Raw genomic sequence first — 72089 nt, forward strand, 5'->3', positions numbered from 1 at the left:
TCAACAATGATCTAAGGGGTTAAACCATCAGGGTAAAACCATTGACAAATCTTGAATAGTATTCGCACAGTCCAAGGAAAGGACGCAGCTCATCTTTATTGGCCGGAGAAGATGCATTCCTGATAGCCTCAAGATTGCACATTTTGGGTTTTATGCCATCTGCCGATATGGTGTGACCAAAATATTCTACACTTTCAACCATGAATTTACATTTCTCAGTTTTAATGGTCATACCACACCTTTGAAGTATACCAAATACTCTAACCATAACCTCTTTATGTTTTACTACCATCTCAGTGTGTACTAAGATGTCATCCTGGAAAGCACAGACATTTCCTAAGTGACCAAATAATGAATCCATCAATTTTTGGAACACACTTGCTACTGAGGCCTGGCCAAAAGGTAAGCTGAGATATTTAAAAGCACCATAAGGAGTAATAAAAGTAGTCAATTCTTGAGAGCTCTTGCTAAGAGGAATTTGGTGATATGCTGAATGTAAATCTATAGACGAAAAAAACGTAGAAGTGCCTAGAGTGGTTATCAACTCTTGAATGTGTGGAAGTGGATGGCAATCCACTATAATGTTTTTATTGAGTGATCTCAAGTCAACACATAACCTGAGATCTCCATTTTTTTTTTTTGGTGATAACAATTAGAAAAACCCATTCCGAGGAGTCAGTACGAGCAATAATAGCATCAGACACCAATTTATCAAGTAACACTTTCAATTGGTCTCTGATAGATATGGGAACAGGTCTGACTTTGTGCAAAACTGGGACTGCTCCTTCCTTAAGTCTAATGCAGTGTTCAAAACCTTTCACCGTCCCCGTCCCAACTTTGTCAGCAAAAACATCTGGAAAATTCAACGCGATGTGTACTGGCACCGTATTTTTGGGTGTTAAAGACAACACAGAACTCTCCTCTTTACATTGGGGCATATCTCCTAGAATTATAGGCTCATCATGTCCTGGGCGTAAAACAATACCTAAACGAGCCAAATCTATCCACCCCACAATGTCCCTTCCATCTACTGCTACATAAACTTTAGTAACAATTGACCTACCCAAAATTAGTAAAGTAGCACAAAAGAATCTCAATAAATCAATGTCTTCATCCCCAAAAGCCTTGGTATTAGCACTATCCAAAGACTTTGTTGCAGGCCAATAAATTAAAGAAAGTCCTGTCTGCCGAAATAAGAACAGATGACCCAGAGTCAGCCATAACCACAATTTTCCTTGAATCAATGAGTGCTTCACAAATTGGCCCCCTAATGTGCTTAACACAATAACTCTTGTCACTACCTGACAAATACACTATTAAAAAAACATTTGAAAATTTACTTGAGCAATCAACAGTCAAATCAATAATGCCCTGAGTATTTACATTACTGATTTTGATTTTGGTTCTGCCGGACAAAGAGTTAGAACTATGGTTAGACTGCTTACATACTACTTGGAAATGACTTATTTTTTGGCATTTCAAGCATCTCTTTCCTAGAGCAGGACACGACTGACTACTGCTTATGTGACTGCGAGAACCACAACGATAACATGATTTTGCAAACTGAGACTGCCCCTTTCTTTGTTTAAACAACCTCTCTTTAATGTAACACACCTCAGAAACATTCACAGTTTGACTGACAGTGGCCTGCTCACTCTGACCACACACCACTTTTGATGTGATAATAGATCTTTCAGTGGCTTTCACTAAATCCACAACTTCATCCAAGGAAGGTTTGCAACATGCCAAAAGTTGCTCCTGATTTTGTTTTGAATAGCAATGGAAAACAAACTGATCCCTTATATACACATCAACAATATTGCCAAAATCACACTTTGCAGCAAGCACGTGCAAAGTAGCTAAGTACTCATCAACAGATTCATCAGATGACTGTTTGCACATCGTAAAATTAAATCTTTCCAACAATGCACTAGATTCACCTGAATACTGCTTTCTAATTCTTTCTTTTCCCTCAATATAAACATCCCAAATGATGTTTTCACCCAGCGGTGGTGTAATGGCTGGTAAATTGTCAAACACCCACTGTCCTGCGACCCCCAAGTGATTAAAAAGAAGAGCTAGCTTCCTGGCTGGAGAAAACTCATTAGCATCTATCCAGTAAGATAATTCTCGAAATTCCTCAGCCATTCACTTCACCTTATCTCTGGTGTCCCAGCTTTTTGGAAGAAAGGTGGAGGTTGTACCGCCGCATGACTTGAAGACATGTTTAACACACAACTAAAATATTGAAGATTTAAAACATGCACCTATAAGAGAATTACATTATAACACTTCACTCAAAAAGGAATCAAAATTAAACTGAATAAAATATGCATAAGAGTTATGGACCAAACTAAAAAAAAAAAAACTGAGAAAATGTTCATTTCCAGAGTTATTTTTTTCTTCTTCTTCCTCTTCTTGAATTCGTGCGACACCCTGTGAATAAGCAGAATAAGGAACACAGAGTCCAAATGCAAAGCACAATTAAATGTGTCTGACGAACACTCTAAGAAACTAGGAAATAGCTCCTTTCAGGCGAGACGCTCAGCAACACAGTTTCCAAGTAACCGTCCACACATAAACAGTCCGACGACTCCTCCAAATGCATGTGCGTCTTCTACAGACTCGACTCCATCCTTAATCGGCAGAATTTGTTGACACGCGTAGTCAGCGTAGCTGTGCGTCTTCTTCCTTGTTGCAGCTACGCTGTTGACACGCGTAACCAGGCAACAGAATTAGCGCCCATCCTCCTTCTAAGTGACGTAGAATGAACGTCAGCAGCAATCAATCAATCAATCAGTAAATTTCTAAAGCGCGCCACGTACCCGTTAGGGTTTCAAGGCGCTGAGGGGAGGGGGGTAGCTGCTATTGGTCCAAGAGCCAGGTCTTGAGGAGTCTCCTGAAGGTGAGGAGGTCCCGGGTCTGGTGCAGGGGGGTCGGGAGGGAATTCCAGGTCTTGGCGGGGAGGTAGGAGAAGGATCTGCCGCCGGAGGTCTTGCGTTGGAATCGGGGAACGATGGCGAGGGAAAGGTTGGCAGAGCGGAGTTGGCGGGAGGGGACGTAGAAGTTGAGTCTGTTGTTCAGGTAGGCGGGTCCGGAGTTGTGGAGTGCTTTGTGCTCGTGGGTGAGGAGTTTAAAGGTGATCCTCTTGTCCACGGGGAGCCAGTGGAGGTCCTTCAGGTGGTGGGAGATGTGGCATCGGCGGGGTACGTCGAGGATCAAGTGGGCGGAGGCGTTCTGGATGCTTTGGAGTCGTTGGATGTCTTTTGCTGGGATGCCTGTGTAGAGTGCGTTGCCGTAGTCAAGTCTGCTACTGACGAGGGCCTGGGTCACCGTTTTTCTGGTTTGCGTCGGGATCCACTTGTAGATTCTACGGAGCATGCGGAGGGTGTTGAAGCAGGAGGAGGAGACTGCGTTGACCTGTTTGGACATGGTGAGAGCGGAGTCGAGGATGAAGCCGAGGTTGGTGCGTGGGTGGCTGGTCTAGGGGGGGGTCCCAGCGCGGTGGGCCACCAGGAGTCATCCCAGGCCGAGGGGGTGTGTCCGAGGATGAGGACCTCCGTCTTGTCGGAGTTTAATTTCAGGCGGCTGTTTCTCATCCACTCGGCGATGGATTTCAATCCCTCATGGAGGTTGGCTTTGGCGGTGTGTGGGTCATTGGTGAGGAAGAGGATGAACTGGGTGTCATCGGCGTAGGAGAGAATGCTGAGGTTGTGCTGCCGGGCCAGTTGTGCGAGGGGTGCCATGTAGACGTTGAACAGTGTCGGGCTTAGCGAGGAGCCTTGTGGGACGCCGCAGATGAGATTAGTGGCTTCGGAGCAGAAGGGTGGGAGTCGGACTCTCTGGGTTCTGCCGGAGAGGAATGAGGAGATCCAGTTGAGGGCTTTGTCTTGTATTCCGGCTTTGTGGAGATGTGTTAGTAGGGTGCGGTGGCAGACAGTATCGAAGGCAGCGGAGAGGTCCAGGAGGATGAGGGCTGAAGTTTCACCGTTGTCCATTTGCTGTCTGATGTCATCTGTGGCGGCGAGGAGCGCAGTCTCGGTGCTGTGATTGCGTCTGAAGCCAGATTGGGAGGGGTCCAGGATGGAGTTGTCCTCGAGGTAGTAGGTGAGCTGGGCGTTGACGATCTTCTCAATGACCTTCGCTGGGAAGGGGAGGAGGGAGATCGGGGAGATTAAAACAGTAAAGCATACTGACCTTCCCTATTAGTGTACACTATCCCCATGAGACCTATGCCAGGTGAATACCTGTATCTGCAGAGTCCCTATTGCGCCAAGCTACCTTTGAGCTCCTATAGAGCTGCACCCAACAGTAGTCTCCCACATGCAACCCGCACATGTGTGCACATGTTCACGTGTACCCAGCCAATTGCCCTTTTACCTTGCTGCCTCTCAGTGACTTCATCTTGAAAGGTGGGAACTGGTGGTACACATGCAGAGTACGTTTACTGGGTGATTACCGTGGGTGAGGCACTGGTATAGATGCTCACCGACAGTAAAAAGTTCAAAAATGGGAGGATCAAAAAAGCAAAACAGTGTTTCTTGGGGCTCTTCCCACACAAAACCAATGGAACCCAAAGGAATCTGCTGCATTCCCAGATTTACAAGTCTGGGACTGTGTCAGATTCCTACACCTCAAGCGTGGCATAAGAGTAATGCAAAGATATTTCTCCTAATTTTTTTCTCTTTCTATGTGTTGTAAATGAGGCCTTTAGGGGCATATTTATACCCTATTTGTGCAGAGTTTGCGTCATTTCTTTTACGCAAATTTGGCACGAAACTAACTCCATATTTATATGTTGATGTTAGACCAGTCTAACATCAAAATATTTGAGTTTGGAACATTTTTTAGATGGCATGAGCCTACCTTGAGATAATGAGATGCAAGGTAGGCATTCCCATCTAAAAAATGGCGCTAACCTCATAGCTCCATATTTATCCCTGTGCTAAAATGATGCACGGGTGGGAGGAGGGGCTAAATAATGGTGCAAAGCTCGCTTTGCACCATTATTTAACGCCTGGGTCAGACCAGGTATTAAGGGATCTGTGGACCCATTTCCATGGTTAAATACCATGGAATGGGTACGCAGGTGCCCTCCTCAAGCCCCAGGAACACCCCCACCCTCACTAGAGGAACACCAGAGGATGGGGGATCCCATCCCAGGTAAGTAGGTTAAGTATAGGTAAGTAATTCTTTTTTTTTTTTTAATTAAAGTACCATCGGGCCCAGCTTGGGACCCCCTGCATGGCACAGGGGACAATGGTCCCCTGTGCTGACCACTGGGTGGTGGGCATGAATGCTGTCTTTTCTAAGACAGGAGTCTTGTGGTATGGATGGTTTTGCATCAGAAAATGATGCAAGGCTGGTCAGAGCCATCTTTTTTCACTCTAACCAGCCTAATGTCATTTTGTAGTGCAAAACCCCCTTCTCCCATACCGTCAACCCCACCTAGCTAACGTAATTTTTTTATGGTAGCCCACCCTTTGCACCGGCTTGTGCCAGTCCATAAATATGACGCCCAGCTGGTGCTCAGGAATGGCGCAAGCCTGTGCTAAACTTTTTGGTGCAAAACTGCGTTAGTGCAGTTTCGCTCCTAAAAGTATAAATATGCCCCTTAGTGTTTAATAAGGTGCCCAGCAAGGACATTAAAGGGATAACACTGGTTAAAAATATAAAAGCCCCCTATATGTATATTTTAAGGAATTGGTAAAAGTACATTTGCAGATAGGCCTCAGTCAATCCAGAACTAAAAATGAATTGATTTTCTTGGGTATGAAAATCCAAGTTTCTTTGGGAAAAATGCCACTAAATGTTGCATTTTGAAGCACAGTGGGCTACCAACATTGGTAAAATATGATCAAATGAAAGCACTACTGTAACATTTTGTAACATGGACATCCTCGTACTCGCCTCCACCCCCTCTGCCTGGGATGAGTCTTGGTGGCCAACCACCCTAGGAAATGCCACCAGACCACGCACGCAACTTGGGCATCATCCTGGACTTTGCGCTTTCCATTTCCCGTCAAGTCAATGCCGTCTCATCGTCATGCTTCTGCAACCTGAGCCTTCTTTGGAAAATATTCACGTGGATCCCCACTGAGACAAGAAGGACGGTTACCCATAAGCTTGTCACCAACAAACTGGACTACGGCAATGCACTGTATGCTGGCATCACAAAAAAGCTTCAAACAAGACTAGAGAGCATCCAGAATGCAGCAACCAGACTTATCCTGGACATTCCCCACCACAGCCACATCTCCGCCCACCTCAGAGACCTGCTTTGGCTCCTGACCAACAAATGCATTACTTACAAGCTACTAACACACACCTACAAGGCACTGCACAACATTGGACTGGCCTCCCTGAACCACCGCCTGACCTTCTACACCCCCACCAGGCAGCTCTGATCCTCCCAACACACCCTCACTGCCATCCCCAGAATCAGGAAGAGCACAGCTGGAGGTAAATCTTTCTCTTACCTCGCAGCTCATCATGGAACACGTTCCCACTCAACCTCACACAGGCCGCCTCGCTGAAGCAGATCAGGAAGGATCTCAAGACCTGGCTCTTTAAGTGAGCAACACGTCCGCAACAGTGCCTTGTGACCCCATTGGGGATAAGTTGTGCTTGACAAGTGCCTGATCGATGGATTGAAAACAATCCCTGGTGATGTTTTTTACATCGTTCCCAAGTGGCTAATTGTAACCCAGGAGCACTAGGTACATGAACCTCAACTTGATGGAATTCATTTTTTGTTATATATATATTTTTTTTTATATTCCCGAACTAGTTTCCAGAACCTAACTGAAAGCTGAGGCACTGAACATACCGGGGTTTTCAATTAAATACATACAATGCATGTACAGTCAAAGAGCACGTTCAGATAACAAATTATTACGTTTCGGGTAAGATTTACTCAGTGATCAGACAAGACAAACAACTTGATGAAATTCATAAAAAGTAATTTTCACCTGCTTTCAGTATCTTCTACAGCGTCGTTTTTAGAAAACATTTGTATAATTGTTTACAATTGTGCCTTTTTAAACACAGTGGCCAGTGTCATTGGTCAAAAGTGACACGATTTGAAAATTACTTTAGAACAGTGGTTCCCAACCTGTGGGCCGGGGACCCCTGGGGGGCCGCGAAGCCTCCTCAGGGGGTCCGCGGCTGCTTAAAAAATTTAATAATATTAGGTCCCAGCTATCAGTAATGACTCCTTGGGGGTCCCCGTGTTCCAATAATGATTCAGTGGGGGTCCCCGGGCTCCAGTATTGATAAAATGGGGGTCCACAGAAGTCAAAAGGTTGGGAACCACTGCTTTAGAAGGATGATTAGAGATTCTTCATATATGGAAAACAGGGCTGCGGTTATCAGTTTGTACATGCCCAGTAAGAAGTAATGTCAGGCAAAAGATATGTACAGCTTCCACAGACTCCGCAGCTGCTAAGATCAGACTCTTGATGTCCAACTGGGCGGTCTTTTTATCAAAGAAACCTAATCCCAGCACGCACATAGTCAGTAGGAGGTAACACCCATCTCCACACACACCTCTGTTTATGACTTCCAAGGTGTGGCAAAGAACCTTTAAAGTTTGGTACTTTAAATAGTGGATTTCACAGTCCGTCGTTCAGCCAGTACTTGTGCGATTAAAAAATCCCTTCCAACCAGCATTGTAGTTTAAAGGCATGTTTCATGCTCTACGCATGTGTCTAATCCCTAATTGAATCCATTACAAATATATAGATTAGATAGGGTTACTATGTAATATAGTTGAGTGTTGACAGCAAATGGTGTTGGTGACATCATAAAACACGAGGCTGAAAGCAGAGTGGTTTGGAAATGCCGTAGAACCACTAGATGGAAATATAAGATAATATTACATGTTATTTTTCTATTTGTGTATTTATTTTGCATTAGTTAGCTTGTGAAGGGATGATTTTTCAACCCGGGAAATATTTAAAGGAAATAATGAATAAAATACTGGGCTATATTCTGTGATTGCCTAAAGCAAAAGTAAGTGATCATTTAATTATGTAGCCAAGAATGTAGAATTATAAAAACAGATTGTATTGTTAAATAAACTCATTCTGTCTTCAGAAGAGAGAGGCAGTTGACGTAGTTCTCTTGAAGATGCAGCTAACAATTGCCAGTGACTGAAATTAGAATGCTTAGGTTGTATTTATCTTTTATGAATACATTTCTGATGACACAATTGACAACAGTCAGTGCCCATTGTATTATGCGAAATATGGATTTGATGCACTTGCCACTAAATTTACAGATTTCAATCAAAATGTTATTTCTAGCTCAAATGGATAAATATAATACTGTTACAAAATGTGCTACATAGTAGCAGCTATTTATCCTTTCCTACTGGATAATTGGTTCCTCAACTGAAATATGATATAAGCAGCAGTGCTAAAGATCTGCAGAGCGGTTTGGGGCCTGTCATTACAATGATGAAATCCATATTTCTCTTGGACCCCTAAATATTTCCTTATTTCATAGGTTGCTGCACAACCATTCTGAGTGCTGTGGCACTGCACAGGAGAAAGGATCAATAGATGTTTAACTTCAGCCTACATATTATGTTGCATAAAGCATGAGCAAAACCATCCTAGTGCAATATCCAACAGTGCAGGCCACTGCTTATATTTGGAATTAGGAAGATTTTTGTCAAGAAATTGTAATACCTTGACCAGCAGGGATGTGAACTTACTGTCCAGTATTGTGAATATTTTGTACATCTGTGATCAGGAACACCATCTCAGTCCAGGCTTCATGTGTCTTCACTTCTGCAAGAATCTAAAAATCCATCTTGTCAAGCAGTATCCCATGGCAGGGAAGCAACTTGGTTGCCAGAACAGGCCTAAAGTGGTTTCACTCCCCTTTTTATATCAAAAGATTCCAACCAGCAGTTCTCTCACACTCTTCTCCTGATCCACCGCGCAAGCCCACCCTCTTTGGCCTTTCTCTCTCTTTAGAGATACAGGCATTCCCTCCGTTTCCTCATCACTTACTGAACACTGTCTTGTTCCCCCCTTTTCATGTCCTCATGCAACGTTTACCACACAGAGGTTTCACACATATGTGCATCCATTACAACATGAAGCCCTCTCAGGCAATAAAATCCACTCCCCATCAATTTATTAATAGTGATGCTGGCACCCAACTCGAAACGGGTCAGAACACAATACCCAGAACACAACCCGAGAGTTTCTTAGTTTGTAGTTATGTGTGATATAATAATGTAAAAGCCCCTCCCTGTAAAATATACTGTCTAGTAATACCTCAATGGCATGTTTCCACTTCAGCACTCAATGTTTGAGATGCTTCCACTACAAAAAGAAATCTTTGTGAATGACTGTTTCTTGGAGTTAGGTCCACACTTCAGGGGAGTGAAGAAATGCAATAACACATAAAACACTATTCAACTGCAATAAGACCTGGGGAACAGTTATAACTTTTGTGCAGTAATCATTGACAGAGCTAAGATATTCCATCACCAACATGTAGTTGTTTAATAGGTTTAGTCTAGTTTAAGTTTGCTTCATGTTTTGGTAACATGAACCTGGTCATTGAGAAACAACGACACAATAGTCTATGTGGCACAAAGTAAAACGCTACAGGTTGTTTTAACATCGCTTAACATGTAGGCCCTCATTTTAACATTGGCGGTACATAACCTCCTACTGCCGCGGTGACGGGCGCCAACATACCGCCACTGCGGGTACCATCTGTCTGCCATATTTTAAGCACTGCCTGACTTCCGCCACAATAAGGGCGGAAATCCGGCAGTGCTCTAGGTGGCGGATGGTGGTAAGCCGGCGCTGCTACCACCAGCACCGCCACGCCAGTAGAATGCCGCCAGCCGTATTATGACCAGTAATTCGGCCTGGAGGTGTTCTGCTGGCGGGGCGCTGCTGGCGACAGCAGTGCCCCTTCCCTGCTGGAATACCTCCTTGTCCAAGGCAAGTCGGGCTTCTGACAGGGGAAGGTGGTGGGGGTGTTTTGTGTGTGCGTGTCTGAGTGTGTGTGTGAATGTCTGAGTATGTGTGTGAATGCGTCTGTGTGTGTTGTTTGCGTGGGTGTATGAGTGTGAGTGAATGCATGTAAGAATGGTGACATGAGTGCGTGTCTGCATGTCAGTGTGATTGTGTGTAAGAATGAGTGTGAACATGTCTGGAAGTATGCATGAATGAATGCGTGTATGTCAGTGTGTGAATGAATGTGTGTATGTCAGTGAAAGTTAATGGGTGTATGTCTGGTGCATGTGGGTATCTGGGTGCGTGTATGTGGGGAGGGGGTTGGGGCGATGTGACTGTAGTGGGGGTGAGGGGAGTGGGGGTGATGTGTGCATGTGTGGCTGTGGGGGGGTGGGGTCAGTTGTGTGGTGTGTGCATGTATGGGGGTGAGTGAGTTGATCGGAGGGGGTGGGGGGTTAGTATGTGTATTAGGTGGGTGAGGGGGCATCAGGTGAGTGTTGGGGGGGCGGGGGAGCCACCTACCAGTGACAGGGAAGGAATTCCCGGTCACCGGTAGGGCCTACAGCCATGGTTTTCGTGGCATTGTTAATGCCACAAAAACCATGGTGGTAGGCCGGCTCATAATGCCATGGGCAGTACTATGCCAGCCTCCGGGCTGGAGATAGACATCTCCGGCATGGCGGCTCATACCGCCATGGCGGTATGAGTTGAGAAGTGGCGGGTTGGCTGCAGCCAACCCGCCAATCTCATATTGTGGCGGTATGTACTGCCAGCCTGTTGGTGGTCATACTGCCACATTACCAGGGATATAATGAGGGCCATAGTCTATGAAACAAAATATGTCTTTCATCTTTCAAAGCGTCAATCATGGAGTAGGCTGGTACAATTAGTACAACGGAAAACTACAAGGAAAAGGATCATAGATGTACGCAGACCAAAAATGTACTAATTTGCATCGAAACTTTTATCCTGTGCAGTTTGTGCCTCAGTTTAAGAGGATTGTACTACTGAATACTAGAGTACAAAAATATTGAGGGACAAAACATTGAAAGGTAAGTTCATATAGGGAAGTATAGATTTACGATTCCTAATCCCATATCTACATATGTTGAAAACATATGTACCAAGTAGGTACCTATATGTGGAGTTAGATATAGAAAATCTAGACTTACATACACGTTGATATTATTTTTTATACAGTATAGTTTGTTCTCAATATTATGTTTTCTTGATATTCTGGGATCGCTATTAAGGTTGTACACTGTTCGAGAGTTATGATTAAGGGGGTTATTCTAACTTTGGAGGAGGTGTTAATCCGTCCCAAAAGTGACGGAAAAGTGACGGATTTACCACCAGCCGTATTACGAGTCCATTATATCCTATGGAACTCGTAATACGGCTGGTGGTATATCCGTCACTTTACCGTCACTTTTGGGATGGATTAACACTCCTCCAAAGTTAGAATAACCCCCTTAGTGTTTAAATATATGGCTTTGAATCCTGGAGACCTGGGTTCGAATTTGGCATTGTCACTTCTCCAAAAAGTGAGTGCCAATCACGTCATTACCCTGGAGCTGAGGTTATGAAATGTAAAAATAAAATGCGTCTGTGTTTGTAATCCATACTTGAAACGTGCTAACATTCTGTTGTCCCATGCATTGTCTATCATCACCACTTGTCTGTTTTCCTAAGATCACCCAGAGGTGGAGTTGATGGCAAGGTCAGAAAGAAAATAATATGTCTTTACAACTTGACAATACACGTGATACAGTTTTATCATACTGTTCTATTTATGGACTTTTGTGACATGGATTATTCACACGATACGCCTCACAGCCACACTTTATGTAATTTAGGATGCTTATATTTTCATAACTTCATCTTAAATGGCTGAGAGGTCGCCCATACTGGTGTGAGGCGACGCGGCTTCTCTTCACTACTGTCACTGTGGCTACTGTATGGCGGCCGCTATGACTTCTAATCGTTTTCTTTGTATATATTCCGAGAGCAACTCAGCTGTTTTGTTTGTAAGAAGCTATCCTTTGAAGATGATTGGTTGTATCTGGGAACAATCCTGCCGAAGTATAGTTTAAAAACTAAATAGCAGTAGGTATTCAAATATTATAATAACCTGCCACGAAGTGATGTCTTTTTGCAGTGTTAAAGGAGTGAAGCGTGACTTTTCTTAAACAATACGAGTTACGTCCTATGAATAGTTGTTGCTGTCGGGTGCTGCAGAATGAACTGAAATGACACATTTCGGCGAGAGCTGAGTGACAGCTGCATTCCAAGATGGTGGTATAGAGGAGCAGAAAAAGAAACAGCAACGTTTACGGGAACAAATCAAAATGTAAAGGAGCAGAAACATACGCTGATGGAATATTCAGAAAGGAACAGATCACAGTTCATCTGCAAATAAGCAGACCTTATTGTAAAAACTTGTTGATGCCTATCCTCTCAAATTGAGTGCCAACAACAGGTAATGGGGTCAAGAGAGCCTTGAGCTTTTTCTCTGACTTGCCACCAGTCTGCCAGATGAGCAGTACCTACAGAATACATCTGAGGCCATCTTCATCCAGGGCCAATAGAAGTGGGCAACATGCCTGGTGAAGGTTTTGTCTTGTTATAGATGTCCTGCTAGGTGTATATCATGAGCCAGACCCAGTAGGAATGCCCTGTAACACTAGGGAACCACCAGGACATGGGCTGCCCCAGATACAGGAGCCTTAGGCTTGTTATTTAGAAGGTCATTCTCCCAATAGATCAGGTGATCTCCAGAGGTGTCACCTGTTGCCTGGGACTCAAACTGCCACCTCAAGACCTCTAGAGTGGCGCACTCTTTCTGCCCTCAACTTGCCAACCAGCATGCTCAGGCAAGTAATCAAGGGTGACAATGTCTTTCCTGGTTGACAGAGGGGCACCCTCCTAAGGTGTCCCTTCAACCGTGGGGACTTCAGGGATGGCTTCCCATGCCCTCTGTCCCTCTTCTTCTTGGCAAATGTCTGGGCATCATTCCGGACCCCAGATGCCCTTGACTCCATTCCCGGGCAGCCAACGGCCTTGTGGTCATAAAGACCCTTTCAGGAAATCCCAGCATCTCTAAGTGTGACCTGAGCTCTACCACCCTCCAGATAGTGTGCTCAAGGTTGTTGCTCAAAAGACATCTACAGGCATGGCTCATAGCTACTTTTAGAGAACCAATGAACCCTCCTCTAACTCAAAGGGAACTAGAGCCACCGGTCAATGGTCGCAAGATTGTCGGCGACGATGACGTGGTGGAATGTGTTAATGAGAATCCGCTCTGTGGACAGAAGGTGACACTTCACAGTAGTCATGCTGTCTACTGTGTCCCTCAGTGCTTTCACCGATGTCCCATTGATGGTGACCCATTGACTGTATGTAGAAGTATTTGAGGCACATGGCCTTTTAGCACCTGTGTTATCCAGGTGACTGGTTGACACCTGTTCGGTATAAATCAATAAGGACGCTCAATGAAGGACTACACGCCAATTATGAATACAATTTAGCGTTACTAGAATTTCAGGTAAATGTAGGCATTTAGCAAATTAACAATAGTGGAATAAGAATAGCAATGAAAAGCATCTATTTATATATAAGTACATTACAAAGAGCATCTATGTATACATATGAGCAAAGAGTTCATTGACAGATATAAGCTTGTAATAACTGTATACCAAAATGTGTCACACTTCATGTTCAGGAAGTAAAATATAAACGAGTTGAATACTTCAGATAAGCTTTGACTTACTGCACACCAAAATGCATGTTTCAATTACTGCAGCAGGCTCACACTACGATGTTCAGAAAGCAAAGTATAAACAAGCTGAATTCTTCAGATTAGCTTTGCTTAACTGCATACCAAAATGTATGTTTCAATTACTGTAGTAGGCTCGCACTACGATGTTTAGAAAGCAAAATGTAAACAAGCTGAATACTTCAAATTATAAACACATTGCAAGCTTAATAATCAATCATAATAATAGAGCAGAAAAACAAAGGCCTTTCATCCCTGTGTGGAACTTAACTTAGTCCACGAAATGCTGGGAAGCCCTCTTCCGCCTGCTTGGACCTCTCTCTCCCTCAAGCATCACGGTCTCTGAACAGCAAAACAGGGAGGCAGCGCTGGGCCATGGCAACTTTCACAACCCCATTTGCGAGCTTCAAATCCCTCACCCGCACTTCAGTGCTTAAGTAACTCGAAGCTTAGATTCTATCTCTTTCTGGCATTTTCTAGCTATGTTATCAGCACTTGGCTGCTTTGCCCTTCCCCAGCCTTTGTTTTCATTCCATCTTCTCCCTGTACTCTCATTCTCAAGGTTGAGACGGAGTCTTCTACACAAATAAGCTTGAAAATAATATCATGGACTTTTCCACGTTGTTCAGTGATTTCAGCAGGCATCACGCTCATCTACACTGCTCAAGCTAATTAACCCTTCGCGTCACAATGTCTTCCGCACCTTTCCCTATACTGATCAGCACCTATTCCTTATCCCGCAGGGAAACTAGGGTCACTTCTGTCTGCTACCCAAAGCTAATTGAGACTACCTCCTTTCTGAGTGCTACACTCACCAACCCAGGTGTCTGCCCACTGGTGGGGGCTGAGCCCTAGTGGGATATTTAGAGTCACCTATGGAGTGCCTTCTTATAGCACTCTGTGCATTGTGGTATAAACCTCACTGTCTGCTTGTCAAAGAACACCTTCTTTTTTAGACTCATACTGGGACTGGTTACCACTGTTCCCCTAGGAATTATTTTGAAAGCCTTGTTAGAACTCCTTTAAAAATGTTCCCCCCTCTTTCTTCGGGTGGGACCCCTAACACCTTTGTGGGTGTCTCCCCAGATACTTTTTGGGACACTCTGGTGCTGGCCCAGAGATCAGCCTCCTCAGCAAGCTTCCTGAAGGCAGTCAGCTTGATGTCAACTAGGTGCTGGTGCAGCTCTGAAAGATGAATAATGAGTATGTGGTCTCTCAAAATTACATTGTACAACCCATTGGAGCCATTAACTTTGCAGCCCGCACCCAACCATTCAATGCCTTGCTTGAGTAGTCTACAAAATTCACCCAGGACTAGTTTGTGGAGCTTCTGACTGTCTCTGAGCATTTGGCAGTACTTTTCAGGGATCAATACACACTTAACAATCAAGATGGCTTTCATGGGAGCATAGCTGGTTTGGTCCCCAACCTCTAAAGTAAGAAGTGTGTCCCGCCCCACTGTAGGCATGTCTTTCCATATACTACCCCCAGTGCTCTTCTGGGATCTGTGAACCCTGAGGGTTACCTCACTGGCAGAAAACCACTTCTCAATGGCATCACCCACTATATAATTGGGCAAATTCTTGGAGATGCAGACTTCTTTCTCTTTCAGTCACTGCAGGTATGCTGCCACTAATGCTGCTAGAACCTGTCTGACTGCCCTTTAGTTCCAGCTCTTTAAGGCTCTGTCATGAGCCATTAGCTCCAAAGCTAATTTCTCCTCCATGGCCAGTTTCTACTGGCAACAGGCTGTGGGACGATACACTGCACTCTGCCCTGGCATGGAGATCCAAATTGGGGTCAAGTCATCCCCTTCTGCAGACTGTTGGCCGTCGGAACTGAGATCCAAATCCTCTCGTTGTATGTCTATCCCTTCATCTCCTTCAGGTGCTGTTTCAAGTGACTGGTGGAGTTCTGCCCAGGCCCGCAATGCCTTGTTCAATTCCACCTTCCAGGAGCTGCTTCTAGCTGGAAGCCCCCCACTGGTTACAGAACTCCTTCAGCTGGGCCACAGTGTAGGCCTCCATGTTTGCCAACTCAAACTCCATGGTTGTAGAGGTAGATTCAGGTACAAGAGACAGTGAAAATTTTGAAAAATCAAAAAGGCTAACCAGGGTGAATTTAAACTTGAATTGGTTTTGAATATGGGATGGTGGTCTACACCAAATCACTATATGGCACTGCACAAACACAATTCCTATCCCACCAATGCCACCAATGTTAGAAACTGGGCTGTTGGTTGAATGGGATGTGAACCCTGGTCAAGCAGCAACCAAAATCCTAGTCAATGTAAGGCACAAGCAAACCCCACAGTAACTTGTGCTCAAGTTAGAAATATAGAGATAAATATAAGAAATAAAACAGGACCAAAATGACACAAATCCAATCAGTAGAACCGGAGTTATGAATTTATAAAGACCAAACTGTAAAGTAGCACCTAAAAGCATACAGCACCAACTGGTGATATCAAGCCACGTTGGAGCAGGTCAAAGCCAAAAGTTCAAGCTGACCATGATGGAGCATGGGTCAGATATGGAAGAATCCTGTTCATGTTGGAGAGGGTCGCTGGGAGCAAAGAGAGTGTCACGGGTGGCAGTTGGTGTGGTGCAAAGAGTAGGCTGGGTGTACAGACAGGGGGGCTGGAGCTTCACATTGCCAGTCCCCCGTGGGATGACAATGCTACTGTGCAAAGAAATGTGCTTGTAAGGCTCTCACTGTTTTTCTATGTGAGTGGCATGGTTCCGGTGTGAGCTGGCCCGTTCGCAGTCACGAACAGCCCAAAAGCTTGACTATAGGAGCTCAAAAGTCACAACAAGGGTCAGGACCTGAGAGGCACCACTTGGGGGTTCAGGAGCTAGCTGAAGATGGGTAGGAACTGTTGGGGAGCCTGATACGTCCCTGAGGCTCAGATGAGAGGCCAGAAGACTAGCCCCTTGAGTCACCTTGGGGTCCTGGGTTGTAGATGGAGTTGCAGCTCCAGTTCTTCATCACCGGGTAGGAGGGCATCAGGTAGCAGCTCAGCACAGCAAGGCAGCAGCTCCTTCAGTGTAGCAGTCAGTCAAGCAGAGTAGCAGTACTTGTACATGCACAGGAGTCCTTCTTGGAAGAGTATCAACAGGTCTAGAAGTATGCTGAAGAGTTGGGCCCATATTTATACTTCTTTTTCGCCGCATTTGCGTCATTTGTTTATGCAAAAGCGGCGCTAACTGCATCCTTCTTGTGATTAACTACCCTTATAGCCAGCAAATTCTTTGATGGACAGACGTGATACAATATTGCTAAACAAGGATCTAGCTACATGGCTCTCCGAATTCCTTACCAAGACCTATTGCTTTCCAATGAATTTGAATGGAAGGACAATGGGAATAGGGAGAATTATTCAGAAAGTCATATTTTTAATGGAAACAAACTTTGAACTATTTTCTGAACATTTATATATACTCTTCTAAATTGCAGGTTGTTATATTAATAATTTTTTATCCTGTGTCAGAACAGGAGGGATTCTTTGACTGTGTTCAGTTGTTCACATTATATATGAGTGTCAGGTATGAGGTATTATAGTTCTAGTATGAATATGTGAATTGCAAGCTAGGGAACAACAGAAAAATAACATTGCTGGTTACCTTGCACTTCTTCCATCTTCCTCAGCGACTGCACAGTGAGTGCTTGAGATAGTTACTCAAGCCATGGGGAAAAGTTCTAATGAACATATGTCTGAGGTAATCATTCTTTGTGTGTTTAGTTTTGAGAATTACAAGTTCCACGTCAAACTACAAAGACTTGGTTAACAGAAATATTGTAAAGATATACCTGTTCACCATTATAAGCATTAAGCATAGAACCTGCTATGGCAAATTATCTCTTTGACCTGCAGATGTCCTCTACGTCCTGAAAATGTCCTTGATCAACAGGGGTGATGAGTGAGAGTGGTAGAGTCCATGGTCTCAGTTTTCTCTCTAATTCCATGTTGGAGGGGGTAGTTTGTGGAGCAGATGTTTAGATTCTCTCTATAATTCCATGTCGGAGGGGGTGGTTTCTGGTGAAGGGGGTGAGGGACATCGCTCCATTTGGGTTCCACACCCAAGACTGTTGCATCCTGACAATCATCAAAAAGAAGGACATTTGCAAGAGGTTGCTAACATTAGTGCAGCAGGTGCAGCGACAATGGAGAAAAAGGGCTCGAGGGGTTACAATACTGTAATCATGGTTGTCTTTTTTAGAGACTAAAGGGCACCATTTTCCATGCTTAGATTCAGGCCCATGACAACCTAGCTACACCATTTGATCTTTGAGTATTTTAGAGTACAAATGATAACTTAAAACAGACAGTTGGATCATATGTTCTAGCTTTTGCAGGAGGCTTAAATCACCATTAAATCAGAAAATTGGTGCTAGAGAAGGTAGGGCTAATTCACAATGTCATTTATGTGTGCAAGTTTAGCTTATAGATGCAAATATTCCCTCTTTTGTACTAATGGCAAAACCATGTTTGTCATTCATAAAAACCTCTTTACACTCTTATAAAGATTTACTCACGCATACTGTTTGGGATGCTTAAATCAGCTTATCTCCCAAGGACAAGGGTTGAACATTAGAAGACATGACATTTTGGGACAATCCACAAATATGTATAGTTGTGATAATTTATAAACATTTTATCACAGCTCAGTCCATGCTGGAAATTGTCATAGACTGACGCCTGAAAGGAAGTGAAATGTACTTTCTGAGTAAGAATGCAAAGAAAAGACCTCCACAATTGATATGGAGTAGGGGAAGATATTACTGCGTGTAGATATAGGTTTGTTTTACTTTTGAATTTTCCAGAGTAACACATAACTGATTCTAGACCTGACTCACAAGATTTTTTCACTGAGTAAGAATGTCTTACTCAGTGCTTAATTTGAGCCGGTGGTTTCAGGTGCTCGGAAGCAGCACTTAATTGTCAACACCAGCACCTATAACAGCCTGTCACATGGTGGCACTGTCTGTGTAATTAACGGATGAGCACAACACAGTTATGTTAAAAATGACAATCACCTATCATTTAAATTCTCTTAGATTTGGGGCATGAAATAGTCTGCAATATCACACTTGCATGAGCGTGATGGTTAGTAATTGTGCTGATACTGTCACTGGCAGCACTGACGGGGGCAGTGGATGGTGCAAGTTGCACTGGGCTCCTGACAAGGGCCATAGAACTTATTAAACACTTGTCTTATTCCCGAAATTCATGATTAAGTCACACCTAAGTGTGGAATAGGATACAGCAATGCACAAAAAATCATTTGTGCTCTAGGCCACGGCATTGTGACATACGCTAAGAGTATGACACACTCACAGAAAGCTAATTGTGAAATGAGCCTACTAAACCGTAGCTCATAAATCAAGATTTTAATGCTGTGTGTTGCTTGTCCGTCTTTAGCTCAAATAAATTCCTGAAAACTGTTGAATATTGCAAGTCGCATTTGTATCCAAATCTTTATAGTGACTGGTAAAACATAACTTTCCAAGTCATTGTCTAATTAATTGACCATGTGGATTTACTTTCAATGAACTGTCAGGTTGTTTTCATTACTTTACTTTAGATAAAATAAAGGATACTGAAAGGTAACATACTGCAGGAGCCTTTGTGTTATGAGTGATAATTTTACATTGAGTCAACATTCCGCCTACACAACTTATGCTGTTCAGATAAGCACCATAAACATTAGTTTATTTCGTGATTTTATAAAAAGAAAATAATATGACAAAAACAGCACAGTATAATATCGTACAACAGACATGTTTATATATTCTCTTAAGAACATCCTTTTGGCGAATAAATTCAATACCCATTTAAAACTGAAAAATGCACCCTTCGTAATGGGGACAGTAAGATACAGAATAAGCATTATCATACTGAACGTTGCAAAACCTGTTTTTTTCCCCCCAAAAAAGTATGCATATTCTTGCTGATATATGTTTTACAGGGTAAAGCATTTTGAAATACATTGTAAAGTGTGTGTAAGCTGATGTTATTAGCCCTCATATACAACCTGGGCCCGTACTACTTAAAAGGTGCATTTTCCCTGTTTGTGCCGTGGCGTACCTTTAAACAGGTGTGTTGGCAGCAAACAAGGACCTATTTTGCTGAATGCACTCCCCTAAGCAGAGCTGCAAACTCACACTGCCCTCGGGGCAGTAGATTCAAGTTCAGTACGGAGCAGCTGTTCAAAAGCTGCTATGTGTTTCACAGTGTAGGCCGTAACCTGCCTGCACATTCAAGAGGGATTAGAGATCCCCTTGCAGACAGGTGTAGTGAGTGACTACAGTCACTTGCAGGGGGATGTCTGTGGGGGTCCATGGAATCCCCTTTCATCCACTGTCGTGCACTTTCAATGCATCTCTTGGGAGCATGTTTGCCTCTGTGCCAGTGTTGGTAATATGGCACGGCACAAAGTCAAAGTGATTCCCTCATTTGACTGGGGCCATGCATGAGGGAACACCCTTTCACGCCAGCTCTGACGCTACCTGTGCACCAGCGTTATCAGTATTACAGAAGGGCCTGCACAAGCGACTGCTGCCCCCTCTGTAATACCAAAGAGCCCCTGGGGTGCATAAAGCAGGCACCCACCTCCCAGTGGGGAGGTTTCTGTAATATGGCTCCTGGTTGTGAAAAGGAAGAAGACATCTACCCTGGTTGTTGTTGTTGCAGTGATATTGGGTGAGCGATTTAAATGCTCCAAAACAACGTCCTTCTTTCCTCTCTTGCTTTATTAAAAGTAATGCACGTCAATTAATCAATCAAGGAATTTTTAAAACCCACTACTCACCCGTGAGGGTCTCAAGATGTTTAGGGAGGGGGCTGCTACTGCTCGAACAGGCAAGTCTTGAGGTGTCTCCAGAAGGTAAGTAGGTCCTGTGTCTGTCGTAGTAGGTGGGAAGAGTGTTCCATGTCTTGGTGGCGAGGTGGGAGAATGATCTGCCACCGGCGGTCTTTCTGTGGATGCGCTGGATGTTGGCGAGGGCAAGGTCAGCGGAGCAAAGTGGCCGAGTCGGGGTGCAGAAGGAGAGCTGTCTCTTGAGGTATTCTGGTCTGGTGTTGTGCAGTGCCTTGTGAGCGTGGGTGAGGAGTGTGAACGTGATTCTCTTATTGACGGGGAGCCAGTGCAGGTCTCTTAGGTGGGCTGTGATGTGGCTGTGGCAGGTGATCTCCAGGATGAGGTGTGCGGAGGCGTTCTGCATGAGTTGCAGTCTTTTCTGGAGCTTGGTGTGATTCCTGTGTAGAGGGCGTTGCCGTAGTCCAGTTTGCTGCTTACAAGGGCTTGGGTGACAGTCCTTCCGGTTCCAGTGGGGATCCACATACGTGTTCTTTTCACACATATATTTTCCTGTGGCCTAGCCATTACTGCTTGGGTACCAGAACACATTCACAGAACTAGGACACACAGCCCAATTTGTAAACTCTAACTCTGCAACAGCATGTAACATTTGTAGGAGAAATAAAACCCATTTCTGCTTTTTGAAATTTGTTCATAAACATTGGCAGATGGCAGACATTTCTTTTGCGGACTTAATAAAAACAGGTTGGTCTGAGAGTGTGTATACTGACTCCCACGCATCTTATGTTTCCCACATTATATTGCCTTTAGCCCCACTGCCAGATGAGCTGTTAAAGACATACGCATCACAGCCTTTACATTTACTCGATTTATTAGCGTTTTATACCATCATGGACCTTGAATTATCCCTGGTTTTCTCAGCTTGTCATCTGGCATTGAGAGGGGTGTGTTGAATAGACCTATTTCTGGTACATGGTGTAATCTTGGTCTTTCCACCGTCTAAAGCTCTTTGAAGTTTCACATGTATGTTCCATATGGATAGTGTAGTGCAAGCGTCCATGTGTCATTTATCTTCTTCCATCTGTTATGCTATAGACAACGTGAAAGCAATCTTGAGCTCTGAAGTGAGTAGCCACCACTTCAACCAGTAAAATGTAGTTTATTCAAACACAAGCACACATAGGGCCGGATGTACAACTATTTCATTTTGCGAGTCTCTAAATTGCAATTCATTGCGAATCGCAATTAGAGACTAGCAAAATGAAATGTATAAGTGTGTCTGAGACACATTTAGCGATTCCCAATGGGGGGTGCAAATGACTTACCTCATTAAAATTCATGAGGTAGGTCGCAATTTGCGACCCCATTGAGAAAGGCCGCACCCACAAGGATGGTGGCCTGCTGGGGACAGCAGACCACAATGTCTGTGACTGCTTTTTAAATAAAGCAGGTTTTTCTTACATACAGCCAATTTTACTTAAAGGAAAACAGGATGCATTTCAAACAAAAAAATGAAAAGTTTTCTTTTCATTTTTTCAGAGTAGGCAGTGGTCTGTGGGACCACTACCTGCTCTGAAAAAATATTTTTGCTTTCCTTCCCAAAGGGGTCCCGGGAGGAACTCCTCCTATTTGTGAATGGATTACCATCAACTTGAAGATGGTGGTAACTGCAATTGTTTTCCAACCGCATTCACAGTTGCAAAACAATCTTACATTTCCCTGCTACTCGCTATTAGGAAGGGACACCGTTGGCACGCCCCTTCCTAACAGCGTCTCGCAAAAACATTTTGCGATTCGGTAATGGATTACTGAATCACAAAATGCAATCTGTACATCCAGAAATCGTTTTCCTGGTTGCAAACGGCCTGATTGTGTGAATCAGGACATTTGAAACCAGGAAAAAGCATTGTACATCTGGCCCATAGTCTTTAAAAATGCTTGCCCAGCGGTACGCAATGTAACAAACATTCTATAGATGAGATGAAGAAAAGATTGGTTTCATTCAGCCCAAAATAATCCACCTTACTTCTCCTTTATTTAATCCCTTCCCACAGAAAATGGGCGGCCTCACCTTCACAAAGACTAAAGCCATTTCCTTCGATGGGTACTGCTTCTATAGGTCGAAAACTTTTGTTTATTATTACCTACCCACAAGCATTTGCTTACTGTGGCATACTTGGCTATCTATCAGAGCAGCCATTGGTTGCTGCCTGCGCCTCACTGAATCTTTGATACTGCAATAATGTTAGCTAACAATTGCAAATGTGCGTCTTTTTGATGATTCACCGGATGCTATAGCCTTGTGCATGGAATCCAAATGGAGCAATGTCCCTTACGGTCTTCACCAGAAACCACTCCCTCCAACATGAAATTAGAGATAACTGAGACACCTCCACTGGAAACTACCCCTTCCAACATGGAATTAGAGATAACTGAGACGCCTCCACTGGACACGACCCCCTCCAACACGGAATTAGAGATAACTGAGACGCCTCCACTGGAAACTACTCCCTCCAACACGGAATTAGAGATAACTGAGACGCCTCCACTGGAAACTACTCCTTCCAACACGGAATTAGAGATAACTGAGACGCCTCCACTGGAAACTACTCCCTCCAACACGGAATTAGAGATAACTGAGACACCTCCACTGGAAACTACCCCTTCCAACACGGAATTAGAGATAACTGAGACGCCTCCACTGGACACGACCCCCTCCAACACGGAATTAGAGATAACTGAGACGCCTCCACTGGAAACTACTCCCTCCAACACGGAATTAGAGATAACTGAGACACCTCCACTGGAAACTACCCCTTCCAACACGGAATTAGAGATAACTGAGACGCCTCCACTGGACACGACCCCCTCCAACACGGAATTAGAGATAACTGAGACGCCTCCACTGGAAACTACTCCCTCCAACATGGAATTAGAGATAACTGAGACGCCTCCACTGGAAACTACTCCCTCCAACACGGAATTAGAGATAACTGAGACGCCTCCACTGGAAACTACTCCCTCCAACACGGAATTAGAGATAACTGAGACGCCTCCACTGGACACGACCCCCTCCAACACGGAATTAGAGATAACTGAGACGCCTCCACTGGAAACTACCCCTTCCAACACGGAATTAGAGATAACTGAGACGCCTCCACTGGAAACTACTCCTTCCAACACGGAATTAGAGATAACTGAGACACCTCCACTGGACACGACCCCCTCCAACACGGAATTAGAGATAACTGAGACACCTCCACTGGACACGACCCCTTCCAACACGGAATTAGAGATAACTGAGACGCCTCCACTGGAAACTACTCCCTCCAACATGGAATTAGAGATAACTGAGACACCTCCACTGGACACGACCCCCTCCAACACGGAATTAGAGATAACTGAGACGCCTCCACTGGAAACTACTCCCTCCAACACGGAATTAGAGATAACTGAGACACCTCCACTGGAAACTACCCCTTCCAACACGGAATTAGAGATAACTGAGACGCCTCCACTGGACACGACCCCCTCCAACACGGAATTAGAGATAACTGAGACGCCTCCACTGGAAACTACTCCCTCCAACACGGAATTAGAGATAACTGAGACACCTCAACTGGAAACTACCCCTTCCAACACGGAATTAGAGATAACTGAGACGCCTCCACTGGACACGACCCCCTCCAACACGGAATTAGAGATAACTGAGACGCCTCCACTGGAAACTACTCCCTCCAACATGGAATTAGAGATAACTGAGACGCCTCCACTGGAAACTACTCCCTCCAACACGGAATTAGAGATAACTGAGACGCCTCCACTGGAAACTACTCCCTCCAACACGGAATTAGAGATAACTGAGACGCCTCCACTGGACACGACCCCCTCCAACACGGAATTAGAGATAACTGAGACGCCTCCACTGGAAACTACTCCTTCCAACACGGAATTAGAGATAACTGAGACGCCTCCACTGGAAACTACTCCCTCCAACACGGAATTAGAGATAACTGAGACGCCTCCACTGGAAACTACTCCCTCCAACACGGAATTAGAGATAACTGAGACGCCTCCACTGGAAACTACTCCCTCCAACACGGAATTAGAGATAACTGAGACGCCTCCACTGGAAACTACTCCCTCCAACACGGAATTAGAGATAACTGAGACGCCTCCACTGGAAACTACTCCCTCCAACACGGAATTAGAGATAACTGAGACACCTCCACTGGAAACTACTCCCTCCAACATGGAATTAGAGATAACTGAGACACCTCCACTGGAAACTACTCCCTCCAACATGGAATTAGAGATAACTGAGACGCCTCCACTGGACACGACCCCCTCCAACATGGAATTAGAGATAACTGAGACGCCTCCACTGGAAACTACTCCCTCCAACATGGAATTAGAGATAACTGAGACACCTCCACTGGAAACTACTCCCTCCAACATTGAATCAGAGATAACTGAGAAAACCTCCACTGGAAACGACCCCCTGCAACATGCATTAGAGATAAAACTGAGACAATGGACTTTACCACTTTCACTCATCACCCCTGTTGATCAAGGACGTTTTCAGGATGTAGAGGACCCCTCCTGTCAAAGAGATAATTTTCCATGGTAGCTTCTATGCTTAGGGTTCATAATGGTGAACGGGTATGCCTTAACAATATTTCCTGAATTTCCCACATAATGTTACAGTGATCTACATAATATCTGCCATGGATCGTGAAAAAAAGCCTTTACCTGGGTTTTCTTCTTTTATGTATATAAGTATTTCTATAGTAGAAATGTAACCTAAAGGCAGTGGAGCACTGCACACGGCCAAAGGTAAACAGCAGGCCAACGAGTGACAGGAGTGGTATCTAGTTTCTGGGAAAGGAGTGTCCTGCTCTTTGTCTTAATGTAGTGTTCGTTCTATTGGGAATGGAAGCTTTTTTTTAACAGCACCTCTTTTCTCCCTTTTCTCGAAATCTTCGCAGAGTCCCTCCTTCAAAATGGTCCTTGCTTTCGTACCCTTGAAGAAGCTTTGTATCCCCTTTCAGGTCCACCACCACCGAAATGAGTGAACACCCCTTTGGGTACATGGCAGCTAGGACCACAGGGCCCACAATCCTTGCTGTGTCCCGAAGGATAGGGCTTTCTGCATCACGCAGGATGGGTGTATAAAGCACTGTTAGACTACCAGCACCGTGGGAGATTTTGGGATAAATTGCGGACTGAACCACCAGGCCCAGAATCCTTTCTGTGCCCCAGAGGAGGGGCTTGATGCAACACGCTGGACAGTTAGACTACTCACAGCACAGGATTCACATTGGACGTGCCCGGGCCAATGCCCAGGCCAATGCCCAGGCCAATGCCCAGGCAAGTGTGGGCCCATCTGCACACACCTTCAGCCAGACAAGGCTGGGCTGGGCCACCCTTCTTTGGAGTCAGGTTGTTTGTAGCACGTTCCCTTTTACAATAACATTTTTTTGCATTTCCAGAGTTTATGGCTAAAATGAAATAATCTATTTCAGTGAGTAGGGACCCAGTTATTGCCAATACAACCGTACATCTTTTGACTAATGCTATAGGGATGATTAATAGACAGATCAAACCCTGTATAAGAATGACTATCTACCACAATCAAGTTGGTCCCCGATAAAAAAATTGAAAGATACGTTGAATGGAAGCTTATCAATTCCCCTATAGCCTGTCCCGGATTTGTTTATGAAGGCAAAAGATGATGGTCCATCTAAGCGCCTTTTTGGCACTATGCAGTATTCTGCTGCTGCACCTAGTGTGATTTCAAACCTCGGGGGACGCCGTGATGTTGTTTGTTCCTCCCCTCTCTCCAAAATAAAAAAGAACATTACAAATTATTCTAATGGGAATGGGAACAGTACCTTAAGTTGGTGATCCGGCCAATCAGGTCAATCTGCCTAAACCACCTATGGACACTGAGGTGGCGGAGGACACTGTATCAGTCAGCCGCATATTGCAATCCCTTTGGTCCCAGCTTGCACCCTTTAAAAAAAAAACATTAATAGACTGACCTCTGCTGAATTGCAACTACCTAAGCTACAGTCACAACATCTACTAAATGTGATGCCTCCACTTCAATCCCTACGGTATAGACTGAACCCTGTGATACGGCCACCTCTCTCTTTGGTCAGGGTACTGCCATTGCTTAGGATGTGAACATAGACGCTCCAGGCCCATCAGTGATAAATACAACTATGACAGCTTCTCTAACCCCCTCCACAAAATGTAATCAAGTATTACATCTTCAAAGGGGCACAGCCTGATAAAATGGCTGACAGGATGTAGTCCCATCCTGGCCCATCTTCATTCTCAATAATCCTTCCAGCCTGCTGCATGTAATCCCACCTGTGCTGCCTCTAATGACGAAGTGGTGCTAGTGAGGTCAGCTGCAATCAGCCTTGTGGCCTGGGGTTGGCTGGAAGTGAGTGAAGAGTGCACAAGCCTGGCACTGTGCGGGAGATGGTGGTGGAGCACTGATGATTGCGGCAACCAGCCTCTTCCTTTAAGGAGGAGGTGCCAGATTGGTCTGGATGGGTGCTGCGGTCTGTGTTTGCCAGCAGGAGAGTTTGGTGAGGTGATTCCTGGGCAGCCAAATGGGGCCTTGAGATGCCAAGGCTGCCCTCTCGACTCAAAGGAGTACCAGAGTCTGCTGCCAGGCCCAGTCAAAGAAGGCAGTCAGTGGGGAGCTACGGAGCAGTGCCCGGTAGACTTGTAGCCCAGTGAAGCCGCATGCACTGAATGCTGGTGGGATGGGTGTGACCTGAATGAGACAGCTGCTGGTGCTACTGGATGCCCAAATCAGCTCTTACTGGTAGCTTTGTTGTGGTGGGGAGCCCCTGGACTGTGGGGGCCCTGGATTTGGGAGGGTGGAGCTGGAGGGCAGTCCACTAGTTGATGGCAATGTGTGAGGCCCAGCTCGGTGCCTGGAGGGGGCTCTGATCCCCACCCTGTGGGCCTCTGGGCTCTCTGGGGACACTCACTGGCAACACGGAGAAGGCAGAGAGGACTAGTGAGATTTTCTCCAAGTGACAGATGAGGCGCTGCCCTGTGGGACACTGGCATTGTTGCACATCAGCACATCACAGATCTCCAGCTGAACCTGTGGTGGTTTCCAAGTGTGGTGCTTTTGGGACCCTGGATCTGGTTCGTTTTGGCACAGAGCCTTCCTCCTTGCCATGGAATAAGACTGCACCCCTCTCTGGTTGGGGACCACAAAGGGGAAGGACAGACCATTATGAGGCACTCAACAGAACAAAATAGGTCAGTTTGTGGCCCTGGGTCAGGGTCAGGGGATGATGGGGGACTGCTGCAGACTGCGAGAGGGGGGATCCAAGATGTTTTGACAGAGCATTTTGATACTAACTGGACTTCAACATCACATAGGAGGGTGGAATGGAATGCCATAAAAAATTGTGCGAAAAGGTAAGTGTATCTCTGTGGTCGGTGGTACTAGGCACCAGCTTGAGGCAGCATCTAGTCGAGCAGGAATGAACACTGGCCACCCTGCAGCACACTGCGCATGTGGTGGGGGCAGGAAACACAGAGCTGATGGCGGCCCAGAGGAAGGTGGGAGAGCTGTGGTATAGGCCACACACAATGTAAATATAGGCAACATCTGCAGAGAGGGAAACAAAACTAGCCAGTTGCTTGCATGATTACCTAAGAGGGAGAGTCCTCCCCCTGATGATTCTCTCCTTGAAACGACTTGATGGGAGGGTAGTGCAGATGCAAAGGGGCATTAATCTCCTCTACGGAATCACTTGGTGATCTATAGAAAGCTGGCGAAGGCTCCCCAGGTGGCCTGAGGGTGTTTATTGATGGACTTGAGCTTCCCCACCTTAATGTTGAACAGAAGGAGGGTCTGGAGGAGGAACTTACGGTGGAGGAATTGACTGCCCGAATCCGGCAGACCCTGGCTCATATAGGCTGTTTTCTATGTTAGGAGTCGATATCATAATCCTAACTAAGGTTCCTGTGACTTGTTTGTATGAGGTGCCACTGCACCAGATGCATTAGGACCAGTGCAGGTTTATACCTGCCCGTGGCACACACATGAACTTTGAAGGTTGGCCCATGTGTTGCACTTGGTGAAGGTGCAGACCTGGATGCTGTACTAGCGTGTTAGATATTGAAAAAGCTTTCCATACTCTGACCTAGGAGTAACTATGGAAAGTGCTGAGATGCATGAGTTTGGGGTTGAGCTTGCTATCCTAGGTGTGGCTCATATATACCCAACAGTGGCCAGAGTTCGAACCAGCTATACAGTATCCAACTGTATATTGGTCAAATGAGGCACAGGACAAGGATGCCCCTTGTCCTCGCTTCTCTTAGCCTTGGTGATAGAATCCTTTGCTGTGAGATTGCAGCAAGATAGGGTGGAGTGGGGTATAAAAGTCAGCGAGAACTTCCATGTCATCTCCCTATAAGCAGATGATGTCCTAGTATATATCCAAAACCCAGAAAGGTCGGTTGGCCTATTAATGGACATCATGGAAGATTTTGGCAGCGCTTCAGGGATGCATGTGTATAGACGCAAAGTGGTGCTCTTTCCGGTGATGCGACTGGTGGATGGACCTTCGGTTGATCTCCCAGAAACGGGACTCATGTGGGAGTGCAGTCATTTTCGTTATCATAGGATCCAGATTGCACAGTCCCAGGAGGACCAGTATGTCTCAATAAGGGAAGGAGGTTGAAGCCCTGCAGGCCACCATCCAGTTCTGAACTGGTTACCAGTGTCTGTGATGGGCAGAGTGGCCCTGAGCAAAACGGTACTGCTCCCCAGGTGTCTCTATACTTTGTAGAACTCACTATATAAAAACCTAAGGTCCATGTTTACTGTACTGAATAGCCTATTGGGGTACCTAGTATGGGCAGGTAAAAGAAATAGAGGTAAATTGGAGATTTTCAAGTTAGACCCAGAGCATGGGAGGCTAGGCCTTCCAGGTCTGTAGATGTACTATATAGCAGGGTTGCTGCAGTGTATGGCCCAGTGGTGTGAGGAAGGAATGAACGAGGAAAAGAAGCTAATGATTGGGTTGGTGGATGGTGATGACCTCCTGAGCAATTTATTCTGTGTGACTGTGGTTCCATGCAAATGACCGTATATTTTTGTACAGGCAGCAGCGGCCTGGGAACTGGCAGTCACTCAGGTACTAAACCTTGGCCCCTTGTGTCAGACTGCTCCACACTGGGTGGTGGCTGCAACCTTTTCGGCAGATACATTCCCTGATGGATCCGATGCAGTGGACAGAGGGTAGTTTACTATGGCTGAGGATTTTTATCTTAACAATATGTTTATATCTATGGACGATGCTCACGGCTTATGTCAGGTATCACCTGGGCAGTTTTTACAATATACCAGGTTGTCCTGTACGGCCCAGTAATCTGGATAGAATTCCTTGCAGAATTAAAGGACTCAGGATCCAATAGGGGATATATATCTTCAATTTATAGAGTGTTAAGAGCTGACCGGTGTACAGACATGGCAGTGGTGAGTCGTAGGTGAACCGCGGATTTGCCCATGCCACTCATGGTCGGGAACGTAATGCCCATTTAAGCTCACTCAATTTTATTATTTTTATCATACTTACTTATTATTTGCATTGTGCTTACCTTATGCAACAATGGCTGCATAGAATTTATGCCTCTTGGTTGGAGCATGTGCTAGATGTGGTGCGACCCTGGTAGCTTTGGTGTGAATACTCAAGGAGGCTACACACATCCACATAAACTACACATTGCCTATTGAGAGTCCTTCCACATCATAAGAGGGAAAAAAAGAGGGTACCACATTTGCCCTGTTAGGGTTGGTCCTGGTGAATAGACGCTTAGCTATACACTGGGCACAGCTTAGGCCTCCGAGCATACATAGGTGGCTGGGTGGCTTCAGAGAAAGAGCAGTGGTAAAGGAACGAAGGCTGACCTTGATGTGCATCAACGAACATGTGGAGAGAAATCTGGGGGGAAATGGTGGATCACTTTGGGAGTGGCCCTCCACTCTCACCTGCAGTAGTCAGCCCTTTATGAGTTATCAGTTTCGGTTGATGAGTTTTGTTGCGGATTGCGAAGCAATTACTTTATGAGTTGTTAGAAACGGGGTCTTTGGTTGGCAGTCAGGTTACCCCATGTCCAAGCAAGGACCCTTACTCCAGCCAGGGTAAAAGATAATCACCCTCAGCTAACCCCTGCTTACCCCTTTGGTAGCTTGGCATGAGCAGTAGGCTTAACTTCAGAATGCTAGGTGTAAAGTATTTGTTCCAACACACACAGTAACTTAATGAAAACAGTACAAAATGACAACACAGGTTTAGAAAAATAGAAAATATTTATCTAAACAAAACAAGACCAAAACAACAAAAATCCACAATACACAAGTCAAGTTATCACTAAAAATGCAAAAAGAGTCTTCATGTAATTTTAAACACACACTAACGCAGTTAGCATGAAAATGTACCTTGGGCGTGTCAAAATTAACCCTGCACGGGCGAGTGTGTGTCAAAAAGGGCTTGCGATGCGTCGATTTCACTCATGAGCGAGACCTTGTGTCGTTTATCCTTTCGTTGGGTCGGCGTGCAACATTTCTTCTCTCTGCAGGAGAGCGATGCGTCGATCCGGTCAGCACTCTTAGGTCCGGGCAGGACTTGCGTCGTTTTTACAAACCCATTGGTGTTTGCATTGGAAATCCAGCTGCACAATGATACGAAAACCACGCACTGCGGGTTGCGATCTCACCAGCCTCCGTCCGTGATGCTGTGCGTCGTTTCCCCAGCTCCAGCATCGATCTTCCGGTCACATTGCAGACGAGCATCGATTTTCAGCCGCGAACCTGGCGGCACGTCGATTTTTCACCTGCAGATCGGAGTTGCAGCGATCTTTTCCCCACACATCGGTTTGTGCGTGGATTTCTCACTCTTGAACCGCCAGCTTCTCCTTTCAGGGTCCCAGGAACTGGATGGGCACCATTTGGCAGAGTAGGAGTCTCTCCAGAGATTCAGGTGCTGGCAGGGAGAGGTCCTTGCTGTCCCTGAGACTTCAAACAACAGGAGGCAAGCTCTAAATCAAGTCCTTGGAGAGTTCTTCACAAGAAGGAAGGCAACACAAAGTACTGTCTTTGTCCTCTAGCACAGGCAGAAGCAGCAACTGCAGGATAGCTCCACAAAGCACAGTCACAGACAGGGCAGCTCTTCTTCCTCAGCTCTTTTCCAGGCAGAGGTTCCTCTTGGTTTCCAGAAGTGTTCTAAAGTCTGTGGTTTCGGGAGCCCTTCTTATACCCATTTTCTCCTTTGACGTAGGCTTACTTCAAAGCAAAGTCTCTCTTGATTGTGAAATCCTGCCTTGCCCAGGCCAGGCCCCCGACACTCACCAGGGGGTTGGAGACTGCATTGTGTGAGGGCAGGCACAGCCCTTTCAGGTGTGAGTGACCACTGCTCCCCTCCCTCCTAGCACAGATGGCTCATCGGGAAATGCAGACTACACCCCAGCTCCCTTTGTGTCACTGTCTAGTGAGAGGTGCAACCAGCCCAACTGTCAAACTGACTCAGACAGGGAATCTACAAACAGGCAGAGCCAGAGAAATGGTACATGCAAGAAAATACTCACTTTCTAAAAGTGCCATTTTCAATAAAATATGTATTTCTAAATTGTGAGATATGAGACCCCAAACTCCATATATCTATCCGCTCCCAAAGGGAATCTACACTTTAATCGTATTTAAAGGTAGCCCCCATGTTAACCTGCGAGAGGGACAGGCCTTGCAACAGTGAAAAACAAAATTAGCAATATTTCACTGTCAGGACATATAAAACACATTACTATGGGGGTCATTCTGACCCCGGCGGGCGGCGGGAGCCGGCCGCCTGGAGGGAACCGCCAGAATACCGCTGCGCGGTCAAAAGACCGCCGCGGGTATTCTGGGTTTCCCACTGGGCTGGCGGGCGACCGCCAAAAGGCCGCCCGCCAGCCCAGTGGGAAACACCCCTCCATGAGGATGCCGGCTCCGAATGGAGCCGGCGGAGTGGAGGATGTGCGACGGGTGCAGTGGCACCCGTCGCGTATTTCATTGTCTGCAAAGCAGACACTGAAATACAAAGTGGGGCCCTCTTACGGGGGCCCCTGCAGTGCCCATGCCATTGGCATGGGCACTGCAGGGGCCCCCAGGGGCCCCACGACACCCCTCACCGCCATCCTGTTCCTGGCGGGCGGAACCGCCAGGAACAGGATGGCGGTGAGGGGGTCGGAATCCCCATGGCGGTGCAGCAAGCTGCGCCGCCATGGCGGATTCCCATGGGCAGCGGAAAGTCGGCGGTACACCGCCGGCTTTCCGCTTCTGGCCGCGGCTGTACCGCCGCGGTCAGAATGCCCGGCGGAGCACCGCCAGCCTGTTGGCGGTGCTACCGCCGGGGTCAGAATGACCCCCTATATGTCCTACCTTAACCACACACTGCACCCTGCCCTTGATGCTACCTAGGGCCTACCTTAGGGGTATCTTACATGTAAGAAAAGGGAAGGTTTAGGCCTGGCAAGTGGGTACATTTGCCAAGTTGAATTTACAGTTAAAACTGCACACACAGACACTGCAGTGGCAGGTCTGAGACATGATTACAGAGCTACTTACATGGGTGGCACAACCAGTGCTGCAGGCCCACTGGTACCATTTGATTTACAGGCCCTGGGCACCTCTAGTGCACTTTACTAGGGACTTACTAGTAAATCAAATATGCCAATCATGGAGAAGCCAATTACATACACATTTTGTATAGGAGCACTTGCACTTTAGCACTGGTTGACAGTGGTAAAGTGCCCAGAGTAACAAAAACAGCAAAAACAGAGTCCAGCACACATCAACAACCTGGGAAACAGAGGCAAAAAGTTAAGGGAAACCACACCAAGGATGAAAAGTCTAACATGAGTTAAGACAGTTATGTTGGTCTTTTTTTTAATGGATTTTGGTAAGTATGTTTGGTTATGTTTTTCGGTATATTTTGGCAGTTTTCATATTTTAATGAATTATTAAGGTGCTTTTGCTCAGGTGTCTATTTTGGTTGAATATGTGTTCACTAATATGACCCTTTGAAGTTCTGCTATTTTTCCTTTTTTATTAATGGTTGATACACAGACAGATTGATTCACTTACATTCTACCTTTGCTTTTCTTTTTTGTCATTACATATTTGTCTCTTGTGCTAGCAACTAGTATACGTTCCCTATGATGTACTATCTATAGGATGTTGTGCAAGGTAGATTGTTAGTTGAAGATTTTAGTCCTGAATTCAAAGTTATATCTTTTCAAACTTTTCTAGGTGTTCTTTTTGTATTGTTTTTTTTTTATTCTTCTTGTTCTTGTGGCATCTAAGTATAGCCCTGAAAATATATTCCGCAAAACACGTGTTCGCAACTGCATAGGATGGCAACTTCAGCTACATCTTGTGGATGGATACATTTTGGCAACTTTAATCAATATATGATGTACATGCTATGAACATTATAGGTGCAATTATTATGTACCTGTAATGAACATTATTGCTGCATTTCCCAGCTGAAAATGTTATAAGGGAAACAATTCTCTTGATCAGATAGATAACAGACATAGTGATTTGTCTTCTCTTTTTGATACAATGAATTTGCATTAATTGAATAATATAATAATTATTTTTCAGTTATTTAATATTTGTGGTATATTTATTTTGTTTTTGTGTAAATGTTTCTACTATTGAGTTTTTTCTCCCCACAATTTTGTGGTATAGTGGAACACTGTAATGTGTATTCATGTGATTATACTCTTGTGCTATTTCATGTGGTAATGTTCTCTACGGGCTGAATGTATGGTTACACCGCAATGTTTATCACCATGCTGTTTACATGTGGTTATGCCCGCTGGGGGCTATTTATATGGGTACATTACAATGCTTTTTCAATATGCTATTTTTATTGTAGTGCTCCTTAGGGGCTGTTCCTGCCATTACAGTCTAATGCCAAGAATAAGAAAGAATGCACAAACACAAAATCTACTGGGTGGATAATCATTTAATGAGTGTTATTATTGTTTGCCAGTGGTTATTGATTCCAAGCCTGCACCACCTCCCTTGAGTAGGCCTCGAGTTGCTCCCCCTTGCTACCCTGTGAGAGTCAAGTGCATTCAATGGGGTGTTTGGTTCCCACAGGGGACAACTGACGAATTATTACCTGTGCCGACCACGCAGCTAATAATTTAATTTCCAACAGAAACCTAATGAACTAAGCACAGTTACTACTATAATGAATAAGTCAACCTGAGGAAGCAGTGAATGTTTTCTGCTCTCATCTTGTGATTTTTTTTAACTAAAAAAGTACTTGCAGAAGTAGCTTCAACGTAACGATGACTTAATATACTCTATGAATAAATTATTCACCCTCACTAGCTTGAGTGTTCACTGTTTCTTTCAAATGCTATCTTAAGGCATGAATTTATTATCCAACTTAGAAAACACTGGCATGGTTGTCTTTATCAAGCAATATTTTGCCTATTTTATGTTAGTTCCCATTTCTCCACCCCTACAACACTATTCTATGAACTACAAATATAACTAGAAAAGATAAACTTTATATCATGACTCAGTTGAGGATACTGTGCACACCAACGATTTCATGATTTCATTGCATATCCAAGCATGATTTATAAGTGTGAAAGTGTGTACAGCCACAAAGTAATAATTAATGATATGGACGATGCATTGAGATATTGGCAAATATTTAATTAGACTTAATATACACAACAAAAAAACATCAATCCACTACAGTGTAGGGAATTTAATCTGTAGGTGAAATTGCAGTACCAGCTGCAAATATATCTAAAGAGAATAAAGTATACAGTGCTAATTGTTCCGTGGGCCTACTGGAAGAATCTGCATGCTTACCCCACAAAGAAATTGGTGCCAGTGTCCTTTAGTGCATATTGTAGGCACAGGATGCCAAACAGCCCCTATCTGTGGTCTAAACAACAATAGGCTTGTGTCTTCTCAGTGCAACTCTCTTTACAGTGGCCCTTCTCTTACACTGTCAATGATCAAGGTTGTCATTGATGCCGGTCAATTTATTGATGTCTCCCACCATAAGGTATCATTATGCATGGAGCTGAACCTACCCTGCTGCAGATGGATCATATAAAAACTGCATTACTGGAAGACATCCTCGCAGAAATTTACTCTCAGCCACTCACCTTCTTTAAAGATATTTGAGACCAGTTTTTTGCAAAACCTACTTTATAGATAAAAATTTTACTTCACAATTAATTTTAATTGTATGTTTGGTAAATTCAATCAACACCGCTTCTTTTGACTATGCCCTGATCTTTAAAGGTAATCCACAAAGAAAAAGAGGGAAGCAGTGGCCTAAGAGAAGGCAAATATTTATGCCTGAATATGGCAGGTATCACATGTTCATTATATTAGGAGATATTTGGAAGAGTCCATTAACCATAAAGACTCCCTAGGATAGCATGGACAGATAATGCTTGAACCACATTATGATGTTTGGGCTGAACTGGTTAAGAGTGGGTAGAGCTGGAAGAGGAATTAGAAGCATTAGAACTGCACCACACAATCACTCCAAACTAAAAGAGTGGATGTGTTCTGTTGGAACATTTTACAGATTAGTTTATTGCCACCCACCAATAGTATATTCTCTCCACTCTCCTGGCCCACTGGCATTTGAAAAATAGCCTGGAACATGGAAAATGGAGACAAATCTTCCCCTCCCAGCAGTGCTAGATTATTTACAATGCTATGAAAGTTCAAGGCTATGTGGCAAGTGTAAAAATATCTTAATATTATTGCAGGGCTCGGTTTTGAAAATCATTGCTCCCTTCTCACAGCTCCCCATCATGTGAAGTATCAATGCCACATCAGAGATTGTTGATGGTTTAGAAACGGCACTTCACCTTGCCAAAGGTAATGCTGAATTAATTAAGTAACTATTACTCTTTTCTGTGTCGCATCGTTGTCCGATAGCAGGATGATGGGTCAAATCAGTTTTCAAAATGCTCTCTGAGTCTGAGAAGTGTGGGGGGCTTTCTTCTGCTGTCACACATCCCCACTGCAGTCTGCCTTCAGATCACTAATATCTGCTCTTCTACTACCGTACAGTCCTGGGACTTCCGCCATCGGATGTGATAGCACAGGACAAATGTACCTCCTATTGCTCAGTTGAGATGTTGTTTCCCGTGCTGCTGGGAAGGACAGAAAACATCGCCAAACCACCTCTTGCCTGTCCTTTCTCTAGTGTTTTATACATTTTCCAGTGTATGGCCCTTCCACTTCCAATAGGTGAGAAGGCCAACATGCATTAGAGGCAACTCTATAACACCTACCTACACCTGGAATCAATGACCATTTCTAAGAGGTTTCATTGAATATTTTGAATCCTGTGAAATTGTAAAGAACTCTGCACTTGATTGAATGACCCCCTCTGAAGATCCGTCAAAGAAATTGTCCTTCTATTGATAACAACAAGCAGGGGGGCGAAGTGTGGATGCCTTGAAGTATGTGATATGTGCACAGGCAAATACTGATGATGGGTCAGCGTAGTTGAGGCACACCAGGAGGTTCTCTGGAGATCAGAGTAGTCACAACCTGTGGGAAGAAATTCCCATCCAGGGAACTGGCTGTGTGACTGCTACAATGCAGACCTGTCTGGCTCTGCAGGACATAATATTCTCAGAGACCAGAAGTCCGTCCTGCAGGTATCTCGGGCACGTTTCACCTTGATCGAAACATGATCCAACAATTGGCCATTGAATAATGTGAAGCAAGTGACTTTTTTTTCTTAGGCTGAAAACGTGTCCTCCATGTTTTTGTCCTATCACTTACTTGCAACACAAGATTACAATATTAATTTCACTGTTCTTTGTGTGAAATAAAAATTTAAAAAAACTTTTCTAAAGCGTGCTATTGCAGATAAAAGATCAGTACAATGGACAATGGGTATCCGAGCTCAAAGTGAAACGACACTTTAGGAAATGTTTTACAATTCAACGCGGTTTTGTTATAGGTAATGCAATTAGTCACAAGTTAGGTGTTTCATAAAACAGTGAATGCTATTAGGAAAGCTTTCAAAATATTTAAACTGAAATTTATTTTAAAAGACTCTCGTGCTACGCAAAACTATTGGTATACATCTGTGTACCTCGGCTACATTAAAAGCATGATTTAAAGATGTTGCAGATAGTAAAAATGTTTTTGGTATTATGCGGTTGAGGTTAATCTAACCAACCGGTTAGATCGCCCTGATACAATGCCAGCCCCTGAAAAACTCCATACCAGCAGGGCAATAGAATTTCAGAAATGTATTTAGTTATCAAGCATCTTGAAAATGATGGAAAAACCTTCAGTCATTATGAAATGGGTTCACAGAGTACATCCCTGAGGAAGCTGGTTTGTTATTGCACATGGCTGAACCCTGCCTTGTAACTTGTGGATGGGAGACTTATACTTCTCTAAGATGAGAACGCCAGAGGACAGCACATTTGCCGGGAATACACTAAGGCCCTCATTTCAACTTTGGCGAGCGGCAACCGCCGCCTGCCAATTTGAAACCGCCAGGCGGCCGCTGATGCAGCCACACTCCCGCGGAGTCTATTTGGAGATCCCCGCTGGGCCGGCGGGCTGAAACCTGGTTTCCACCCGCCTGCCCAGCGGGGATCTCGGACGCAACACAGGAGCCAGCTCCAAATGGAGCCGGCGGTGTTGCCCCGGTGCTACGGGTGCAGTAGCACCCGTCGTGCTTTTCACTGTCTGCTATACAGACAGTGAAAAGCTCCATGGGGCCGTGGCAGGGGGGCCCTGCACTGCCCAGTGGCATGGGCAGTGCAGGGGCCCCCAGGGGCCCCACGACTCCCCTTTCCGCCAGCCTTTCCATGGTGGTTCATACCGCCATGAAAAGGCTGGAGGGAGGGGGACTCGTAATCCCCTGGGCAGCGCTGCCCTGGAGGATTAAATCCGCAGGGACCAATGAGGCGGGAAACAGCCAGTCCCGGCGGTGCGACCGCGGCGGGTCGTAATGCCTGAGTTTGTACCGCCAGCCTGTTGGCGGTACAAACTCCAAAACAGCTCTGGCGGTCTTTGACCGCCAGGGTTGTAATGAGGACCTATATCTCCTAAAGTGTCCGCTTTGAAAAAAATGCACAGAATCAGTTGATGATGACGATATTACTTAGGTCAAGTTGTAAAACTGCTTATATCAATAATAATATAATTCAAAAATCGATGAAGAATTAGAATTCATCACACCTCAACATGGTATTAATAGAGGTGGACTATTTTGATCATTAGTTATAGGTGAAAGATACTGTATGACACACATGAGCTACGCAGGTGTCATTTTATGAATTGTTACAAGCGGGGCTGGCTTATCACTGGTGGTGCCCAGTGAGACAACTTTTGTTGGTGCCCCACCAATGAACTCAATTTTCACAGATTCCCTCACTGCCACCTCCAGTGGTGCCCCTCATCTCTACTCATACCAATTGTGTGTGTCTGGACACTTCACATTACACACACAAGTTATACAGAGACAAAGAATCATATAAGTAAGTAAATCAATGTATACATAAATCAGTGAGAACTACAAGCTGTAGGAATCACATGTTATCCGTACTAGGAGGCACTAGGGGGCATATTTCTGGTGATGTGGTGCAGCTCAGAAAGTCACCTTGCTTTACTACGTCACATGGAAAGGGCATGAATGCTCTGTATTTAGCCCAATAGGGCAAATTCCTGTCCTTTCCCCAGTCATGATGCACAATAGGCTGCCTAGTGCCTATGCAGGCAGTGCCTCCATTTCACGTAGGATTGTTTTGTGGAGGAAGGAGCACCATCCTGCACAAAATCAATCCCCTCAGGCTTTTTCCTCTCTCTATATGTGCTGCAGAATGTGGAACAAAAACGTGGAAAAAACAAAAAGGAGAAATCAAAATCAAGATTTTTCTCCTCATTACGCCTCCCCTGGGGAGGCGTAGGTTTTTGGGGCATTCCTAGGTCACCACTTCTGGTAAATCTGGGAATGAATAAAAATCAATTAGTCATTTATGGGAACATCCATGCAACACCTGTGGAAATGCCTCCCTGTTGCAGAATAATACAATTGCACAATTTTAGCTGCATTACTAGAGATTTATGAAGCCACTCAGGGTCACGGAAGGTGGCCTTACGTTGATTCATGAATCTAATTCTTCCCCTGCGTTGCTCTTGCACCACATTGCGTGATGCAAGAGTTATGTAAAGGGGCTCGTAAATATGTCCCTATGTTTTAAGGGTGCTTGGTCTGCAGAAGCACAGAATCAGAATCAGAATTAAAAACATAGCACAGTGGTTGGAGTTGGCTTCACTAATACTCATTTATTTCTACCCAAACAGACCTTTTTGTAGAAACTTTAGGATAACAAAAAACAGAGGAAAAACCATAAGATTCTAAATCGATGCCTTGCAGTTTTGTGCAGTTCTTTGATGCCAGTCCATAGTTCACTGTGATCTATTAGAAGGATTGTAACTTATAAACTCAAAGTAACAAAAGGTTTTCTGAACTGTATGTTCCATCTGCAGCAGGAACATTAACACTCTGCGCTACTTATGATGAGTCAAAACTGCCACTAGACGCAACTCAGATCTCTTCAGCATGTACATTAAACACCATAGTGAATATCACGTGTTAGCCTGTAGGTGGCAACCCACCCACCTTTGTCTAACCCTAAACTGGTTCTCATTAGTTCTCCCCTTTCCTCTGGGCCTGGCTCAAGCCTAGCTAATAAAAAAGGGCAGGTAGTCCCATGAGTGAGCTGCATTTTCCAGTGAAAGGGAAGGTATCTTCAGACGTCAGACACGGGCTGAGTACAGTCCCCAGGATACCCGTTGTACCCCAGGAAGGCTGAGTACAGCCCTCCAGGCTATCCTTCCCAGGAGAGGAACACCCTTTCCCACAACCAAGGCCCTTTTGTTCCCTGTCTGGAAGGAATACACACCACATCATAGGAGAAATAACAGTCATATGACCATGTACATTGGCAGAAAGGCACATTTAGTTTAGGCAGAAAAATGCCAACTTTCCTAAAGTGGCATTTTCAGAATAGGAATTTAAAATCCAACTTTACCATTAGGGAAGATGTTAAATTAAAATTCAAATGAGTAGAAGAAGTATTTATATAGCTGTTCCCAAAATGAAGTTATTACTTATTAAATGTAATAAGGTAACCCAGTATTAACATATGGGAGAGCTAGCCTTGCTATAGTGAAAAACAACTTGGGGGGTTTTCACGGAGAGGACATCTAAAATACTATACACCTCCGACTTTTTAAATACCATGCCCCCTGCCCTATGAGCTTTTAGGGTCTCCATTAATGGTGGCATACATTTTAAAAAGGAAGATTTAAGTTCAGCAAAAAGTTTATTTTCCCAGGTTAAAATGACAGTTTTTTTTACAGTGCTACTTTATTGGGTGGCACAATAAGTGCTCCAGCCCACTTGTAGCATTTAATGGGTACATGTAGTACCAATTACTAGGTACTTATAAGTAAAATAAATATGCCAATTATGTGTATACCGATGTTACTATATTTAGAAGGGAGAGCACAAGCACTTTTCTACTGGTTAGCAACAGTAAAGGGCACACAGTCCTAATGCCAACAAAAACAGTTCTGTAAAAATATGGCAGTGAGGGAATACCATGCAGAGATAGTAATTTCCAACAGTAACTCTTTCGCAAAGGGCCCCAGCAGGTCCCCATCTCTGTGAGTTGCAACATGAAACCTACCACATAAATAGTAATGGGGTAGGTCGGTGTGAGACCCTCTCAAAATCTTTGTTTTTGAACCGACCTTTTTTGTATATGGCTTGGTTCACAATAAACTTTCTGGTTTCAAAAATACTCAATCCACATTACCAGAAAGTACACACATCTGACCCAAAAACTTTGAATCACACTCACGAGTGTCATGTGCTATGCAATTACTAATAGCTACCTTCTTTTTGGAGGAGATTAAGTCCGGAAGTTCACCTTCACTAGTTTATTTGTGTAGACTTCATAACTTCCGATGGGACTACATCATCTGCAAGATACCTGTGAAGTATGGATTAGAGGGGACACACCTTAAAACATGAACTGTGTTTTGTAAAGGTCATTTGAAAAGAATGAATGAGAAAACAGGGTTCATGTTTGTCCATATGTATTCTTAATTGGTGTTATTTGGTTCCCATAAATATATGTACAGACCGCCTGATAGTTCTGGTTGGTTGTCAGAGGATCTGTACACCATTTTGGTAAACCTCCAAGATAGTTCACTGGGGTCGTTTTAATGATTGGGCATGATTAAAGGGAGGAGCCAGAAAGGAAATAACTTGATTCAGAGGGCATAGGATGTAGTGGAGGCTCAATTTGTCCATCGGGTCAGACAACAGAGTACACCAGTAGATCAGTGGCACTAGCTGTCTATTCTCAGTTTTAGATGTGATGAATGCCTTGTGATCCCCAGTATCCTTATCTAACCAACTCTTTACCAAGTGCCTAGGTCCATTTGTGAGTCCAACTCTCCTATTTCTTGAAAAGGAAAAATGTTAACTATGTTTGTTGTGGATGTATGTCTAGCATCAAAATGTAGTGGACGACAATTTGGACTTTTCCACTTCTGATTTGATTTCCCAGTTTAACAAGCTTCCACCTTCCAATTTTAAAACGTTTAAATTGGCTAAGGTGACCATTGAGGCTACCATTATTTATCAATCAGTCTGAAGCCCCTTTTAAGCAAGAAACTGTGATGTATGAGCATCTACATGCACACCTGAAGGTTCAACGGAACCGGCCAGGTCATTGAGCCAAGCCTGATTTAAGGACTGGCTCCTATGGGCCACTGATAGTGAGTAGACAACAATGGTGACTTTCTTCTTTTTCGCAGTCCCATGCCCTTGGATATGGTTCACCTGAGATGTTTTAAGGCATGGGCAAAGTGGGCAATTGCCCAGGTCCCCACCTCTTCAGGAGCCCTCTCTTAAAGTCTGTTTTCCTATCTCAGGCTCTGTCTTCTCTGCATTCCTCTACCTTTGAGTTTCTATTCAGCCGCTGCATATTAAGGATTTCTAGAGTCCCTCAACCATAATTCAACTATGTGTGTGTGTGTGAACTCAATTTCTGAAAGTTTGTTTTTGCATTGTGTGTGCTTCAGTTTAGAGAAAATGGCAGTTAATTTGTGAATGGGTGCCCCACAATATATCTATTCTGTGGCCCCAAAAGTTCTTAAGACAAGACTGTGGTTCCCCAGTCACTGCAGCTTAAAAGACCTGGTACAATGGCCAGACTTTTAAGAATAGTCCAAGACTGGATGGGACCATTCTTGAGAGCTATGAAGTAGTTGGTCAATTTGGGTAACCGTCTCTCTTCATCAAATTATGTGAAAGGCAGATTTATACTTGGATCAGACATTGCCCACCACCACTTTTTTTTTTTTACAATTACTAAGTTGTCAAAGAAATACAGCTTAAATGATCAAATGTATGCTGATCATATCCAATTTGTGGTTGACCATTTCTCTCTAGCCACCTCGCTTAATGGACAATGTTGTGCGGTAGCAGACGCATTAAGTCCCAAAAGAAAACTAGGTAGCACTCAATTTCCTTAATAAACATTCAAGAGTTTTTTTATGATCCTGTAAAACTTTTTGGGTGTAATAGTGTGGCGCTACATCATCCAAGCGCCTAAGAAATATCTATATAAAATGTACCTTATGCTACATTGATGGGCCCCACATTCGCAAATGGATGGCTATACAAGACTCCGTTAAGCTTCATCATTAGTCAATGTAAATTCTTATTATATATATTTTTTTAAATATGTATTGTCCTCCTCTTCTTTAATTAGAAATAGACTATGACTTCTCCTATTCTCCTTCCTTCAAGATTCAAAATATTCTTTATGCAACCCATGGTTAACTTGTATTTCCGAAAGACTGAAGACATACTAAGTCACATTAGGTGAAATAGGTCCTTAATCACACATTCATAGGTCTGATCCGTTTTAAAGTTCACTCTTGTCACTATTGTGACGTGCGTATGAAAGAAGGAGCAGCCATTAGACGGAGCACATGGGGACCGAGGAAGGCACAAAGAGATCTCAGACCTCAGTGGAGATGACAAATTATGAAGAAATGGCAAAAAGCCTGGTTCGAAATGTTGCTGGATGAAATACGGAAAATCCGCGCTGGTAGGGGTACTCCTGTGTGTGCCGCTGTTAAAGAGATTCACAGAGGATTGGATGAGTATTCCAGGAAACCTGTGACAGCTACAAATGGCCGTGACTATTCCAATGCTATTCATTCAGGCAAAGTTGTCATTCCTTATAACATCCTGCATGCGTAATTGATCTGCAAATATGCTTTTGCACACAGTGGGGTCGATTCTCAAAGATATTTAGAGTACTTTTTACATAAACTTTCATGCCTTTACGAGTCAGCCCTAAAACAACTAATATGGTAATAACATGAGAATACTCGGATCCTGTTCATACACGAAAGGATTGTGCCCGTGGACGTCATTTAGGTGTCGCCAGGGGTCGCAGCTGCGCCCTGTGCCCTGGCACTGCATTTGAGACCCCTGGCATCAGAGGTACCAGGAAACACGTGTGCAGCTCGTCTTTATGGACATGGTTTGGGGCTCCAATCTCCTTGTTTTTTTGTCAATGTTTTAATTGCACTAATAGAGAATATTAAAATTCGCTATTAGTATAATAAAAAAAATGGAGAACATCTAGTTGGAATGTGACATTCCCTGGCAGCTAAGATAAGCAACACAGTTTTTAAATGTTTGTTGAGTGGATGCGTGCAGGTGAGAGTGTGTGTATGTGACAGAGTGTGGATGTGTAAGCATGTGTGCGTGAGTAAATGTGGAGGTCAAATGGAGTGTGATGTCACTTGCTTACCCCTGGCCTTACGGTGAATTGAAGCTCATGATTGTGCCCTCTTTGCACTTTTACTAATGTTGGAAGTTTCCTCTGCGCTTCACAAAAGCAAATTACAGTACGTAAAAGAAGTATTCTAATACCCGAAGCCTACTCTTGTATCAGTCACACGTACCTAGAGCCAATTAAGGTTTACAAAATTACATTAAGGCCGATATTTATACTTTTTTAGCGCTGCATTTACGTCATTTTTTGACGCAAAAGCGGCGCAAATTTGCAAAATACAATTGTATTTTGTAAATTTGTGCCGTGTTTGTATCAAAAAACGGCGCAAATGCGGCGCTAAAAAGTATAAATATGGGTCTATATTTTTTTAAGTGCCTTTTAGCAAAATTAATAGAAAATAATAAAAAAAATGTCTTCTATGTCCAGAATTTTGACATTACATCATAAGAGGGGCGAGAAAAATGGCAATGTTTACAAAATGTGTTTTAGTATTTATTGTGTTCGAAATGATATCCAGATTATGGGGGTGATTCCCCCCTCCAGAATACCGCACCGCGGTCATTAGACCGCTGCGGGTATTCTGGGTTTTACACTGGGCTGGCGGGCGACCGCCAAAAGGCCGCCCGCCAGCCCAGTGTAAAACAACCTTCCCACGAGGACGCTGGCTCCGAATGGAGCCGGCGGAGTGGGAAGGTGCGACGGGTGCAGTGGCACCCGTCGTGAATTTCACTGTCTGCAATGCAGACAGTGAAATTCATTGTGGGGCCCTCTTACGGGGGCCCCTGCAGTGCCCATGCCATTGCACTGCATTGCACTGCACTGCAGGGGCCCCCAGGGGCCCCACGACACCCCCTACCGCCATCCTGTTCCTGGCGGGCAAACCGCCAGGAACAGGATGGCGGTATGGGGTGTCTGAATCCCCATGGCGGCGCAGCGAGCTGCGCCGCCATGAGGATTCAGAAGGGCAGCGGAAAACCGGCGGGAGACCGCCGGTTTCCACTTCTGACCGCGGCCGAACCGCCGCGGTCAGAATGCCCTGCGGGGCACCGCCAGCCTGTTGGCGGTGCCCCCGTCATTTTAGCCCTGGCGGTCGACGACCGCCAGGGTTAGAATGACCCCCTATGTAATTGCTTCCTTCATAAAACAGGAACACCCTGTAATAGTTCTGTGTGCACAGCTACCAAAAGCCTATGAACCTGAGCGTCTATTTAGGTTCTGTCAACTAATAGTAATCAACTTGCCTAAGTAAGAAGGCACATAAAGCCACCTTGTATCAAAATATTTAAAATGGATCCAGATTGGACAGCCACGCGCCATGTTTTCCAGGAACTATTTAGTTAAAGGAAACCAATTTGTCATCCCTCATTGCTTTTCAGCACTGGAAAGATTAAAGGATATATTTCATTTTTCCTAAGGCTGATGGTATTTACTTAACAGCTGCTGATTAATTTAATAAGTGGAAAACACAAGTTAAATAGATGAATCATGCTTTGATGGTTCCACAAGGTTTTGAAAACAGCCTTTCGACTGAGCCTTCATGATTCATGTTCTATTAGCTTCATAGCGTGTATTCACTATTAGAGGGGCTGTGACTAACTGGGAGCATGCGCAGACTTCTTTCAAATATGTTTTCTATTAAGTGTTTACTCAAAAGGGAAATTCTCTTAGGATGGACCAATTGTTTTCAAGGGAAGCCAGGCATAAACAAGAAGAGGCTGAAAATAGTGTAATTTAAACAGGAACAGAATACAAAAAACCCTTAACCATTAGAATCCAGCCATCACCAAAGAGGAATATGTGAAAATTTGAAGGTATGCATTTACTCCTTAGCTTCAGAATCAGGTACAAAGTTTTGTGCTATCATCCGGCATAACGTTCAATAAAAATAATGCTATTCATGCAAAGCTGGACTCGCAGCGCTAGATCTCTACAGCAAATCAACCGTGGTAGTAAACTTTCAGATACAGTAACACAGCAGTTCCATGTTGGTAGTAATCCTAGAATCTTTATGAAGGAAAAACATAACCAACAACACTGCCAGAGCCGATGGATGTTGGAATGCGGAAGAGGTCCGAGGACAAAGAGAAGCTGCGCTGATTGGGTGTGCACTGCATGACGTCTAGCTGTAACTTACAACAGCTGACTCACCAGCCTCCAGAAAATATCTTTAGGCAAACAGCTGCTCAAAGGTTCAAGTATGGGGATGGCTAATAGTGTTATTCCTTCTATGGTCGGTACAATGAATACGACAGACACAGGCAAACATAATAACACAACATAATGTTGCGTGTGTCATACAACTGAATAAAAGGGAAATTATAATAAATGTTCCATTATGCACACTCAGACTTGACAAAATCCATAAACAGCTATCCACAAATGGAGGCCAAGTACAACTCTAAGGGTAACTAACATTTCAAGAGAAAGTGAAAACAAGTACAATACAAAAATCCAAACTATACGAGGTTACGAGATTACGTAGAATAAACACCATTAATAGATTACTATTTAAAATATGAACAGTAGATACTAAAAATATCTCGACAGCCTAACAATTTATGTCTTCGGTTTTAAAATAAGTGCTTCCCTATTGGGGTCCACTGAAGTCTGGGACATTAGAGAAGCACTTAATAAAACGCCAAATTGTGGGCCAAAGGCCTCTGTAGGCCAGGGCTGCCCTGAGACAAACACTGATTGGATTATGTTGGTGAGCTGTGATTGACCCACTGATAGAAATGTTTCCTTCACAGTGAGCATTTCTTGTGGTGTAAAGGCTTCTCAAATGTTTTTATTGTTTGTGTTGTAGATCTGTGTAGCATTTACATATTCAGTGAGTGTTGCTGTGTCCTTGGCTTGGAGTTGTCCTCAATCTAAATTAATATTTTGGTGGAAGAGCACTTCTGTAGTGCTTTTTATATTTTAAATTCTACCAGGTTGCCATGCTGGCTTCTTCAATCTAGCAAGATGAAGGCTGGTTCTGTAACCTTAGGATACCTGTCTTTTGGGTTTGATACCTGGTCTACATCTGCCTTTATAAGCAAAGACACCACTGCTAAAAGACAGTTCATACTACAGTCATCCGATAACTAACATCCATTGCTGCCAACTTGGAGCCCGCTTCATTTGTTGGTAAGGGACTGGAGCAAATAGCTCAGAGCTTTGATTAGCACTGCAGCAGGCCATAGGTGAGAGGACCATGGTATGGGCCAGGAAATCCTCATATCATCTTGATCACATTGATACACTGATTTTGGGAACCGCAGTTCTCAGGCACTACTCTTATGGTCTCCAAGAAGAGCTGGGGAAACATTTCTATTCTCCTGTGTGGTCAGGATAAGTTTTCCAACTTCACCTGACTTTCTCAAGGGTCAATTTTGGCACCAGGAAACCCACGCTTGAAAGTTGTTTTGCATAGGATATCCTGGGGATGGGTTATCTTACCGCAATTGATTTGAATAATTGTCTGCTTACAACCGTCCCACCCTAACTAAGTGTGTTTGCCTGAAAGGATGGCAAGGGTCAGTCAGTACAGGCTTGGTGAAAAGTTGTTCAGTGGGGAAGATGGTTCCTAAAAGAAGGAGGTAGCATAAAAGGGAATGTATGATTGCATGGCATGGGAGCTCAAGAAGAAACTAGTCATTTGCTTATGGCAAGGTGGGCGCTCTGAATACGAGTTAATTGAGAAGCAGCACAAGTGCATCAGTGCCCCCTTGGCGGCATCAGTAACAGTTTTCTGCTCTTGGGAAGAGTCAGTAAAGCAGGCCTTTTCGCAAACATGATGATTAGAACACTATTTGCAAAAATGTGGGTTAGGAACTGTAGCAAAGCAACCTTTTTGAATGGTCACCCTGGCTTTTTAGCCTTTTTCTTGACCCTATTTTTGGTGTCCATATGTCCTTGTGCACTTTACCACTGCTTAACAGTAGTAACATGCCTGTGCTTCCTAACTAAATCTGTGCTGTACATTGGAACTGCCCATTTCGTCTCTTTAGCTTCCCTATACATCCACTGTAAATGGAGCATTAGGTCCACCTATGGCATGGAACGTTTAATGTCATATGTCAAACATCTTTCTGACAGGAGCACCACTGTGCTCTGGCTAGACTGCAGTTTAAATGACATGACAGGGAAAAATAATTTGCCGTGTAGGAAAAGCTTATTTTTATATATTTATAATCACCCCTAAAATTGCCTTTAAGGCCCGTAGTACAGGGTGCTAATAGATAAAAGTAGGGCATACCACATGTTGGTGTTAGTGTGATCTCACAGTGAAATAAAACCCAAAAGCTATTTCATTTTGTAGGTCAGGCTAGACTTTTCACTAATAGACTCAGATGGGATTAAACCCTTTATAATCTACCTTTGTTTAGGAAACAGTTAGAAAAGTGATTCATAGTTATTTCTTGTTTTTAAAATTGGACCTAATGGTAAAATCAGATTTTTGATAACTTGAGCAGAAAAGTAACTTTGTAAAAATGTACTTTAGGCACCCAGAGCCACAACTGCCTTAAAACCATATCTGCCACTCATAACTCCTCCAGAGCTGGAATACACATCTTTGGCTAGGAGAGTCAATAAATCTGGTCAGAGGATAATGGCTTGCCTTTGGGCTTAGGAAAAGCCAATAGGTTTTATGTTTAACCACTTATTGAGGACTAGCTGCTGGAGAATGGACAGGAGCACTATGCAGAACAATGGCCAGATTTGGCACAACTTCTTTTGGCTTGCAAATGCCAATGAGGGCTTCTTCTGTTCATCCTCAGGATCCTTCTAGACAGTGAGGTTCCAGTCAAAGTACCAGGGAAACCAGTTTTTACCCTGTTGGGTAGGAATGTGGCCAGTAGGTTGAAGATAGGCCTTCCTAGTGGCAGCTGAGTCTTGAAACAGGGGCTCCTGTGTAAATTTGCAGTAAGGTACATAGGAAGTGCTGCACACGTAGGTGGGAGACTGCAAGAAAAATGTTATGATTGGGTGATAGAATTCTTCCAATCACTGTGTCGTACACAAGATAAATCTGGCACCTTCTCCACCACCTCCTGAAAACATTTAAGGAACTAGGAAGGCTCCATCTGAAGAAGAAGGCCATGTTGGAATAAGAATCCTGACTCCTGGCTCCAGCTTGAAGAGGAGGACTCAAACCAGAACTCAATGACTCCTTAATTTTGCTACATGCAGTAACTGCCCTCCAAGTGTCAAATGTAGAACGATTCCTGACTCTGAGAGGGTTCAACTGATTAAGGAGGACTAAACTTGGGCTTGAGACCTCTGGTGGCCAGAGGTCTGCCTTGAGGAGCTAGGACCCACAGGACTGACCAGAAGAAGCTTTCCAGTAGCTGGAGATTTAGTCTGAAGGATAACCCAGTTGGTACACCTGACCTCTGCTACTTCATGGTTGGCCTGATGTTGTGCCTAGCCTCTGGTCCACTGTGAACAGTTGTTCATAGTGCTTGACTTATTTTGTGGCTCTTTGTACCTTAACATTTTAAAATCTATACCTTTGGTTCTCTTTAACCTATTTTGATTATCATGGTGTCATTTTACTGATTACATGTTTCACTTTTTTAAAATTGGTTTGGAAATTTCATTGTGTTGTGTTCTTCCTTTTAAGGGCCAGCTGTATAATTCTTCACAATAACGATTACCTAATTGTGATTTTTAGCGGATCGCAATTAAGTAATTGCTACTGGAATGTATGAAACTCCAGGAGTTTCACACCGCAATTCGCAAGGGCTCACAAATGGACCTACCTCACTAATATTCATGATGTAGGTTGCAATTTGCGAGCCATTGAAAATGGCTACAATCACAGGGATGGTGGCCTGCTGGGCTCAGCAGACCACCATGCCTGTGATTGCTTTTCAATAAAGCATATTTTTTTTAAATGCAGCCCGTTTTTCTTAAAGTAAAACGGGGTGCATTTAAAAATAAAAAATGAAAAGTTTTCTTTTCATTTTGTAAAAGTAGGCAGTGGTCCGTGGGACCACTGCCTGCTCTTAAAAAACTTTTTGCATGCATTCACAAAGGGGAAGGGGTCCCCTAGGGACCCCTTCCTCCTTGCAATTGGGTTACCACCAATTTGAAATTGGTGGTAACTGCGATTGTTTTGCGACCACATTCATAGTCACAAAACACTCATACATACCTCTGTGATTCGGTATTAGGAAGGGATGCCCTTGACACGCTCCTTCCTAATACCGAATCGGTATGTAGTCGCAAATCCAATTTGTGATTCGGTAACAAGTTACCAAATAGCAAATTGGACTTGTTACGTACCAAAATGCATTTTTGCGATCGCAATCGCAAAGATTCTTGATAAATCTGGCCTTAAATTGTTAGTACTGCTTGAACTTAGCACACAACTCTCTGAGAATTGCTGCTGCTTGTGCCACAGCTACCTGGGCAGAAATTCTCTCAGAACTGTGTTTTCACTAATCCAGAGATAGTTTATGGAATTGGTCTCCCCAATCCCTAAAAGTAATAACCCCATATTTGGCAAAAACATTTGCATCTTTGCACACCACTTCAATAGCTTTGGTTTAAATATGAAGTTATAGCGTCATACTATCACTTGTGGTTAGTCAGTGTCCAGACTGTCCCCCTCTCAAAGCTCTTCTTTGCCATTAAAGCCAGCCAATGGGAAATACACGCTGTCCACCAAAGGGTGATTAGAACTTTGTAAGAATATAACATCTGTGGTCCAGCACTGTAGACTTAAAGGAGAATCTATGTGTCTGATTACTTTATATTTCTAGTCATATCCATACAAAGCCACATACATTCCCTAACCTGAACTATCATCTGTCTCTAATGAAGGGATACTTAATAAACTAATGAAAATGTTTCTACATCCCCATTTGAATTCTTTTCTCACAAACTGTTAGAGTCCTAGACCATCTGTAATGAAATTATAGTGAACCTCACTGGGAAGAAAAGACACAGTAAACAGTGTGCCAAATGAGGGGCCTGGTGTCATTGCTGTCCTGGGACCATGGCATAGGTAGCCGTACAGTGACTCTTTGTCATGAAACTAAGGGCCAGATGTAGCAAAATCCGTTTTTGCGACTTGCAAATTGCGAGTCTGAGCGACTCGCAATTTGCAAGTCGCAAAAACGGATGCAGAATGGTGTCTCAGACACCTTCTGCGACTCGCTATGGGGTCGCAAAGACCCACCTCATCAATATTCATGAGGTGGGTCGCATTTTGCGACCCCATAGCGAGTCCCTGCACTCACAGGGATGGTGGCCTGCTGAAGTCAGCAGACCTCCATGTCTGTGACTGCTTTTTAAATAAAGCAGTTTTTTTTTTATTTTGCAGCCCGTTTTCCTTAAAGGAAAACGAGTTGCAAAATGAAAAAAATACCGAAACCATTTGGTTTCGTTTTTTCAGAAAAAATGCTTTGCTTTGAAAAAATATTTTTCTCGACATTCACAAAGGGGAAGGGGTCCCATGGGGACCCCTTCTCTTTTGTGAATGAGTTACCACCAGTGTGACACTGGTGGTAACTGCGAGTTGCTTTGCGACCGCATTCGCGGTCACAAAGCAAGTCTGAATTGCGATGTGAGTCGCAAATAGGAAGGGAACACCCCTTCCTATTTGCGAGTCACATTCACAAATTGTGAGTCGGTAGCGACTCGCAATTTGTGAATGTGCATCGCGTTCGGCCGTTTGCATGCCGCAAACTGCGATTTTTGCAGTTTGCGACATGCAAACGGCTTACTACATCTGGCCCTAAATTCTCATCCTTTCATCACCAACATCCACATGGCAGAATAGTTAAATGTTGAAATGCAGGGCAGATACAAGCCAACTATAGAGAAAAGAGGGTTGCTTGTGTAAAGCTCATGTTTATTTAAACACCATATCTTTGCTTTGAAAATATTTTAAAGAAATTCCAATGAAAATCATCACTGTCATGATCGTAGCCTGTGTCCCAGTTACTGTATGGAAAACTGCCATTATGCAGTACATGTATTAAGACTGCACACAATGCAGCAATCAAAGTTGCACCACTGTGCTGTGTTGCGTGAAAGAGAGAGAAGAGAACAGTGCCATATCTAACAAAATATGGTGCACCTCTCTATCCCCCTGCACTGGTGCTCTTCGAGACTTCCGTGCTCCACGCACACCCTTACAACATAGTGTGAAGGGGTGGTGTGGTGTGTATGTGTGTGTGTGGGGGGGGAGGGTCTAGCATAGGTTTTGTATTAGGAGGCTACTCTTCTAGTCCAAAATTCTATGCTTCAACACTGTTTAATACATTTCCTACATTGACTGGAAAAGTTAGGAGAAAGGAAAACTGTTCTTTTTTCAGCCCTGTCTCGAAGAAGCTTTATTTTTGCTGCAAAGCCTTGTTTACCATTTTAGAAGCTAGGGCTTAACATCAAAGCCCATGGGTGGTCATATGGGAACGTCCATGGATCACCCATGGGATACTCTATTACTTAAGATATACTTTCCAGCGTCAAATGTTGCTCTAACAAGTAAATCCCAATTCTACACTTTGTGCTAGTTTGTGTTGCTTTTGTGATGAATATTGGGTGCAAAGTGGTAGCAAATCTGACCCTAAGTCTCATTTATTTGCACCAGGTAGCTTTTACATGGATCATTAACAAAGTATTTTTTTCTTTCATAATTAAAAAGATAAAAAAAATTCTGTGTTGAGCAACCTGTGAAAAATGTCCTTACCTTTATAGATGAGAGATTAAACAAATGGACATTACACCAAAGCACATAGGATCCCATGCAAAGGACTAGAATTCTTAGTGACAACATTATGGGGACAACATAAAGGTGAAAAATATTAGAATTCATCAGATGGATCTTTAACACCCATAAAAGTCGCTACAAAATGGCCATACATTTGTTTTGAATCCTACACCCCTCCGTAATGTAGGAAAAGTAGCAGAAGTAACATATAAGAAGCTTTAATTGTACTCTACTCAAGAAAGATATTCTGCCATGGTTTTCAGTCGATAGTCAACTTTCCCCCATCTTAAAGGTTCTTAAACAATCTGTGGTTTCCACAAGCAGCTTGACAATCACAAACTTCGAGATCCACAACAGGCTAGCTTTCACACTGGGTATGGCAGTGTAAATATGTGCAAAGAATGGGGCCACGCAGCAATCGATACAGGAACGGTTCTTTAATGCAGAATGAGTCCGTATTTCAGAACGATGCCAGCACAACAGGAATCGGCAACTGTCCCTGTGTAACTGCTATTACAACATTCTCCCTACTAATCATTCTCTTTCTACATTCTACCTTCAATATGATCCCTCTACCTAAACGTTCTAACCACCACACACCTTTATCCCAAAATATAAAAAAATACAAACATAAGGAAACAACATTTTTTTAATTAGTTCCCTAAATCCTAGTAAGGAAAGGATAATACACACAATATTGCTAATTCTAGTAACAACTGTAATAAGAAGATGATAATATATAAAAATATTCTAGGAAAGATTATATGTATTTCATCACAAATTCTTTGCGATACCCTGGAAATTCCTTCGCTCTCTATTTCATCACAAATTCTTTGAGATATCCTCATAATTTCTTCACTCTCTCACTTCGCGAACAGGTACACAACTATTGTTCTGAACACTATTGCTTTCAAACACCTCATTGCCGGCATTGTTACCACTGCCACTACTTGCTACTTCTGAATGCATACAAGGACACACATCTGGTTGCAACTTAGACTCAACAATTACACACTCACCCCTCAAATAACCATTATTATCATCCTGCATCCCACAATCTTCATCCCCATTTACGTTAACACCTTTACACAAACTCACATGTTACAAATTACGTACCCTACCATCATCAAGTTTAACAGCACCATCCAACACCTTCACTATATTCACAGGATCAGACCGATGGGCCGCTCCTTTTGCTACTTATCCAGGTTTCCTTACACGCACATATTTCCTTGTCACAATATTGAGCATACTTCTCCCTTTATTCATTTTACTCAACATTTAACTTTCGTACTTTTCTACTCGCCTTCTTATTTGAGCATCAATTTCTGTCAACATCTCCTCTTGTTTCTTATTCTTTAACCACCATGGAACTAGTTTAGAGGAAGACTTCCTCCCTCTCAACAACTCAAATGGTATTTGACCTGTTACAGAATGGGGTTTAATTATTTAAGATAACAACTTTGGAGAGCTTCCTTCCATGATAGCTTAGACTTCAACACCAACTGTATAACCTCTTTAATTACTCTATTAAACTTTTCAATTTGACCGTTACCTTCAGGATGCTATAGTGACACCTTTACATGGTTGACACCACAACATTTTTTTTAAATGATTGCATTTTACTAGATGTGAGTTGTACACCATTATCAGATACCAATGTTTCTGGAATACCTTCCCTGGCAAACACATCTTTCAGGAAATCTGTGACCCCATCCGCAGTTACACTACCAACCATACAAACTTCCAGCCATTTAGAAAACTAGTCAATGAGGGCAATAGCATATGCCTCCTTGAATGGCAATGTGGTGAACGGACCCATGAAATCAATTGCTTCCTTGTGTCAAGGTCCCTCAGGCATTTTAACCATTTGTAGAGGTACCACTAGAGGTTTAACAATTTTATCACTTGATTTGCATGAACTACACTCCCTCACCCAACAGTCCACCATACCATCCAGACCTGGCCACCAAAATGTTTCTTTAATTTTCCTCCTTGTACTTGCCCTACCCCCATGACCTTCATGCCCTAACTTGACAATACGTTCCCACATCCCATAGGGAGGTACTGTTTTTTTCACCCCTTAAACTAATGCCACGACAAACAGATAATTCATCCTTGACTTTCCAAAACGAACTATATTCACCTAATAACTGCTGTTAAGACGGCCACCCTTTTTTGAGAAATTCTTTCACCCTTAACAACAAATCATCTTTTTCCATTTCCTTCATCCACCTTTCCTCGAACAGCTCCAATTCCTTTTGTAATTCTCAACAGACACCACTTCATCATATGTGAATGCCACATCTCACTCACTATCATCAACCTCATTAACAATTCCATTATCTAAAGGCAAACGTGATAACCCATCAACCACACAATTGTTTTTACCACCTCCTCGTTTTAAAATGTTTACCAATGGTTTATGGTCTGTACATATTTTTAATTTTCCGACTCCATACATACATTCTAAACCATTGCACCACCCAAGTTGCAGCAAGTAATTCCTTTTCTATTACGGAATCATTCCTTTCTGCCTGTGTCAAATTGTGGGATGAGTATGCAACCACCCACACATTTCCATTCTTTTGTTCGGATAACACAGCACCAATTCCATACCCACTAGCATCCACAGAAATAGTGCAGTCAGCTCACACATCAAATTATTTTAAACATGGGGTATTGACAATTTTATAGCTGCAAATTCCTCACTATGCTCCTGTTTCCAGCAAAATGTTGCATTTTTCCTTAGTAATGTTCGTAAGTTCTCCACTTTAGATGCATAATTTTCCACAAACCGTGAATAAAATTCTATCAAACCTTAAAAGGATATCAATTGTTCTTTAAATTAGGCTCCAGAACTTCACAAAAAGCTTGACCATGGATAATTTTGGGACGAATGCCATCCTTTGAGATAACATGTCCTAAATATTCTACTTGATGTTTACCAAAATTACATGTTTGCTCTTTTACCATCAGATCATTCTCCATTAATTTTTGTAATACTTTTCTCAATACATAATCATGGTCATTCTTAGCCTTCCCAAATACCAATAAATCGTCCTGGAACACCTTTGCACCAGTTATATTAGACAGTACTCTGGACATTTCTCTTTGAAATACAGCAGATGCACTAGCTAAACCACATTGCATTCTTTTATACTGAAACATCCCTTCAGGTGTTATAAAAGCTGTACAATGTTTAGAGTCAGGATCAAGCTGTATTTCATGATAAGCATTCTCCAAGTCAATTCTTGAAAATACTTTAGCGTCACCAATAGATTACATCAATTCTTGCAAATTTGGTAATGGAAAAGCATCCACCTAAATAGCTTCATTGAGAGACCATAAATCTACACAGAGTCTCAAATCAGCATTTGATTTCAAAGAAATTACAACTGGAGATACCCAATCAGAGCTTTCAATGGGTCCTACAATTACTTTTTCACATAAGTCATGTAATATTTCTTTTAGTTTCCCTCTGTAATCAAATGGAACATTCCTCAATTTTAGTCTCGCAGGTATAGCATTTAAAAAAATATATTATTGTGTATTACCTAACTGACTATAAGAAACATTTGGAAATTCAGTCTTTAAGTCAGAATAAACTATATCGTTTGTACCCTGGATATTACATCCATCCACCGCATACACTGGTGGATCAGCATTAGGATCCACTTTTATTCTAAGTTCTGTCATATGTGGCCAACCCAAAATCATAGAACCATTCTCAGCCAATAAGTACACCTGCCGTACACCTTTTAACAGCAAATTCAAACTGAGCTTGACATGTCCCCACAATAGAAATTTTATGACCAGAGTAGCTACTGTCTAACTCTCTACCTGGCCATAATTGATCACATTTCTTCCCATTATAGTGTATCATGCACACAAATCTACTATTGCTTCCACTTGTGTCCGGTCAATATTTAACCAACATTTTGGTAACTGTACATTTTTCCGATTTTGACATCTTGCATACCGTATTCGAGTTCGTCATTATAGAAAATCTCCACAATACAATTTTCTTTTTTTCCAAAATTCTTACACACACGTGAAAAATGTCCTTTCTTCTTACACGTATTACAAATTTTACCAACCGCTGGACATATTTTAGAATTTGCTAAATGAGTATTAGAACCACATCTATAACATAGCAACCCCTTAGAATTATAACTTGGATAATTTTGTTGCTTGTAAGATTAGTATGCATAACCAATTTTTTTTATCCTTCCCGTTATTTTCACGACCAATAGCACATATCATACCATTGTCCTTATTTTCCTTTCTCACCTCCTGAATACACCTCTCGGTTACTTCAATACTTCTTGGCACTTATACTGCCGTCTTTAAGGACAATTCACCCAAAGACCACAATTTTTCCTGTATTTTCTTAGATTTAGTTTTCATTAATAACTGGTCCCTTAAAACCTGACCCTACGTCATGTATTCGAAAGCACAACCAATCCTCTTAACACTGCCATATATTGGTCAATAGATTCATCTTCTTTTAGTTCTCTAGAATTAAAACGTATATCTTTCCATAACTACATTAATCTTCTTGCCATACCTTTCTTGTAATTGTTTGAGAGCCCATAGATATAGATCTGCCTCACCAACATTGTCTAATACAGGTAGGTATTTAAACTATTTTATACCTAAAGCGCCTAGTCTATGTTTAAGTAACAATAAATGTCTTTCAGTAGCACATTCCCCATCCTCTAATACTTCTACAATACTTCCACATATGCCTCAAATAAGTCCTAGCTCAGCTAAAAAGAAGGGTGTAGGTTGAATATTAGCCATACTTAAAAATATTCTTTATACCACAAATTTTCCGCTGAATAACATATGACCCACTAGTTCAGAATATCAACTATATATCAACTTTAAGGTGTGCACATCACCAATAACGTTTGCACACTCTAAAAATTGGTTACATGCAAAGTACCTATTTGTTGTTAAAAGTGTGTGCATCAACGAGCATAACTTCGTATTCCATGTGAGCACTCCGATTGAAAATCAAACAGTGTGTCTGTTTAGGTGTGTCTACCACTGTTATACAGGTGTCAGGCACAATTACTTTGATGATATTCTCCCCAATGTGTTAAGATGGCCACCAGTATGTCATTGAACAGAATTTCTGTGGAAATTGGGCTTGTTTTTTCCCAGAATCCTTTGGCAAGACTACGAGCCAGATTGAGCCAGGATTTGCATGCTCTCCTCTACGTGTGCAGCACTCATGGCAAAATAGTCTTCATGTGTGCCAAATGTAAGTACAGACACACAGTTTCAGTGACATAATTATCATACTACCAATAATATAATATGTGTGTCCTTATAGTCACAACACTTGGCCCGTGTTGGTCTGGATCTCGTAGATCAGGCTCCTTGAGAACTCCACCATCAACTTTCTCAACCCTCACATTATGAAAAACTTCACTGACATTGGTCTTGCCCATCTCGTTGCCATTGTAAAGAATGGGGCCATGCAGGAATCAGTACAGGAATGGTTCTTTAATGTAGAACTGGTCCGTATTTAAGAGCAATGCCAGCACAACAGGAATTGCAACCTGTCCCTCTGTAATTTCCGTTACAATGTTCTCCCTACTAATAATTCTCTTCCTACATTCTACCTCCATTATGACCCCTCTATCTAAACGTTCTAACCACCATAATATGCTCCTTAGCAAAACTGGTCAAGAAACCTAAAGTAGCCGTAGCAAAAACGTTCAAACCAGCCCTGCTCCCTACATCCCCCTCTCTCTTCCCATTATCTGTTTCTATCTCTTTTCCTTCTCTTCCAAATGTTTCTTCAGCCTATCTTGCTCTGTACTTCCTTCTGTTCTCTCTCCTTCTTTTATCATTATCTCTTTCCCCTCCTCTCTCTCGCTCTGAGCTTATGCTCCTGCATGCTTGCTTCAATAAACTCCGGGGAGTGGGCATTCAAAACAGGCCTCGGATGGCTCCAGCTGTCGCAGCAAATGTCTGATGAGATCAATGGCCCGGTCAAACCTACTCCTTAGACTGGACTGATGCTCTGGAATAAACAAATGAAGGAAATGTATGCACCATGAATGTTCACTTGATTTCCTGGTCGCCTAGTGTGAGGATGTGATCCCTCAATGCACTGGTTTTTCCTACCTCTCTAGCTGATCTCAATGTCCTGATCTGGGTGAATCACCCTGAAAATATAAATGATTTGACACTCAGAGTGGATTTGTGGTTATCCACTGTGGCACCATTATCTCTGCCTACTTTCAGAAATCTCTCTTTTCATTTCCACCCTCTTTCACCGGAGGACTCCTCCCAGTAGCTAGCGGTGAGCCACCTCATTTTCAGCCATTTATCAAACGGTTTACGTCCAAGTGGTTTTTAAACTAATACACATAAAATACACTAAATAAAAACTAGAGTCCTACTGTATCTTGACTTTTAATTAATTCATAACCTAAACCAGAAAACAACGGTATCAATTTACGATTTTAATATAGCACATTTTCTAGTGCAAATAGGTTTATTTGCCTTTTTACAAGAATATATCTGTATGCATCTACAAAGTAGACATCATATAGAAAATGCATTCATAACAGCAAAGTCGCAGTGCCTCTTTCAAGTTCAGAAATAGCAATCAAACAGAGAGTACTTTGCAACAGTCTTCTTATAAAACCTAATTCCCTGTGCTTGTGTAATCTAAGTTATTCGTGATCATCTAACGTCCATCTCTTTTACAAACCGGTAAAATGCATGGACAATACACATACGTGGACATACCATTTCAGTGAGCATAATAAACCAGCTTCCTCAGAACACCCCAGTGTAAAAAAATACATACATATGATAGAGATACACATCCAGAAATTAAGGATAAGTCCTCTTTCTATATGATAGCTTTTTCAAAAGAAAGGGGGTGCGTATTTGGAGTAGTAATAACTCTTTACACCTATTATAATCTCACATTATTAAAATTTCACTATAGAAGCTAGGAAATATCCTTCACTTTCCAGAGGTAAAGCTATCCAAGTGAACAAGCTATCACAATGTTGCTGGGTATGCCACAAACATCTCAACGGACAGGTCTATATTTTTCCAGTGAGATTCAAACTGAACTAATGAAAAAGAAGATGCCCTTTTAGTGATGATGAGCGCAAGTGGTACTTATTCATATTGACAGCCCGTCCAAGGTTTGCCCACCTTAGGGCTCGCCTTATGGTCTACATTTTTTCTTATTCATTATTTATTCATTTTCATTACTTGATACACCTTTCCTTGGAGATATTGAGGGTTCCCATTCCATATTTCATTTGGTTTAGAACGCCAGAGTCAGGGTATCCCCCACCTTGAACCTGCTTCAATGGCTTCCAATTAAGGCCACGGTTACCATCAAAGTCATCCATCTGAGCTAGAAATGAACTCCACAAAGTGCCAACAATAACTCAGGAAGAAGGTAAAGAACCACTCACCTGGTTACACTCTGTCCTCAGCTACAGAATAATTTGTCTTGGTTCACACCATACAGATACCACATATGTGCATAATACTCCTTCCACTGAAATGCACCAGTTCAAAAGCAGGTAGATGTCTCACAGATACTCCTCCACAGAGCACTGTACCCTGAACCTCAGATGCAAAAACAACTGCTACCTCACATCTCTGCGCTCAACAATCGGACCTTTCACTTGCACCAACTGCAACCACTTCTCCACCTCATGACAAACCGCCATCGCAGCTAACAATGCTGAGCCATCTGCACCAAACAGGACCCCCCACGGAACAACTAACATGCCCCCTGCTCAACGCCAGATCTATCTGCAAACACACAACCGAACACTGGGAAACCATCTCTACCCTCGCCCGACATAACTTTCATCACAGAAACGTGGCTCACCCCGCATCAGCGCCCAAAATCAGCCCTGCATCAGCCCCTGACATCCCCATGGCAACACCAACCAGATACAAACTAGAACACTGTGACTGCCCCAACAGGAGGCGCCATCACTATCATCCACAAAGAATCAATAACCTGCACCAAAACCAACAACAAAGCCACATGGTTCATGGAACACATGAACTTCCAGCTCTGCACTGATGAAAATGCCACCTACAAGGGCACCCTTGCATACAGGTCACAAGGACAACGAGCTGGCCTCAGCGACACCATCACAAAATGTATCTCCCCGCTTGCCATGGAATCCGAGCATTAAATCTTCCTGGGAAACCTCAGCTTTCACCTGGACGTCGATCTCCTAGAAAGACTAGAAAGCATTGGCCTCAAACAGCTGGTCATAGACCCACACGCACAAAGCCAGACACACACTGGACCTCATATTCATGTCCAGCAACAGAATAAGATACAGCCACACTGCGGAACTCACCTGGTCGGACCACTTCATAGTTCACTTCACCCTTGCCGGTCTCCCCCGCATCTCCCCAAGCGCATCTGCACCCCCTTTCTCACTTAAACCAAGATAACCCAGCAACAATGGACCGAAGCCCTCAGCACGACACAGCCTGTCACCACAGACCTCAACCAGGAAGTACAGAGTTTCAATGACTGGATCACATATACCAAACAAGCCAGCTGGTTCACTCCAGAACCCAGGTCAGCCAAATACAGGTGCAAAAACCTGGAAAGAAGATGGTGCATGAGAAAGGGCCCCACCGATCCACACACCTTCAAAACTGCCGTCAACAACTACCACAGCCTAATCAAAGCCATAAAAAAGGAAGCCTTAACCTGCCAAATTGAAACTAGCTCCAACCAAACAAAGGAACTCTTCACCATTGTCAGAGAGTTCAATTGCCAGTCGGCCACTGAAAACTCCATCCCCTCCTCGCAAGAACACTACAATGCCCTAGCCAACTACTTCCACAACAAATTGAGACCATCTGTGGAAAAGTCAATCCCCAACCCTCTGACCACCACAACGTCCCTCTAACCACCACGGCCGCCCACACCCTCACCACCTAGGAACAACTCAGCACACCAAACACAACCTCACCCATGAACTCTATCCACTCTGGAGCTCCCACTGACCCCTGCCTCCATCGACTCTTCAACACTGGGAGAGATGAGATCAGTCACCAACTCACCACCATCCTTAATGCCTCACTAACTACAGCCACCTTCCCCGAAGCCTGAAAAAACCTGGAGACCAGACACCTCCTCAAGAAACCCTCTGCAAACCCCTTTGGGCTCTAGAACTACCGCTCAATCTCGTTGTTCCTTTTTCCTGCCAAAATCCTGGAAAAGGCTTTCTACTCACCAACCACCTGGAAAGGAACAACCTACTGGACACATCCCAATCAGGCTTCAGTCCCAACCACAGCACAGAGACTGCCCTCATTGCCGCAACAGACTACATCCACAGCCGCCCTGATCCTACTGGACCTTTCTGCGGCCTTTGACACCTTCTCATACCATACACTCATCAACCGACTATAACAGATAGGAATCACAGGTGACACACTCAGATGGATGGCATTCTTCCTCACAGGGTGCACCCAAAGAGTCCTCTTCCCCACCTTGCAAGCCAAACATTCCATCTGCAGCATCCCCTAAGGCTCATAGCTGAACCCAACACTTTTTAATATCTACATGACACCTCTTGCGGACATATCCAGATCACACAACAACAACATCATCTCCTATGCGGATGACAGTCAGCTCGTCCTCTCACTCTCAGCAGACCCTGCAAGAACAAAAAACAACTTCCAAAACTGCATGAAGAACATATCCACCTGGATGAGGGTCATCTTCCTGAAGCTCAACACAGACAAGATGGAAGTTCTGATCTTAGGCAGGCACACATCCCACGCAAGACCACGCACGCAACCGTGGCATCATCCTCAAAAGTTAGCTCTCTGTGAGATGTGAGGTCAAGGCCATATCTTCAGCCTGCTTCCACACGCAAAGTATTCAAATGGTTCCCCCTCTGTACCAGAAAGACAGTGACACAGGCCCTCATCACCAGCCACCTAGACTACGGGAACACACTCTACGCAGGCACCACCGCCGAACTCATGCAAAGACTCCAGATGATCCAGAATGCAGCCACTAGACTGATCCTCAACCTACCCAAGAGAACTCAGGTCACCCAGCACCTGAGGAACCTTCACTGGCTCCTGATGCAGGAAAGATGTCACTTCAAACTCCTGACCGACACCTACAAGGACCTACACAACCAGGGTCCCACCTACCTTAACCACAGCCTACACGTCCATCGACCTCCCAGGAAGCTCTGCTCTGCATACCATTCGCTTGCCCGAACCCCACACATTTGACGATGCTGCTCAAGAGGATGCTTCTTCTCCTATCTGGCAGCCAAGGCCTGGAATGCCCTATCCCCACCTCCCACCATCACTATCCGACTTCAGGTCCTGGCTTTTCAACCATCACTGGCAGCAAGCACCTGGATACCCACTCGGGGATAAGCAGCGCTCTACAAATGCTTTGTGCTTGATTGATGTCTCACATTGTAATGACTCAGGCTGAGGAATAAACTTGTGATGTCCTTCCATCTAAAAAGCAGCAACATCTTCCAAATCTTTCACTACCGAGCCCTCCAACCAGGCAGATCTTTAAGGCAGATCAGCTTAAGGAGCCTTGCTGCAGTACACAAGCCTTGCATTCATTCATATGGCTGAAATGTCACCATGACGCCTCTTTCAGAACACCGCAAACCAATAGCCAGTGCTCCTGGTTGTAAAAGTTCTAAACATCCCCAATGCATGGATGTGGATGCCTGGTCTGAGCTCAGTGAAGCTTCAGATACATAAACAATACTACCACAAGTGTGGCAAAAGGTTGGATAGAGAAGCGAATTTAACAAGAATAGAAGCGTTTATGGAATTTGTAACTGAAAACAATGTATCATTAGGGACTGACCAAAGACCTCATAAGTTTCTCATTAATTGTTCATTGTGTTAGAATCACATCTGATCTAATGCTACAATTGGGCAATTATTATTTTTTTGCAAACAAAAGGAAATTCGACTACAAAGAATCCTCCCTGAATCATTTCTATGAGTTATTTGTCGTGTTCATCTTAATAGATCATGGCTTTCATGTTTCATATCAGTACACATAGTTGCAGGGGTGTAAAAATAGACATAATAACAGATTTATGAATTTTACAAGCCATCTGTTCATAGACACCTTCTTACAAATACTGCACAGGCGGATAAATATCATTGTACATATGTATGAAAAACTTTTTGCAAGAAGTCATTCCATTTGTTTTTCAAAAGGAATGACCAAACATTAACATTATTTTCAACAGTAGGCGCACGGTACCACTAGACATGAGTCTGAAGTACAAACAGATCAGGATGCTTAAGGATCCCGACACAGACAACTCACCAACAGGACTCTAAACTGTCTTCATAACTGGTACTTACCTAGAACAAAAAGACAAAGAAAAAGTCACATTAAGACGAAATATATTTAAATATTTAAAACACAGAAGGATTTGCCATCATCGAATATTGCCAAACATACTTCGCCATCATCCCTGATATAGAATGGACTCAGAGAATAATAAGGAAGGCTAAATAGGTAACTGCACCTATGCCCTTGTAACTTGTTATGGAGTTCACAATGCAGGCATTTACTTCCATTTGAGCATCCATAGAGGACAGAGGACACGTGAAAACGTCACAAGGACGATTCAAGCATATTAACTGGACATAGGGTAACCAGAATTTGAAAGTAAAAAAAAAGAACATTTCATAAAAATAGAAAAATGACTACAATTGTATTTCAACAGAGTCCTCGGAATGACAGCACTTATCAGCATAAAATTACAGCATATGCACTAAGGATATAAACAATATGCCATTTTTTAATGCCTGTAATTTTAACTATTCCTTCTTTGGAGAACATAAAAAAGCACCTTCGACCGGTCCCCAGTGCCCGATTAAACCCTGTGGAGGCCCCTAGGTAGTCGAAATGTCATCTCCCCCCCCCCACACAAGTTATCTCCTAAATGTTTTTAATTTTACCTACCAACAACTTTAATAAACACATTTTATTAGACAAAAGTAAACATAATAGTACTAGTTTGCACAGTTTTTTTTTACACACTGACAGCTGATGAGCTTTTAAGAGACAAACTGTTATGTGAATTTGATACGTATTGTTTATGTACTTTAAGTTGTTAATGGGTACATTACATTAATGCAGTATTTTCTTTATAGAGTCTTTAATGTAAACTTTTCGTTCTTTGAGTTGATTCATTTTTGTCTATGGCTTGGAAACAATTTGAGATAATTCTCTTTCAAGAACAAATCAAAATGGCCCATCACCCACTGCCTACTTGGTAAACCGGCAATGCTGTTCACAATCGACCCTCTCTTTAAAAACCTGGAAATGAGCTAAGTCATTTCCCGAAATCTGCCGGGACAGCTGGTGGAAAAAACGGGACTGTCCCTGCAAATCCGGGACGCCTGGTCACCCTAGTTCACACATTTGAAGTTACACACATAGACCAGCTATGCCTAGTGCAGAAGATCGCTGACACACATTATCAACAGAAGGACTTTAATGACGGCTTGAAAAAGAATCACAATAAAACAGAAGTCAAGTGTGGGTGCTAGTGGACGGACACGCGCCTGTCCTTCAGACATGTCCCTATCGTCGGGACAAGGTCGGAGACTAATTAATATTCAGGAGCAGGACATGATGCCAGATGCAAACTTTTTTTGTCAGCGGATTTTGAATTTATGCATGGAAAATTGCGGAGAGCTTTATGTTGGTCCTAGAGGGCACCAGAAGTGCATGCATAGCTAGGGTTTTCAATCTGCGAATATTGATTTAATGGAAGAGTTGGGCACAGCTGACAATAGGATAGTTTCCAACACAAAACAAGAGTACATCAGAGATAAAGCATTCATACTGTGGCCTCCCAGGGAGCCCAGCTCATTCCGTTTTCCATTTCATAAGCACAAGAGACAAACGTTTCCCAAGCTACACAGTTTCAACTTGTTTGCTAACTATTAAAATAATATAAAAGACAAACAGGAGCGACGTGACACTTGAAAAACAGATGATGTGTACCTCAGACACATTGTGCACATTATGAATTTGCAGTGCTTAGAAGAGAGACTAACAAGGTTTCACCTGCCAACCTTTAGCAAAGGGTGAGACATGTAATGTACCCGGTAATAAGTAGATGCAGTAAATAATCCCCCAACTCTTAACTTTTTACAGAGACTTGGATGTGTGAAGCACCAGACCCAGGCTTGTCTACAAGTGTTCTGCCAAGCTGTAAGATCATTAAACAAGAAAAGTGAAGGCTAGCACTTGATTTACAAGATTTTTGAAAGTTGGAAAATTAATATGAGACAGCTTTTCCTACGTTTAAATTGTGGGCTTCAAGCTAGTAGTTTCTCCCTCAATCACTCACGCTGAGGAATGCACATGAACTTTTCAACTTATAATGAACACTCTTAATTATTGTGAACCTCATAGCCAGCACCAGTGCATCAACTGGGTAATTGGATAATTCTCACGCTCTAGAAAAATGTGTTACCTAATATAACATCCCTCTGCTGAACTGTGGGCTCGCACATCACTCATCAACCTATCAAGTTGAAGCCACACGGCCTACTTTGATAGTTTCTTTGCCTGGCTCCATGAAAGGAGTTCTGGACCAGGCCACTCCTGGCACGAGCACACATAGCTGAACAGCCATTCTCGCCAATCAGAGGCCATGATGCAACGGACAAATAGAAAGGCTGATATGCTTCACCAACAACAACATCCTACCAAAGGTCTGTGCATCAGAACTTTTTTCCAGACCAAAAACAGACAAATCCATTGATAAAGCAGTACTCTGTATAGCAAAAGAGTAATATTCAGTCACTCACTTTATTTCTTTTTTAATCTTTTTACAGTGCACATTGTGTTATGGCATTCTGGCCTCTTGAGTGTATGAAGGTAAACCACAACCCCTCATCATCTATTCAGCATTCGTTCATGCAATCACCTACACATGTCTAATTTGGCCATGTGTATGTTAAAAGTGAGAGGTCGAATATTTCGAAAGCATTTGCTTGTATTGACATCATTGGTTACGTCAGGACACCAGATAAAACAATACTACCCAGAGCTCTATTTGAAATAGAATTAGAATATAGAGCACAGTCAAAAGGTGATGTCATTCTTGAAAGCTCTTGAGGAATACCATTCAGCCCATATTACCATGTCGCTGGTATCCTTAACAAGGCTGGTAGCATAAGCTACTTGCTGTCACGACTCACGTGCTGCTTGCGCCTGGAATTTGCAGATCTGGTGGCGTGAATCTTCAATGTTCGGCTTTGGCCCAAAAAGGGGCGACTCTTTCTGGTAGCCACGGTGCTGTAGGCAATGGAGACACCAAGAACAGACCGTGCCCTTCAGAAAGTAGCGCCAGAGGGAAAAACCCCTTCCAAGGGGAAAAACCTCCAAACAGGAAAAGTCCTGGAGAAAAACAAGAACAACAAACAGGAATCCAAAAGGAGCAAAAATCAGAAAATACAGAATGCTGAGTCCAAAACCAAAAGGCAAGGAAATCAGGAGCGAAGACACCAACTGAGCAGAAAGTGTTGCAGCGCAAGGAAAGAGGAAAAACACAGCCCTTATATACCAACAACAGGAAGTGACCCACAGGAAGTAAAAGGACACCATCTTAGATAGGGAAACAATATATAGAACAGAATAGTAGAGGAACCATAGAGAATAGGGAACAAGGAATGCTGGGAAAGCACAGGAATCTGGGAAGGAGGAAAAGACATAAAGAAAGGCACACAACAGACTGCAAACAGAAGAAAGGACAAAGAAACGAAGAAAAACAGGTAAGAGGGTTCAGAGACCCCTGGGACAGTGAAAGGCAGAAGGAAGAACGAGGCCCCAAGCAAATCTGGGGCCTCGAAACGCGCAGGAGAGGCTGGGGGCGCGCCGCGTCTTAATAACGCGGTGCGCGGCCCGAGCCGAACGCCCGGTCGAAGTCGAGCTCTCGGCTCGCGCCGCACCGCGCGGCGCGACAGTAGGTCCCCCTCCCGAAGGCCCAGGTTTAAGAGGGAATAAACAGTGAAAGCGTTGAGTCAGGAGAGGAGCGTGAACGGAAGAGGCATCTTCCCATGAACATTCACTGAGAGGATAACCCTTCCAATGAATCAGATACTGAAGTCGTTTATGAAAAAGACGAGAGTCACAGATTTCCTGCACTTCATATTCAGGAGCATCATTCACAAGGACAGGAGGTGGACAAGGAAACTGACGTGAGTAAGGATCAGGCACATAAGGTTTAAGCTGAGAAACATGAAAAACCGGATGGATCTTCCATGTATGGGGTAAGTGAAGACGGACAGTGACAGGATTGACCAACTGGAGAATACGGAAAGGCCCATAGTAACGAGGTGTGAACTTGTTTTGAGAGAGACGTGAGGGCAAGAATTTGGAGGAGAGCCAGACTTTATCTTGCAGATGATAATTTGGATTGGTTGTACGTCTCTTGTCTGCAGCCTTCTTCATATACCTCTTGGTATGTAACAAATTAGATCGAATTAGTTTATGGAGTTGGAGAAGGCGTTTGGAGAAATAGTTAATAGCAGGTAGAGGAGAGTTGGATTGTGGAGAAGTAGGGAAAGAAGTAGGATGAAAACCATAGGAACAGAAAAAGGGAGTGACCTTGGAGGCACTATGGACTGAGTTATTGTAGGAAAATTCAGCTAAAGAGAGGTAAGTGCTCCAGTTACTTTGGGTAGAATTGCAAAAGCATCGAAGATATTGCTCTAGTCCTTGGTTCAGACGCTCAGTCTGTCCGTTGGTCTGAGGATGGAACCCTGAAGACAGGGCTCTATTCATATTCAGTATTTTACAAAAATGCTTCCAAAATCGGGAGATGTACTGAGGTCCTCTATCAGAGATTATGGTATGTGGAAGTCCATGGAGACGGAAGACATGATCTATGAATATTTGACCTAGTTCTTGGGAAGTAGGCAGCTTTTTTAGGCCAGTGAAATGAGCCATCTTTGTGAAAGAATCCACTGTGACCATGATAACCCGGTTTCCTGCTGATGGTGGGAGCGAACACATAAAATCAGTAGAGATAGTATGCCATGGGGCCGATGGAACAGGCAAAGGTTGTAGTAATCCTGCCGGTCTGGTGTGAGGTATTTTGACTTGGGCACATATGGGACAGGCCTGAACGTATCTTTCCACATCCAGTTTCCAGGTAGGCCACCAAAAAAATCGTGAAAGTAATTCTTGTGTGGCTTTGATGCCTCTGTGACCAGCTACAGGGGAATCATGGCACATTTGTAATGCTTTCTTTTGCACCTTGTTTGTAGGGAGGAATATCAGGTCTTGGTAATAAAAATATCCTTGTTTCTTGTACAATAATGGTCTTAGTTCTTCCATGTCATGGTCCGATTGGTTGGCGTATTCTTGTTGTACTTCTTCCAGGAAAGACTGAGCCACTCCAATGATCTTACTGGGTTCTAGAAGATACTGGGATGAGGAAGGAGAACACTCTGGATATCGGCGAGACAGAGCATCAGCCAGAATGTTTTGGGATCCTGGAATATATGTAATATAAAAATCGTACTGACTGAAGAAAAAGGCCCAGCGGGCCTGACGACTATTCTGGCATACAAAATTTCTTAAACATTGTAAATTACGGTGGTCTGTCCTCACCTCAAATGGTTCCTTGGAACCCATCAGAAACTGCCTCCACTCAAGGCAGGCTGTTTTCAGAGCCAATAATTCCCTTTCAAGTACGGAATAATGTTGTTCAGCTGTGGAAAGGATATGAGACAAATAGAAAACAGGATGTTCAAGGCCATCATCCTCTTGTCGTTGGAGTAAGACAGCTCCGATGGCTCTCTCAGAAGCATCAGTTACTACTATAAATTGCTTGGTGGTATCTGGATGTCTTAAGATGGGGGCTTGGGTGAAGGCTCTCTTTAAGCTTTGAAAGGCCGCTTCAGCAGCCTCAGTCCAGACAAATCCCTTCTTTAAATTGTCCTTCTTTAAGGTGTGAGTTATGTGGCTAGTCTGACTGGCAAAGTCTAGAATGAATTGTCGATAGAAGTTTGCTAAACCTAGGAAACATTGTGTTTCTTTTATGGTAGAAGGAGAAGGCCACTCTAGGATAGCTTGTACCTTTTCTTGGTCCATAGCTATGCCGGTGGGACTTAAATGATAGCCCAGATATTTGACTTCCGTTATGTCGAACTCACATTTCTCTGGTTTGCAAAATAGTTGATGATCACGAAGTCTTTGAAGAACTTGTTTCACATGGGAAGTATGGAGTTCAGGATTTCTAGAATAAATAAGAATGTCATCTAGGTAGATCACGACTGTCTGATTAAGTAGGTCTGAAAACACTGAGTCCATAAATCTCTGGAAGATTGCCGGGGCGTTAGTAAGACCAAACGGCATAACCCTATATTCAAAATGGCCAAATGGGGTCCTGAATGCTGTCTTCCATTCGTCGCCTTCTCTTATGCGTAAAAGGTGGTAGGCTCCTCGTAAATCCAATTTAGTAAAACGTTGGGCCCCTCTGATTGCTTCCAGTATGTCCCTGATGAGAGGCAAAGGATAACGATCTTTAATGGTGATTTTATTCAGACCTCGAAAATCCAGGCACGGACGAAGATCCTCAGTCTTCTTGGGCACAAAAAAGAGAGGGGCCCCAGCCGGAGACGACGATGGAACAATAAGACCACTCTGTATATTTTCGTCCAGATACTCCTTTAGAACTTCCCTTTCGGGTTCCGTGAGGGAGTACATCCTCCCAAAAGGAACAATTGTGCCGGGTTCTAATGGAATTGCACAATCATATTCTCGATGTGGAGGTAGCACAGGTTTTGACGGTTTTTGGAAAATATCCTGAAACTCCAAATAGTGGTCTGGGACCCCTTGGACCGTATTAATGGACATACCAGTGGCACCTTCAGTAGCTAAGGATCTTTTCGGAGACCAATACTTGTCGGAAGTAAAACAGTTCTCGTGACAAAATTGCGAAGACAAAGAGACTGTCCGGGTAACCCAATTTATATATGGGTTATGTCTAATGAGCCACGGAATTCCAAGAATGATGGTATGGTTAGGGGACGTAATAAGATCGAAGGAGATGTGTTCTTGATGGTTTCCCACCTGTAGACTTAACATCAGGGTAGTGGTGTCTACAGGACCAGAGGATATCAAAGATCCATCCACAGTGTGTACCTGTTCGGGTACTTCTTTTGCTTGAGTAGGAACTAGGTTAGCAGCAGCCCATGTCTTGTCCATGTATATACCACTAGCACCACAGTCTAGTAATGCCATAGTCTTTTCTTGACGACCGTCAGGAAGTTGTAACAGGACAGGAAAGATGAACAAGGCAGTTGTATTGTCATTAAAGGAGCTGATGGAAGGTATAGCTGTAGATCCCGTCCTCTCCCTTCTTACAGAGGACGGGAGGTGGCGTTTCCCGAAGGTCTGGACGGACGTACTGGACAGGTACGGAGTATGTGACCAGCAGAACCACAATACAGGCACAACCCTCTCTTGCGTCTGTCTTCACGTTCACTAGCAGAGAGCGGACCTCGGGTAGTATCCACCTGCATGGGTTCCCCTTCGATGTCTCTAGCAGGAGTGCGAGGTTCCTCGGAACGCTGCAGGTATGCACGGGAGCTACTTGGTTGGGTAAACCCTCTACTCCTTTTCTTTTCCGATCTCCGTTCCCGAAGACGATATTCGATGGACAGTGCTTGATCCATCAGGCCACGAAGATCTTCCGCTCTGGTAGAATGCACTAGTTCATCCTTTATTTCTTCTTTGAGTCCTCTACGAAATAATGTTACCAGAGTACGTTCCACCCAAGTGG

General features: G+C 43.6%; 1 protein-coding gene across 1 annotated transcript; it reads left to right on the plus strand.

The window, feature by feature from the left end:
* The first annotated feature begins 22947 nt into the window (after positions 1-22947).
* LOC138296225 (cell surface glycoprotein 1-like) lies at positions 22948-25212 on the plus strand. Its single transcript, XM_069235184.1, has one exon. The coding sequence runs from the start codon at positions 22948-22950 to the stop codon at positions 25210-25212; it is 2265 nt and encodes a 754-aa protein (XP_069091285.1).
* The last annotated feature ends 46877 nt before the right edge of the window (positions 25213-72089 follow it).

Source organism: Pleurodeles waltl, chromosome 1_1 (assembly GCF_031143425.1).
Source record: "Pleurodeles waltl isolate 20211129_DDA chromosome 1_1, aPleWal1.hap1.20221129, whole genome shotgun sequence".
Classification (NCBI taxonomy): domain Eukaryota; kingdom Metazoa; phylum Chordata; class Amphibia; order Caudata; family Salamandridae; genus Pleurodeles; species Pleurodeles waltl.

Bases quoted from the DNA above. Each gene is read 5' to 3' on its own strand.
- LOC138296225 (XM_069235184.1), top strand. From the start codon at position 22,948: ATGAAATTAGAGATAACTGAGACACCTCCACTGGAAACTACCCCTTCC.